This window comes from Chenopodium quinoa, unplaced genomic scaffold (genome assembly GCF_001683475.1).
Source record: "Chenopodium quinoa cultivar QQ74 unplaced genomic scaffold, ASM168347v1, whole genome shotgun sequence".
NCBI lineage: Eukaryota > Viridiplantae > Streptophyta > Magnoliopsida > Caryophyllales > Amaranthaceae > Chenopodium > Chenopodium quinoa.
In genome coordinates, this window is record NW_018744032.1 from 390,272 (window position 1) to 462,360 (window position 72,089).

The following is a 72,089-nucleotide window of genomic DNA, read 5'->3' on the forward strand; positions in this document are numbered from 1 at the left end:
ATGATTGGCCATTCACATGGAGTAATTAGTAAAACATGGTTACAAGGTATATTTAATCACATATAACCAACATTTGTCTAGCCTAATACATTCAAGATTCACCACATGCTATCACCAATCCCTTAGTAAAGGGAATTACTCACTAATCATGAACAACTAACACAAAACCCAACAAGAAGAACAAAGAGAAGCAATTAAACTAAACAACTACTCTAATCAAGCAAGAAATTAAGAAAGAACAATAAATGAGATAGAGTTTAGAATGCTCATTGAAGTATTGAAAAGGAATCCAAAACAATGTCACTTTGCATCTTCATCTTCTTGAATCCACCATTGAAGCTCTTCACTTTCTCTCTCTAAAATACCCTAAATTATTCTTAATCTACATTGCAAAGTATAAAAACAAAGATTAAAACTAAATCTAAGCCTAATTTATGTGAAGATTGATGGAGAGATGTTAGGGTTTAACCCCTCAAAGAGGAGAGAGAAAACCCCAAAGAAACCCACCACCAAAACTTATCAAAAAGAGGAGAGGAAGAAGCATTTAAAAGACCCGTAGCTGCTCGTGCGCGCCCGCGATATTTGCCTGCGCGCCCGCGCACTGGGATTGGCCTGACAGCGACATTCATTTTCAAACGGCCATAACTTCTGTTCTAGGAGTGTTCTATGGGCGTGCAACCTACCGTTGGAAAGCTCTTTAAGTCTAGTTTCCAATGCAACTTGAATCACCTCAATCCAATTTGTAGATAAAAGGTTATGGCTAAAAGAGTGAACAAAGGTTAGTTTCGGAGTTCAGGCCCTTGAGCGCCCGCGCCTATCTTAGGAGCGCCCGCGCCTATCTTAGGCGCGCCCGCGCCTAAGCCGCGCCCAAATCGCGCCTACATTCTGCCTCCTTCAATATTTTCAACCCCAATGTTAGGCACGCCCGCGCTTGGATTGGCGCGCCCGCGCCATTCTGAAAGCACGACCCGCGCTGTCCGTATGACCTTGCTTGCTTGCTCCTTAACTTCCTTTGTAGCTCTTCAAATGAACTCCAACCAAGCTCTTCATTCTCTCAAAATCAACTCCAAAAGCCTATAAAACACGAGGAAAAGCACAAAAACATAATAAAGAGAGAAACGGAGCAAAAGGGGTACAAACAAGGGACAAACGTAGAAAAATACCGCGATTAGAGGATCTAAATAGTGGCATAAATGCCACTTATCAAATTCCCCCACACTTGCCTCTTGCTTGTCCTCAAGCAAGAACAAAAGCAGAAACAAAAAGAAAGAAAAAGGATCTAATAACACTAAAAGGAGAGGGGTGAAAAAGAATATACACTAACTCACTTTCGTAGGAATCACGGTTGTTTTTAGCGTAAACAACAAGCCATTTAAACCTCAAAGTCGCCTTTGAGGACGAGTGTGCTCTCGTAAGGGTTTCCAAAGAGTTTAACCCATAACTCTACACATAAAGCAACACAAACAAGGCAATGCATAGACAAATAAAATAAACACAAAAACAAGACGTTCTTGGTGGGCTTTTTGGAACGAAACAAGCACCAATGAATGCACAACTTTCTAAACAAATAAGGGTATGCACGTTCCAAGATGTTTAGGGTTGAAAGAAACATAGACTAAGCTAAGCATAGAGAACTAAGAGTCGTACAATTCACCTTTCATCCCAAACTAGCTAGCCGCGTTCTCTCCACTAGCTTCAAGTCAACCATAAGGTGGGCTTCTCATGGTTCCTCGAAGGAACCGAAAAAAGATAGAGAAATGAAAACGATGAGAAGGTTATCCCGACGTCTTGGCTATGCACTCTCTCTCTATAAGCTTGACAACTATCTTCCTCCATCGATAAAGACTAAACTCTATAGGGTCTAAAGGTCTTTTATTGGTTGTAAGGGTATGCTTGGGGTGTAAGGTGGGAAAAATTTTAAAAAATTTAAAAAAAATGGTGGTATTCCCCCACACTTATTCAATAAACACACACTAACAAGACTAAGAAACAGGACTCCCCCACACTTGAACGGAGCATTGTCCTCAATGCTCAAACACGAGGGATATGAAGTTTTTTTTTTTTTTTTTTTTTTTTTTTTTTTTTTTTTTTTTTTTTTTTTGGTCCTTACCTTATTTGAGTAAGGACGACTTTTCATAAGCATTTTCTCTTATTTCACTGAATAGAAACACAGTTTACTCACTTGCTTGACCAAAGAACTACAACTTTCTCATTTGCGTTCAAAATCAACACAAAACAATTCTCAAACCAACATGCTTCACATAAACAAAAGGTTTAGGGGAACAAAAGGTCATTCGGTTTGTAATGTGGCTCAAAATCAAGAAAGGGAAATAGGCTCAAAGGGTTAGAAAGAGGGGCAAATTTAAAAGAAAACCAATTTTGTAACAAAACAAAAAGAAGGATAAGAAAATGAAAAATGCCTATTTCCTCCCTTAAAGGGTTCGGTCACGATCTCGGGTAGATAGAAGTCAAACTCTGGATTGAAAAATGCATAACCAAGGATCCAAATATGCCACTCAACAAAGTTGATGAAGGCTAGAACAAATAAACCTCACACGGGATTTGTATAGCAATTACCGACCTAAGGGTTCATATCCACCATGGAGAGCGACACCGTCTTACCACAACCATGGATTAAGGCTACAAGTATCCCAAAGTTCTTAAAACCGCTACCTTAGCATTAAAATATGTTTAACTCAACCCAAAACACTCTCAAACCGTGCATACCATTACCAATTAGGAAGGAAAACATTCAAGGACACAAGTTCAAAGTAGTAAGACCAAAACAAGAACGGATCAAAACACATATGCAAACTTGCCTTGTTTTCAAAGGAAAATACGCTATACAAACAAATATTCACAAAACGAGAACAACTTGAGAATGTATATACAAATTGCGCTAGAAGAGAGCATGATCAATGACAAAGCCATGCATACCAAAAGTCAAGTCAATAAGGCACTCATGGCCATCCAAATATAGAATAACCAAAGTCAAAAATAAACCTTGGTATGTATGGGGGGTAAATCAAGCAATCAAGAGACCAAGAAAGGGAAGAAGGAAACAACAAAACCACAAACATTTATCTTTCAAACCATATGAAAATAAAAGGGTAGAGCAACAAAAGAGAGGAGATGGAAAGAGTGAACCAAAATGTTAGGTGGGTGTAGAAACCCGCAAATTAAGTCATTTTCCTCATTTCCATTAAATTGCTCTTCTTTGATGCTTCAACTTCCATTTAAAAATATTCCTTGGTTTGCTACTTCTTATGGTTCTCGGTCCAAGGTCATGCGCAAAAGTATAGACATCAAGTACCTATATACAAAGATAAACAAGAGGAAAACAAAATTAAAAGATATAAAAGAAAAGTAAAAGCAATATAAACACGGGTTACTTCCCGAGAAAGTCTTGTTTAAGGTCCAAGATTGACCTTATTAGTAAATAACCGGACAAAGAACGCAAAAGCTTGTCATACGCATCGGAAAACATTTCAAGAAATAGAGCATATACGATGCTCATATGACAAGCAAGCACAAAGTTGAAAGAAACTCTATGCTTGAGGGGAGGGGGAAAAGAAAAATCAAAAGAATCAAAAGAAAAATTAAAATAAGAAAAAGAAAAAGAGGGAACAAACTCATTTAGTTGCATTTTGGAAGGTGAAATCTCATCATTGAAATCAAAAGTAAGGTCATGGTGGTATAGAGAGGCAAGGGGGTCCTCAATTGGTTTATTTTTAAGAAAATATGGTAGTGAGATGGGAAAAGAAGGAATATTGCTAAACTTCCTTGAAAAAGGGATGTAAGTTGAAGGGGTTTGAATTGGGATCGCACTCACCACCTCAATTACACCACCTAGCATTGAATCACAAGCTTTCTCTTCCAACTCATCTTCAATACCCTCAAAGATTTTCGATGTATTTTCAATCACCAATTGGGATATTTCACTCTCAACAAGAGCATGATCATCATTTTTAACATTCCCCAAGTCACCATGAATGAACATTGGTATCTCATCATCACCTAAACCAAACTTTTCTCTAAGCAACCTCAAATCAATGTTTAATTGCATCAATTTTGTATCGTCAATGGGTTGCGAAGAGTTTTGAGGCTCAAATTGGGTGGAGGGGTTGGTATTCACGAAGTCATGAAAAATCTCACCATCCATACTCCCTCCATCACTTTCAAAATCATCATCCTCAATCACATTCTCAAATTCCAAATGAGTTGTCTCACTCAAATGATTACCCTTAGGCTCACTCAAATGGGAGGAGGGAGAAGAAGGAAAGGCATCCTCTTGGGATGAGGCTAGTTGGGAAATTTTACTTTCCATCATTTTAATCCAAGCTTCCCTTTCATTCCTCTCTTCATCTTGTTTTCTCATAAACTCCTTAAGCATCTCCATACACTCTTCTTCCTTCGATCTCCCCACTGAATTACCCTCACAAAAAGGCTCATTAGACACATAGGGGAACTCATTAGGAATCGTGTATGAAAAAGGAAAGGAAGATGAAGAATTATGCATTTGAGAATTTTGGGTGTGTGAAGCATCATTGGAATTCATGCACATAATTGATGAACATTGAAAAATATCATGAACATTATCAACATTGGGATGCATCTCATTACAATTAGCATACAAAAGGGAAGGGTTGCCATCATGCATCAAGGGATCATCATGGGGAACATAAGAATCATCATTAGAGTTTATGCAAGAGTTAGAAAAATCACGACAATTATCATAATTATCTTGCTCATTGCTATCCCGAGCAAACCACAAATAGAAATCCCAAGCCTCATCCGAAGATGTGGCTCGAAATTCACCATTAAATTTGTTTTCAACCACCCCCCTAGTGTACTCATTCAAACCCCAATAAATTATCTCACAAGACTCCCTTAAAGTACAACCAAGGTAATTAGAGAAGTCTTCAAACCTATTAAAGTATACCCAAAAGGGCTCATATTCAAATTGAGGCAAAGAAGGACATGACATTTCATTTTGGACAAATTGATCCATGACTCAATGAGGCAAAACAAATAGCAACCAAATAAGAAAGCTCAAATATTTTTGGAATTTCCCCTTTTTTTCCTTTTTTTTTTTTAAACAAAAAAAATAAACAAAAAGAAAAGAAAATATTCGCAAAGACCTAGACTCAATAAGGTAATACAACAATAATGGAAGCCGTCCCCGGCAACGGCGCCATTTTGGTGAAGGATAATTAGGTCGTTGGACTAACTACCCTCAACCAAACAATATTTATAAACCTACACCTACACTAAACAAGTTTAGTGGTAAGTAGAGGGTCGAACCACGGAGACGACATAAACACTATCAACACCACCACCAATTAAGCTAGGTCAAAGAGATAGGATGGATAGAACAATAAACAAAAATGAGATTTATATTAAGTTAAACTAACACCAAGGGAGAGGGTCAAACATGACAATGATCTTCAATAAAGTTAGGCAATGGAAATGAGTTTACATGCAAACCAAATATCTCATATAAGGCAATACCAACAATACCATCTAACCACCTATCGGGGTCAAAGGCTTTCCCAACTTAACACATGCTCATACTATCGTCATAAGCTGTGAAAGTTAAGGTTTTTGCATAGAATCGATCACCTAATGGATATCCCTAAGTTACACTATCGTCATAACTTAGTTCAATCCACCCAATTACAACACATGATTGGCCATTCACATGGAGTAATTAGTAAAACATGGTTACAAGGTATATTTAATCACATATAACCAACATTTGTCTAGCCTAATACATTCAAGATTCACCACATGCTATCACCAATCCCTTAGTAAAGGGAATTACTCACTAATCATGAACAACTAACACAAAACCCAACAAGAAGAACAAAGAGAAGCAATTAAACTAAACAACTACTCTAATCAAGCAAGAAATTAAGAAAGAACAATAAATGAGATAGAGTTTAGAATGCTCATTGAAGTATTGAAAAGGAATCCAAAACAATGTCACTTTGCATCTTCATCTTCTTCAATCCACCATTGAAGATCTTCACTTTCTCTCTCTAAAATACCCTAAATTACTCTTAATCTACATTGCAAAGTATAAAAACAAAGATTAAAACTAAATCTAAGCCTAATTTATGTGAAGATTGATGGAGAGATGTTAGGGTTTGACCCCTCAAAGAGGAGAGAGAAAACCCCAAAGAAACCCACCACCAAAACTTATCAAAAAGAGGAGAGGAAGAAGCGTTTAAAAGACCCGTAGCTGCTCGTGCGCGCCCGCGATATTTGCCTGCGCGCCCGCGCACTGTGATTGGCCTGACAGCGACATTCATTTTCAAACGGCCATAACTTCTGTTCTAGGAGTGTTCTATGGGCGTGCAACCTACCGTTGGAAAGCTCTTTAAGTCTAGTTTCCAATGCAACTTGAATCACCTCAATCCAATTTGTAGATTAAAAGTTATGGCTAAAAGAGTGAACAAAGGTTAGTTTCGGAGTTCAGGCCCTTGAGCGCCCGCGCCTATCTTAGGAGCGCCCGCGCCTATCTTAGGCGCGCCCGCGCCTAAGCCGCGCCCAAATCGCGCCTACATTCTGCCTCCTTCAATATTTTCAACCCCAATGTTAGGCACGCCCGCGCTTGGTTTGGCGCGCCCGCGCCATTCTGAAAGCACGACCCGCGCTGTCCGTATGGCCTTGCTTGCTTGCTCCTTAACTTCCTTTGTAGCTCTTCAAATGAACTCCAACCAAGCTCTTCATTCTCTCAAAATCAACTCCAAAAGCCTATAAAACACGAGGAAAAGCACAAAAACATAATAAAGAGAGAAACGGAGCAAAAGGGGTACAAACAAGGGACAAACGTAGAAAAATACCGCGATTAGAGGATCTAAATAGTGGCATAAATGCCACTTATCAACAGGCGGACGGGTCAAAGAAAACATACTCAGACGCTCGGTTACTGCTAGAGCGGAAGAAGAATGACCGACTGTCAGAGTCGGCCTCCACTTCAGACTTCCAAGATAGTCTGCACAATACCTCTATGAGGTATACTCAGTCAAATCATGAGAGTCAGACAGGCGGTACCTCCTGTTGGTCTGGATTTCATAAAAACCAGGCGGTACCAAACTTACCATATGTACCGCAACAACAACAATATTTTTTGCAGCCACCTCTGTTTGGAGGACAGGCGGCAAAAAATGTCCAGCCTTTGGACTGGCAACTACGGTTGCTAAGACTTAGAGAACAGCTGTCTGCCTTCTCCAAGGAAATTATTGAGGCCGCTTAGCCGGCCAAAGTTAAAAATGTGCTACTAGGCGCCTATGACAGCACTACTAACCCTGAAGAACCATTTGATGGCGTTCACCAACCTAATGTTCCTCCAAGGGTTGGATGATCCCACTTAGTGCAAGTGTTTCCCAGCGACTCTCAAAGGAATCGCACAACAATGGTTCGGCAACCTGCCGAGTGGTTGTGTGAACAACTTCAGGACGCTTGCTTACTTATTCACCTCCAACTTTGCCATGAATATACCTGCAAAGAAGACGACCCTTGATTTAGGGACGATTCAGCAGGGTCAGAAGGAGGGGCTCCGTTCATACATCAAGCGGTTCTACCTGATGAGGGATACAGATTCAAGGACTGCCAGATGAGGTAGCCTACACTGACTTTTTCAGAGGTCTCAGGGATGGGTCGACTTTCAAGTTTGATCTAGTTCGAAAGAGGGTTGCGACTCTTCAAGAAGCTTTGATTGAAGCAGAAGCCTATATACAGGCGACAGATCTCTGTAGTACTAGAAAGCAGTCGGATGGACGGAGGTCCGATAAAAAAGAAGACCGACCAAAGTAGTCGGCCAATAAAGATGATAAAAAGAGAAAAGAGGTCTGGGCGACCGACTCCTCTAAACAGCCGGCCCAGAAAAAGAAAAAAGAATTCAAACCATACTCCCCGAAGTATGCATTCAACAAGGTTCAAGGGCCGGATCTCAATTGAGAAGCCGGCCCCCATGAAGGGTTTTGCGAGCAATCGGAACCAAAACAAATTTTGCCATTATCACAAAGACGTTGGTCATGAAACCAACGAATGCATCAGTCTCATGCGCTATCTGGACCGCCTGGCTGAACAAGGCGACCTTAACTCTTATGTTAAGAAGTCTAAGGGGAACACTTCCTCAAAGAACAAGCAGTCGGCCAAAAAGAACCAACAGGCCGATAGTTCTGATACAGATGATGCAGTCGTCTACACAATTGTAGGCGGCTTCTCAGGAGGCGGCCCCACTATCAGGGGCACTAAAGACAATATCAGGCGGCTAGATGTTAATTCCGTTCATCAAGAACGGTCCTCCAAAAGTTCATTCCCAGAGATTGTCATCACAGAAGAAGATCTGAGAGGGGTAAAAGGCCCGCATGATGACCCCATTGTTATTAAATGCAAAGTGGCCAACCAAAGAGTTGGCCGAATCCTCATAGATACCAGAAGTTCCTCTGATCTTATCAGCAGCAAGTGCCTGTCAAAACTCAAATACAAGACTGATTGCATACAACCGGTATCCCACCTTCTAGTAGGGTTTGGAGGAGGAGTCGTACACCCAGTAGGGCGAGTGGATTTACCCATCCGCCTAGGTGAAAAAGGGGAGGGTCGTCACATGGTGGTCCGGTTCTTAGTAGTTGAGGAACTCTCGACCTACAACATGATCCTGGGACGACCTACCCTAAACAATTCAAGAGTTGTCATTATCCCATCTCTTATGCTGCTCAAATTTGAGAAAGATGATGGGACAGTCGGCTCCCTAAGGTGAGATCAGTAGATGGCTCGGTAATGCTACTTCTCGGATATCAAACCCACTGTGGTAGCCTCTGGGCCAGGTGATGAAAAAGCGGATCTTGAAATTGTCAAGGAGGATGCGCCTGCCCAAAAAACAGGCGGCAAGAAAAGAAAGGCTGCCCAATTGGGGGCCGAAAGAAAAGAAAGAAGATAGCAATCACTGGCAGAGGAGCGGTCAGATGAATTCCGCCCTCAGCCGGCCAGTGAGCATACGGACCTTGTCCTGGATGATTTGCGTCTTGACCGAACAGTCATGGTTGGGACGACTGCTCTTAAAATTCTGGGTGAAGATTTTCACCAACATTTGAGGGAATTCAAAGACATCTTTGCATTCGAATTTCATGAAATGCCAGGCATCAGTCCTGACCTGGAGGTACATAAACTTGCCGTGGATCCGAAAAAGAAGTCGGTTAGGCAAAAGAAGCGGAATCATGGCGAAGAGAGGAGTCAGGCGGCAGCCGCCGAAGTTAAAAAGCTGCTTGACGCAGGGTTCATTCGGCAATGTTTCTTCCCAGATTGGGTTGCAAATGTTGTACTTGTTAAAAAGCCGAATGGTACCTGGCGAATGTGTGTGGACTACACTGACCTAAATAAGGCGTGCCCCAAGGACAGTTATCCTCTGCCCAAAATTGACAGCCTGGTTGACTCAACAGCCGGCCATTTTTTTATGAGCTTCATCGATGCCTACTCTGGCTTCCATCAGATTCCTTTGTGGAAGAAAGATCAGGAGAAGACGGCCTTCGTCACTGATCCAAGGGCTATATTGCTACACGGTCATGCCGTTTGGTTTGAAGAATGCCCCGACCACCTTCCAAAGAATGATAAATACGGTCTTCTTTGACCAAATTGGGAGGAACGTCGAGGCATACATCGATGATATGATTGTTAAGTCCAAGCTTCAGAGAGACCATCTGTCGGACCTCCGAGAAACATTCACCACACTCAGGCGGCACCATGTCATGCTCAATCCCAAGAAATGTGTTTTTGGGGTTGAGTCTGGAAAGTTTCTTGGATTCCTCATCAATTAAAGAGGAATAGAGGCGAATCCTGAGAAAGTGCAGGCGGTTATTGACATGCAGTCGCCTCGCACCGTCCGAGAGGTTCAAAAGTTAATAGGTTGTCTGACGGCTCTAAAAAGATTTCTCAGCCGGTCAGGCGATAAGTGCCTTTACTTTTTTCAGGCAATAAAAAAGAAGGCAAAATTTGAATGGGGGCTGGATGCTGAGGCGGCCTTCCAAAAATTGAAAGTTCACTTACATTCCTTGCCAAGGCTGGTCAGTCCTTTGCCCAAAGAAGTGCTTTACATGTATCTAGCAGTATCTAACCATGCTTTAAGTGTTGTCCTTCTTGCTGAAAGAGACGGCTGCCAGCTCCCGGTTTACTTTGTCAGCCACGTATTGAAAAATGCTGAGTTGAGGTATCCCTTAGTGGAAAAGTTCGGTCTTGCTCTCTTCATGACCGTTAAAAAAGTGAAGCCCTATCTCTTGGCACACGCAGTCGTGGTGTATACAGATCAACCGATCAAGCGGCCACTGACAACCATGGAGTCGGCAGGCCGGAAGATCAAATGGGCAATAGAAATTCAGAGCCTCGAAGTCACATTCGAGCCCAGGAAAGCAGTAAAGGGGCAAGCCTTTGCTGACTTTATTGTAGAAATGACTCGGCCCTCCGATTCTCAAGTTCCAGACCAAGTCTGGAAGGTATACGTGGACGGGAGCTCCACCTCAAATGGTTGCGGAGCAATTGTCATATGTCAGTCGCCAGAGGGCGACAGGTATGAGTATGCTCTACGTTTCAACTTTCTGGCCTCAAACAACGAGGCAGAATATGAAGCTTTACTAGCCGGAATTTGCATGTGCAAGGCGGCTGGGGCAAGAAAAATAGACGCATGTTCTGATTCACAATTGATAGTGAGTCAGTACAATGGTGAATACGAAGCGACCCATCCGACAATGATAAAGTATTTACAGGCGGTACAACAAACGGTCGGATCCCTTGAAGACTTTCATCTGACTCAAGTACCAAGATCTGAAAACAACCAGGCGGATGCTCTTTCAAAGTTAGCATCATCGGCCTCCAGTGATACTCCAAGAATCGTTTTCTGGGAGGTTATGGAGAAAAGGAGAATTGAGGAAGATCCTATTGGAATTTTAGATAGAAGTTCAACCTGGATGGATCCAATCAGGGCATACTTAACAGACGGCACCTTGCCGGATGATTATTACCAGCGGCTTTACTGAACGAGCGTCCAGTTTTGAAATGATAAAGGGAGAACTTCACAAGAGAGGGTACCTCCAACCCTTCTTGAAATGTGTTACTCCAGAAAAAGGACAAGAGATTCTAGAAGATCTTCACTCTGGTTACTGCGCTTCCCACGTAGGCAGCAGGTCGCTTGCCCAACAGGCAAGGCGGCATGGTTACTTTTGGCCTACTTTAGAAGCAGATGCAACGGAGATGGTGAGAAAATGTGATAAATGTCAAAGGTTTGGAAAGTTAATTCACCGTCCGGTTACTGATCTCACTACTATCCATAGCCCACTACCGTTTGCTAAGTGGGGCATGGATATTTTGGGTCCCTATATGCCTGCTACAGGCGGCAGGAAGTACATACTTGTTGCAGTCGACTACTTTACTAAATGGGTAGAGGTAGAGGCTGTCAAGGGAATCAAAACAAAAGATGTGATTTCATTCATCTGGAAAAATATCATCACTCGGTTTGGGGTGCCCATGTCCATGGTTTTTGACAATGGTCCCCAATTTGAGACGCCTGTTCTCAAAAACTGGTTGGGAGACCAAGGTATCTCACATTACATTGCATCAGTCGGCTGTCCACAAGAAAACGGCCAAGTAGAAGCTTTTAATAAGATCATCTCAGACGGTCTCAAGAAGAAGATTGAACGAGCGGGCGGCCTATGGGCAGATGAACTACCACATGTTCTCTGGGCCATTAGGACGATTGAAAAAGGGTCGACTGGAGAGACTCCATTCCTCCTAACCTATGGTGCAGAAGGTGTTCTTCCAATTGAACACTATGAGCCGACTCTTTGTGTAATGTTATACGACGAAGAAGCGAACTGCGAGTCCATGCGTCTGGCTTTAGACTCACTCCCAGAAAGAAGGGGCAGTGCAGGCTTGCGCCATGAAATTTACCGCCTGAGAATGACCAGATCATATAACAAAAGAGTACATAGGCGTCCACTCAAAGAAGGTGACTTTGTGCTAAGAAAAATGGAAGATGTCGGTAGGGCTAATGAGTCAGGGACACTAACTCCCAACTGGGAAGGTCCTTACCGAATTTATGAAGAGGTTCGAGACGGTACTTACCGCCTGGAAACACCAGACGGCTAACCCTTGCCTCGAACGTGGAATGTAGATAATCTCAAAAAGTATTATTTTTGAATGATGTAAATAGCCGAGAGCTACTAATAAAAGTTTGCTATTTCACTTTATTTATTTTGTACTAAGAGGGGCATGCCTACTGGAAAAACAGTCGGCTACTCTCCATGCTTTTTATATACACGTTCAATTAAGAGGGGCATGCCGCCTGTTCTATACAACCGGCTACTCTCCCATACATAGTTCACCAAGAACTATCTAAGGCCTATGGCCGAATTGATCAGACCAGGTGCTAAGCCAACTGATCCAACCTTTAAAAACTAATCCGACTTGTCCCAAAATCATAGCAGGCGTCCGGCAGCATCCATTCGGATGAAATTCAACGCAGAGAGCAGCTCCCTTTTGGGTGGAACATTGTTCTATAAATTAATTACACGACACCTATACGACTGTCTACTAAGACAATCACGTAGCCGTTTCTGAGACAAGGATAACTCTCACTGGTCCAACGAGTGTTAGCAGTTAACATCCGCTTCGGATAACCGACTGTACTACTCGGGATAAGTACAGCCGGTACCTTTTGAGTTAATAGCCAATAAACATTGGCGAATAAAGGGGTTCAGCCGGCCTCCGCCGCCTGGTACCTCTACTACTCAAACAACAGTGACGGAGACTAGGTACCGTCCATATTTACTTATAGTCACTCCTTAAAACTTGGTTTGAAATTTAAAAAGGTTTTCATAAACCGCTTATTCTTACTGAGTTATCACACCTTGAGTAAATAGCCAACAAAAATTGACAAATCAAGGGAGCCAGTCGGCCTTCGCCGCCTGGTGACCCTACTACTCAAGCTCAAAAAGGTATGGCGAGTTCGCCTATCCATAGGCAACCAAACGCTCTCGTACCATGATCCCTGCTAAGATGTATTTCTTACAAACCAAACGAGTTTCCTAAAATGCATTGGGATCCGACTAAGTAAATGGCTGACTAATTTCCTAACCTGGAACCAAGACAACCAGTCGTCCAGGGGCATAGGCAGTCGACACTTAATACTTGCTCAATTTTTGAGCAATAAGTTTTAACTTTTTTAGCCGAAACAGTCGGTATGTAGTGCAGGCGGACAAAAAGACCCTCTACACTTGGCAAAATAAGTATGAAACAAAATTCAATTAGCAAAAAACAGTGATCACGACGACCGAAAAATGGTCGCCAAATTCATATTAACAGCCGGCCATCAAGACCGGCACAAATGTTCATAAACCCCGTCCATAAAGACCGGCAAAATATTCAAAGACCCCGACCCCTTGGCCGGGTAAAAGGGATACAGAAACAGACGGCACGCAGGCCGAAGAAAAGAAAAAAGAAGACATAAGCTTTAAGATGGGGGCAGATCTTCCACAACAACAGCCGCCTGATCAGCACGAGACGCCTGCTTCTGAGAAGCATCCTTCTTGCTTGTCTCGGCACCCTTTTTAGGCGCACCTGCCCCAATCGGCACCAAGGCCACTATTGGCTCCTCCTCCTCCTCTAGCGCATCATCCTCGGCAGCCGCTAGCAGGACTTCTTGGTTATACGTTTCAGAGCATTGGCGTAACTGTTTTTCCCAAGAAGTGTAGTCGGCGTTTGGAAAGAGGCGAGTCCAGGTCATGCACTGGATTTGGGCCGAGTCCTCCATCATGTCTCGAACCAAATCCTTCTTCTCTTGCTCGGCCTTGGCCGAGAGCTCTTCAGTAAGGCTCTTCTCCTACTTTGCTAGGCGATCCTTGACGCGCTCTAAAGATTTCTCTAAGTCGTCGTACTGGATCAACTTCAGCTTAAGAGGCTTCAGCTCGTCTTTAAGGTTCTGGATGGTCGCCTCCAGCTGATCGTTTTTCTTCTTGGCCGCCTCCAACTCAGTCCTAATAGTGGAAGTAGCCTGCCCCTGATAATAAAGAATATCAGTTGTCAAAATTTCATTTTGGGCAATTTGAAACATTGTCTTGTCACAGTCAGAGGTGGACATGGCTTTAGCAGCCTTTACCTCTTTGTTCTTCGCATTAATTGGCCTGCGAAGACCGTGTACTCGCAGCAAGGACTATAAGAGGAAGCAAGCGTCAGGCTCCAAAATTATGTACAACATGAACAAATAAACAGCAAAAATACGCTAAGTATATCTCAGCAAGGAGCCTTGCAATACCATCTAGGTCAAGGGTGCCGACACCCCGGACCGCGTCTCTCTCTGCTGGAGGGACGGCTCTAATCATGGACTTGGCCACTTCGACCAGGTCCGGTTCTTGAGGGTCGGCTGCATCAAAAGGAAATAGAAACATTAGGCATGAAGGTGAAAGAAAAATGAGTCAAAGTCTAGAAGAGTAGTTTCATACTTCTAGGCGGCCGACTGGGATTTTGAGACGGGGTAGCTGGCTGTTTTTCAGCCGGCTGTTTCCTGGCAGAACCAGGTAAACTCCCCACTGTCGTTTTTCGGGCTTTGGAGTCCGGCTGTTGGGAGGAGGAAGCTCTTGGTGTGCCCGTCTACAAAAAGACAAATGGTTAATATTTGTATAAACCCAACCATTTTTTTTAAAAAAAAAAAAAAAAAGGTTTTGGTGGGAACTCACTAAGGGCGTCTCTTTGGTGGGAGAATCAGCTGATGAGTGTTGTTGCATGACGGATGCTCGCAGCAGAGCAGCCGCTGTTTTGGAGGCGGTTATTTTGCTCATGGCTTCAGCTGCATAAAGAAACGCGAAAGTTAGAAAAAATCAAAAATACTTTAAAAAGAGTACGTATTCAACAGGTCGGCTACCTCTAGAGCACCGACTGCTAAGGCCACAAGCGGCCAAGAACTACTCATCATAGAGCCATTTGTAACTTGGGACACGGTTCAGGGGTACTTGCTCTCGTACCCCTGTAGTAGAGTTGGCCCCTAGTCTCTACTTTAAAGAGTCCTCGGTCCAGGATCTCTTTTTTAGCTTTGTGAGGGACAGGCGGCACGCTGCGACCGCCTGCTAGAAGAGGCGGGTCCCTGTTCCACCTATTAAAGTGTTCGTTCAGCACTTTGTCTGGACTTTCAATGATAAGGAAGGTGCTTCTCCAATCCTTCCATTTGTTCTCTTTACCTCTTGTCATGAGGAAGCCTCTATGGCTCGTCAATTGGAACCAGCCGGTACCGCCTACCTTAGGGGTCCGGCTGAGATAGTTCATATGGGCGAATGCCTCGAAATTCGGCTCCGCCCCATACATTTCACATCCGGCTACATAGCCGAGGATAATGAACCAGGAATTTGGGGCTAACTTCCATAACCCCAACTCATATCCGTCAAGGATTTGTTAAACAGCCGGATGTAAGGGGAAACGCAGACCAGCCTTAATGGTAGCCTCATAGCAGCCAAAGCAGGCGCTATCATAACTAGTCCTAGCCGGCCAGACGATTGTGTCTTCCGAATCTGGCGCAAAAACTAAAAAGCCAGGACCCATTACATGGTCCGCTATGAAGCTGCCTGTTTTTTCTGACATGGCCTTGATTCGGCCTTTCGGAACGGTGCAGTAGTAAGGGGTGTTCTGCTCTCTTTGAGTGGCGGATGGCTCCGCCAAATTGTCCCCCTTCTCGACTGTATGGGAGAGTCTCACCTCATGTAGGCGGCTGTGCCTGTCCTCAGAGTCAGGAGAAAGGCGACCCGAAGAGTTGGAATCGGACTCGCTCTCGGAAGAGTCCGACTCCTCCCCTCTCCCGGAGGGGCCCGCCTCCTCTCCTTCAGAAGGGGTGAGAGAAGGAGTAGACATGTCTACGGTAAAATGGGAAGGGACCACCTTGATCCCTTCCTTAGAGCTATCGGCAGCCGAGCCGCCTTGGTTCATTTCAACATCTGGCGTCTGGTCAGATGTTTCACTAATCGGCACCTGGAAGGAGGAGTCGTCCGAATTGGTGATCCTAGCTGTTCTTTTTGTTCTGGCCATTATGTTCTGCATAGACATAGAGACAGTCGGACTTTGTATAAAGGGAAAAGATTGGTTCGAAAAGGGGCAGGCGGCACTCCTAGTCCTAGACTCAGCCGTCCCCGGTGACCAGCTGATCACTAACCTAGGTCGTGTCGTGTGCTTCCGAGATACCATTTCAAAGAGAAAAATAAAGAAATGTAAAAGAATAAGAGAACAGACGGTTACCTGAACGATTAAGAAGTTGACGAAGATCTGGGAAAGTAATCCAAATATCAGCCGGCTTGTCAAAGCAGGCGGTAGGAAACAAAGTCAAAGTTTGTCAGAGCAGGTTCAGGGGTCCAAGTGTTCTCTTATAAAAATTGCACAAGTGTGAAAATAACTTGAAGCCTCCAGCCCTTATATAGGGGAAAGAGGAAGTTGAAAGGACTCTCCAAATTCAAAAATGAGCGAGAAAAACTCTCGGCCTCTCACCAAGCGACACTTGTAGCATACCGTCGCCTGTTACAGGCCGACACCTGTCATAGGTGACATGTGACCAGTCACGTGCCACCTGTGAGGGGCAAATGATTAAGGGATTTTTCTCCCACCAATCAGAATGTGCCACGTGGGCCAATCTGGTCCTGCCAAGTGTCCTTTAATTGGACTTGTCAGGGCCTGCCACGTGGCACGCACCTATTTGTCCACCATGGACCTATTATGTCACGATACGTGGCATCCTCCATGCCAAATAGGAAAAACCGGTGGTGAAGGATAATTAGGTCGTTGGACTAACTACCCTCAACCAAACAATATTTATAAACCTACACCTACACTAAACAAGTTTAGTGGTAAGTAGAGGGTCGAACCACGGAGACGACATAAACACTATCAACACCACCACCAATTAAGCTAGGTCAAAGAGATAGGATGGATAGAACAATAAACAAAATGAGATTAATATTAAGTTAAACTAACACCAAGGGAGAGGGTCAAACATGACAATGATCTTCAATAAAGTTAGGCAATGGAAATGAGTTTACATGCAAACCAAATATCTCATATAAGGCAATACCAACAATACCATCTAACCACCTATTGGGGTCAAAGGCTTTCCCAACTTAACACATGCTCATACTATCGTCATAAGCTGTGAAAGTTAAGGTTTTTGCATAGAATCGATCACCTAATGGATATCCCTAAGTTACACTATCGTCATAACTTAGTTCAATCCACCTAATTACAACACATGATTGGCCATTCACATGGAGTATTTAGTAAAACATGGTTACAAGGTATATTTAATCACATATAACCAACATTTGTCTAGCCTAATACATTCAAGATTCACCACATGCTATCACCAATCCCTTAGTAAAGGTAATTACTCACTAATCATGAACAACTAACACAAAAACCCAGCAAGAAGAACAAAGAGAAGCAATTAAACTAAACAATTACTCTAATCAAGCAAGAAATTAAGAAAGAACAAGAAATGAGATAGAGTTTAGAATGCTCATTGAAGTATTGAAAAGGAATCCAAAACAATGTCACTTTGCATCTTCATCTTCTTCAATCCACCATTGAAGCTCTTCACTTTCTCTCTCTAAAATACCCTAAATTACTCTTAATCTACATTACAAAGTATAAAAACAAAGATTAAAAATAAATCTAAGCCTAATTTATGTGAAATTTGATGGAGAGATGTTAGGGTTTAACCCCTCAAAGAGGAGAGAGAAAACCCCAAAGAAACCCACCATCAAAACTTCGCGAAAAAGAGGAGAGGAAGAAGCATTTAAAATACCCGTAGATGCTCGTGCGCGCCCGCGATAGAGGCCTGCGCGCCCACGCACTGGGATTGGCCTGGCAGCGACATTCATTTTCAAACGGCCATAAATGAAAGTCAAATGCATTCAACAAAAGCTATTTGAATCAAATGAAAGTCAAATTCATTGAAACAAAGCTACTTGAATCAAATGAAAGTGAAATGTATTCTACAAAGCTAATTGAATCAAATGAAAGTCACACAAATTCAACCAAAGCTATTTGAATCAAATAAAATTCAATGCATTCTACAAAGCTAATTAAATCAAATGAAAGTCAAACACATTCAAACAAAGCTTTTTAAATCAAATGAAAGTGGAACACATTCGAACAAAGCTATTTGATTCATATGAAAGTGAAACGCATTCCACAAAACTTTTTGAATCATATGAAAGTCAAACACAATCAAACAAAGCTATTCAAATCAAATTAAAGTGAAATGCATTCAACAAAACTAATTTAATTAAATGAAAGCCAAACACTTTCAAACAAATCTTTTTTAATCAAATCAAAGTCAAATGAAATGAAAGTGAAATGCATTCGACAAAGCTTTTTGAATAAAATGAAAGTCAAGCACATTCAAACAAAGCTATTTGATTTAAACGAAAGTAAAATGCATTCTAAAAAGATAATGGAATCAAATGAAAGTCAAACACATTCGAACAAAGCTATTTGAATCAAATGAAAGTCAAATTCATTCAAACAAAGCTATTTGAATCAAATGAAAGTGAAATGTATTCTACAAAGCTAATTAAATCAAATGAAAGTAAAACACATTAAAACAAAGCTTTTTAAATCAAATGAAAGTGAAATGCATTCTACAAAGCTAATTAAATCAAATGAAAGTCAAACACATTCAAACAAAGCTTTTTGAATCAACTGAATTCAAATGCATTCAGACAATGCTATTTGAATCAAATGAAAGTGAAATGTATTTTACAAAGCATATTTAATCAAGTGAAAGTCAAACACTTTCAAACAAAGAGTTTTGCATCAAATAAAAGTCAAATGCATTCAAACAAAGCTATTTGAATCATATGAAAGTGAAATGCATTCGACAAATCTTTTTGAATCAAATGAAAGGTAAGCACATTCAAACAAAGATATTTGAATCAAATGAAAGTGAAATGCATTCTAAAAAGATAATTGAATCAAATGAAAATCAAACACATTAAAACAAAACTTTTTTAATCAAATGAAAAACAAACACATTCAAACAAAGCTATTTGAATTCAATGAAAGTGAAATGTATTCTACAAAGCTAATTGCATCAAATGAAAGTTAAACACATTCAAACAAAGCTATTTGAATCAAATGAAAGTGAAATGCATTATACAAAGATAATTGAATCAAATCAAAGTCAAACACATTCAAACAAAGCTTTCTAAATCAAATGAAAGTCAAATTCGTTAAAACAAAGCTATTTGAATCAAATGAAAGTGAAATGTATTCTACAAAGCTAATTGAATCAAATGAAAGTCAAATGCATTCAACCAAAGCTATTTGAATCAAATGAAAGTCAAATTCATTGAAACAAAGCTATTTGAATCAAATGAAAGTGAAATGTATTCTACAAAGTTAATTTATTCAAATGAAAGTCAAACAAATTCAACCTAAGCTATTTGAAACAAATAAAATTCAAATGTATTCTACAAAGCTAATCAAATCAAATGAAAGTCAAACACATTTAAACAAAGCTTTTTAAATCAAATGAAAGTGGAACACATTCGAACAAAGCTATTTGAGTCATATGAAAGTGAAACGCATTCCAAAAACCTTTTTGAATTATATGAAAGTCAAACACAATCAAACAAAGCTATTTAAATCAAATGAAACTGAAATGCATTCAACAAAACTAATTTAATCAAATGAAAGCCAAACGCATTCAAACGAATCTTTTTTAATCAAATGAAAGTCAAATTCGTTAAAACAATGCTATTTGAATCAAATGAAAGTGAAATGTATTCTACAAAGCTAATTGAATCAAATGAAATTCAAATGCATTCAACCAAAGCTATTTGAATCAAATGAAAGTCAAATTCATAAAAACAAAGCTATTTGAATCAAATGAAAGTGAAATGTATTCTACAAAGTTAATTTATTTAAATGAAAGTCAAACAAATTCAACCTAAGCTATTTGAATCAAATAAAATTCAAATGTATTCTACAAAGCTAATTAAATCAAATGAAAGTCAAACACATTCAAACAAAGCTTTTTAAATCAAATGATAGTGGAACACATTCGAACAAATCTATTTGAGTCATATGAAAGTGAAACGCATTCCAAAAACCTTTTTGAATTATATGAAAGTCAAACACAATCAAACAAAGCTATTTAAATCAAATGAAACTGAAATGCATTCAACAAAACTAATTTGATCAAATGAAAGCCAAACGCATTCAAACGAATCTTTTTGAATCAAATCAGAGTCAAATGCATTTAAACAAAGCTATTTGAATCAAATGAAAGTGAAATGCATTCGACAAAGCTTTTTGAATAAAATGAAAGTCAAGCACATTCAAACAAAGCTATTTGAATTAAACGAAAGTGAAATGATAATTGAATCAAATGAAAGTCAAACACATTCGAACAAAGCTATTTGAATCAAATGAAAGTCAAATTCATTCAAACAAAGTTATTTGAATGAAATGAAAGTGAAATGTATTCTACAAAGCTAATTGAATCAAATGAAAATCAAACAAATTCAACCAAAGCTATTTGAATCAAATAAAGGTCAAATGCATTCTACAAAGCTAATTAAGTCAAATGAAAGTCAAATACATTCAAACAAAGCTTTTTAAAACAAATGAAGTCAAACACATTCAAACAAAGTTATTTAAATCAAATGAAAGTGAAATGCATTCTACAAAGCTAATTGAATCAAATGAAACCCAAACACATTCAAACAAAGCTTTTTGAATCAGATGAAAGTCAAACACATTTAAACAAAACTATTTGAATCAAATGAAAGTGAAATGCATTCTACAAAGCTAATTGAATCAAATGTGATACGAGGACGAACTTGGAAGATTTGATAAATCAACATGAAGAAACATTATCCCTCAATTTGGACTCAAATCACGCAATTCATGGTCACTTCATGGGTCATCAAAGTAAGGCTACGGTTTTCCTTGTAGCCTTCCTTGGTTTAGTTTGATGTTGGAGTCTTCTTTACTTAGTTATTTTTAGAGTTTTCTTACAAGTTTTTACCTTTCACTTGAAAGGGTTTTTCTTATTTTAAGCACTTAGGATTTCTAATTCAATTAGGAATTGTTTTAGCTTAATAAGTTCCTAAATTGATTAGGATTTGTTTTTAGCCTAGTGAGTTCCTAAGTTAATTAGGACTTGTTTTAGTCTAGTAGGCGTCAATAATAGCTTGGAGTACAAGCTTGAGTTAGGATGGAATTATCAAATAAAGATTTGTAATCTTCGAATTGGAGATATATACATGTTTAATCATACATTCATAATAATATTTTCTTATTACTTTTGTTTAAGTTGGATTACTTAAATTTTTTATTGGTGGATTCTAATTTGATGTTTTGTTTATTTTAGTTAAAACAATCATCTAGGTTGATTATTGAGGTGGATTCTTGATTAATTAATCTAAGTTTCTTGCTTAATTCTTGTTGTATTTTCTGTATAGAATTAGGTTAGATTCATATCTTTGTGAGGCTTAGTTTTCGGACTAAAAATCACATCATATTGGTATCAGAGCCAGGTTTCGGTAGAATTTAAACTGGTAACGTTTGGCTTGGAATTTTTGAGTGATTCATTTTGCATTAGACTCAAAAAACGTCTAGCTATCGTCACCTATAATTTCGTAGCATTTAGTTGAGAAAAGAACTCTGTATAGCCTTAAAATTTGGTGTTGTTTCACTGGAATACAGGTTGGGAGTCCGGTTGGTGTTTGCTTCAAGATTCCTTCAAGATTTGATCTTTTAATCAAGATTTTCTCATAGACTAACTTGGTTTGTGTAAGAATAATGAGTGACAAAGAGGTTCCACAGGTTCCAAGGGGTTTAACGTTAGAACAAGTGCAAAATCTTAGAAGAGATAGGCAAATCACCAAATTGGCAGCAAGGTTGGAAGAGGTATTGAAGAGACTTGATACTCGTGATGGATCTTCTTCAAAGAGGGGTGATTCTAACCCTAATTCTAGTTAAAGTGAGGAAGAACAACCAAGGAGAAACCCTAGGAGGTCACAAAAGAATTATTCATCAAGTGATGATTCACCTAGACCTAGGAGAAGGGATAGACCTAAAGATGATGATAGAAACCTTAGGTTAGACCTTTTCGAATTCAATGGGAGTATGAATGAACCAGAGAAATATTTGAATGGATTAGAAGGGCCGAAACACTCTTTGATTATAAAGAGTATGATGAAAGAAAGAAGTGTAAACTTGCAGAGTTGAAGCTCACTGGTTATGCTAGTCTTTGGTATGATAATTTGAAAAAGAAGAGGCATAAAGAAGGGCGTAACAAAATCACAACTTGGGAGCAACTCAAGAAGCACATGAAAAAGAGGTTTGTTCCTAGTGATTATATTCAAGATATCTATCTTAAGATGCAAACTTTTAAACAAAATTCTATGAATGTTGAGAATTATATTGTTGAATTTGAGAAGTTATGCATGCTATGTGGTTTAGAAGAGATTTTTGAACATAAGATTGCTAGATTTATTTCGGGATTGAATGATAATATTGCTGAAAAAGTTAAATTACAACAATATTGGTCTTTTGAGGATGTGTGTAAAGTGGCTATCAAAGTTGAAAAACAATTAAAAGGGAAGAAAGGCTCATTCTCTAAACCGTTTATAAAAGGATTCTCAAAAACTTTTGAGAAAGCTAATGTGGAAAAGGGTAGTTCAAGTTCGAATTACAAAGATTCTAAACCTAAATTTGAAATTAACAAGAAGTTTGTGGAAGCTAGAAAGTGTTTCAAGTGTAATAGTGTTGGTCACATTGCAAGTGATTGTCTTTCTAAAAGGGTCATGACTGCACAAGAATGGGAATAAGAGCAGGCTATGTGTGAGCAAGGTAGTGACGATGAAAATGATGAAGAAAACTTTGAAGAAGGGGAGGAAAACATGGAAGAAATTGATCCCGAGACTCAAGGTCAAAGTTTGGTCCTAAGAAGAACGCTACACTCGAAACCAACACCTATGGAGGGCGATCAAAGAGAAAAGATTTTTCATACAAGGTGCAAAGTGAAAGATAGGTTGTGTGATATGATCATAGACACGGGAAGTTGCACCAATGTAGTGTCTACTACTTTGGTAGATAAATTAGAGTGGCCAATTACCGAGCATCCAAACCCTTACAAGCTTCATTGGCTTAATAATTCAAGTGATGTCAAGGTGAATAAACAAGCTTTAATATCCTTTTCAATTGGTAAATTTCATGACAAAGTTTTGTGTGATGTTTGTCCTATGAATGCATGTCATATATTATTAGGCCGTCCTTGGCAATATGATAGATTTGTGAAATTTGATGGAAGGACTAATGTGTATGTTGTGAGGAAAGGAGAAAACGAGAAGCCAGTTGCATTGAAACCTTTGATAAACATTAAACCTTCTATTACTACCTCTAATTCGAAGAGTTCCTATTTGATCAGCGAGAGGGAAGTGGAGAAAGAAATTGGTAATAATAACATGGTGTACCTACTTGTTTTTAATGAGGTCCGAATTGACAAAGAAGAAAAAGGAAAGAGGCCAATTGAATTAGAAGTAGTCTTGGAAGAGCTTCAAGATGTATTTCCCAAGGAGTTACCTCCGGGACTACCTCCTATTCGTGGGATAGAGCATCAAATTGACTTAATTCCGGGTGCACCATTGCCTAAGAAAGCAGCTTATAGGAGTAATAAAGAAGAAACCAAAGAAATGCAAAGGCAAATTGAGGTACTTATGACAAGAGGTTATGTTAGAGAGAGCATGAGTCCTTGTGTCGTGCCTACACTACTTGTTCCAAAGAAGGATGGAAGTTGGCGAATGCGCATTGATAGTAGAAGTGTGAATAACATCACAATCAAGTATCGATTTCCTATTCCAAGATTGGATGACTTACTTGATGAATTACATGGTTCAAAATTGTACTCAAAAATTGATCTTATGAGTGGATATCATCAAATTCGAATGAGAGAAGGAGAAGAGTGGAAAACGGCCTTCTAGACAAAAGTTGGGTTGTATGAATGGTTGGTGATTCCGTTTGGTCTTACCAATGCTCCAAGCACTTTCATGAGATTGATGAACGAGGTACTCAAACCTTTCCTTGGTAAATTTGTGGTTGTTTACTTAGATGATATTTTAATTTACTCTAAAAATTTGAATGATCATCTAAACCATCTTAGAAGTGTGTTTGAAGTATTAAGGGAAAAGAAACTCTATGCTAAGCTTGAAAAATGCTATTTCTTAGTGCCTAGTGTTACTTTTCTTGGTTATGTCGTGTCTAAAGATATAGTTTAAGTGGATAAGTCGAAGGTGGAGGCTATTAGAACTTGGCCTATCCAAACTAATGTTAGTGAAGTAAGATCTTTTCATGGTTTAGCTTCATTTTATAGACGATTTGTTAAGAATTTCTCTAGTGTTGTGACACCTATGACCGAGTGTTTGAAGAAAGAAAAGGGGAAATTCGAGTGGACTAAAGAAGCTCAAAGTGAATTTGAGTTGATTAAAAAGAAGCTATGTGAAGCACCTATACTTACTGTACCAGATTTTACATTACCTTTTGAAGTTGAAACCGATGCAAGTGGATTTGGGATTGGAGCGGTTTTGTTACAGAAGAAGTGTCCTATAGCTTACTTTAGTGAGAAATTAAATGGAGCTCGTTTGAATTATTCTACTTATGATAAAGAATTCTATGCTATTGTGAGAGCTTTGGATCATTGGAGTCCTTACTCAAGACCTAACCACTTTGTGTTGCATTCCGATCATGAAGCATTGAAGTACATACATGGGCAACAAAAGCTTAATCCTAGACATGCTAAGTGGGTTGAATTCTTCCAATCATTTAATTTTTCTTCTAAGTACAAAGAAGGGAAAGCTAATGTAGTGGCGGATGCACTTTCAAGAAGGTATTCTTTGCTAGGTATTCTTGATAGCAAATTGCTTGGTTTTGAATTGATTAAAGAGTACTATAAAGGAGATGATGACTTTGCTACAATAGTTGATGATTGTTCAAAGGGGGCCGTAGGTTCCTACTTGTTGCAAGATGGTTTTCTTTTCAAAGGAAATCAACTTTGTCTTCCTAAGTGTTCAATCCGAGAGCTAGTTGTTAGAGAGGCTCATGGAGGAAGAATTGCTGGTCACTTTTGTTTCGGGTGTTTTTGGTCCCTCGGGAGAGTTACAATACGGAGTATGCGCGCCTGACTTCTGTACCTGCAAAACCACGAAACTCCGGTTGGGTGGAGTTCCGCCTCCGACGATCAAGTTAGTATGATTTACGGATGGGTAATAGTGCGGAAGGTAAATAGGTTTTGATGCCACGTGGCAGCATCCGTTTGGATCTCATTAGGCCTTTGGTGGGCTACCACGTGTCATGATTCCACTAGGCCACGTGGCATAGGGTATTTTGACCCTAAACATTTTCCCCTCACACGTGTGACGTGGCGTAGCCACCTGTCACCTGTGACAAGTGTCAAGCAAAGAGGAGGCGACGATTGAGTTGCTTCCCGCCTCTCTCTCCTGGATTCGAAATTCAAAAGGTTAAGGCAGAAGGTGGCGATTCGCCTTCTGGCCATTGCTTATAAATTAAGGGGCACGCCCTTTCTCTTCTTCACTTTACAAATTTCTTCAAAATTTTCTTTAGAGCTCTGACACCGGCTGCTAGCTTGTGCAACCATTTGCTTCATTCAAACGCATACGGATACCGGTTGGAGACTTCACTTTATTTACCCAGGCACCGTCTGACTTGATTTTCTTTCTTGAGTAGAACCATAGACGGGCATACACCGTCTGGGACTCCATAGGCCCTTTTCATGCTTTGCATTTGGTAGACCCACAGACGGTGTGGACCGTCTGGGGAATCTTCAAACCATGATCCTCAAAAACAGACCCTCGGACGGTAGTAGACCGTCTGGGGAATCCTTAAACAATGGACTACTCTGAATGCATACCATAGACCCACAGACGGTGGGATACCGCCTGTGCACCTTGATACTAGTTTTCATGTAGTTGCACTTAAAAGACCTACAAACGGTTACATGTCGTCTGGGGTATCTTTAGACCTTGCTTTTCAAATGGTAGACCCGCAGACGGTTTGGACCGTCTGAGGTACCTTCAAACCTTGGCCTTTAATAATGCATTCCATAGGACCACAGGCAGTGATATACCGCCTGTGATATCTGTAATCAATGGTCTTCAAGGACTTGCATTCAAAAGTCCCACAGACGGGTACATGTCGTCTAGGGTATCTTCAGACAATAGCATTTTACATCCAGTAGACCCTCAACCGGAAAGATTCCGTCTGGACCACCTTCAAACAACTGCCTATCAAATAACTCATTTCATAGACCCTCAGACGGCATGGAGCCGCCTGGGGTATCTTCAAACAAGATTCTTCAAAATTAGACCCACAGACGGTTCTGAGCCGCCTGGGGCGTTTTCGAATAATTGCTCCAAAAATGGACCCACAGACGGTCATGGGGTATATGCAAGCTATACTTCACGACTTAGATACTTCGCACCCTTAGCCGGGCTTATACCGCCTGGGGTGTGCTTGAACAATGATCTTCATAGCTTGCTCTCATGCCGTCTGGGGGGTCTTTAAGCAACCTTCAACAATGAATACTTAGGCAACCTTGGTTTCTGATAACCATTCAATAGAGCCTCAGACGGAGATGTCCCGTCTGGGGCATTTCTGAGTGAGCTTCACTAATCCTGCATGAGGTGTATTTGAATAAAACTTTGTGATACGTTTGTGGTATCTTTGAGCAAGCTTCCTTGATACCGCTTGGGATATCTTGGAGCAAGCTATTATGATACCGCCTGGGGTATCTTTAAGCAAATATACTTGATACCGCCTGGGGTATCTTTGGGTGAATTTCTTCCAAAATGTCTGACTGTTTGTATTTGTGCTTCAGGTTTACAACACAAACGGACTTCTCCACCTGTGGCATCTTCAAGCCACATCTTGGAATTTCAGCACTAGTCCTCTTCAGCCGTCTTCATAAATTCAAGGTATCATCCCTGCCCTTTTTGTAACCTCTTGAGTTTACCGACTGTATAGGTTAGAGAACAATGGACTCTCCCAATACACACACGGCACGGCCTAGGGAGGTTGTCAACCGTTCACCGGATACGGCTGAATCTAGGACTAGGGATGCTGTCTGGGGGTGCATGGAACACCCTTACATTTCTGCGAATCCGACCGTCTCTGTTCATGTGCAGGACAGAATGGCTCGGACTAGGAAAACGGCTGTAGTCCCCGAATACAAATCATATGATTCAGCCGGTACGCCGGTTGAAGATATTCCTTTTGATCAACCAGGCGTTCCAAGTACGCCTGGTGACGAGATTTTAGAAGAGTCTAGGAGCTCAAGCGGTGAAGAAACCGATCAGGAAACCGGATCTTCAGAGTCTACAATGACGCCGGATGCCCCACAGCATGTGTGAACCCTGCTTGCCCCTGGATGGTTGTTTGCTTATAGTTACCAACTCTAAGCAGGCAGCCGTCCATAAACATCCGGACAAGCGATTAGGCGGTCCTTGACCGTTGCGCAACAGGGTTGGCTAGTTGAATTTGCCGGCTGCGCTGGCTAGATTCAACGTGTATGGTGGCATGCACGTGGAACTATACCGGACGTACGCTCTTTGAATGGTATCCGGATATATACGAATAAGTGGATTACTGTTTGTATTGCTTTTGAGCAATAACCAAGCACAAGCGTAGTTGACATTTTTGTCATAGCCGGCTGTATTACCTAGGGGCATTAGCCGGTTGTAATATGAGACAAAGTATATCGGCTGTATGGCCTTAGGGCTATAGCCAATTTCAATTTTGAGATGATTTAGTGAAAATCGGGATTGAAGCGGGGTCCGGCTGTAGTTCTTTTGGGCAAAGCCGGCTGCTTAGCAAGATTTTAGTTACCGTCTGTATTGCATTGGGGCAATAGCCGGGTTTATCTTGTTTGCGATAGGTCATTCAAACGTATAGGGGTTATCTTCAACCTAGGCGGTTGAAGCCGTTTGAGAATATGACGCATAGAACAATGTACCACCCGGAAGGGAGATGTTCTCTTCAACGAATTCACCCGGATGGGCGTCGCTGGATGCCTGTTTTGTATTTAAAGTAGACGGTTTAAGGTATTTTGGCTTTGTGCCTTTAAACGGCCAAGTATAGGTACTTAGCGTGTCTGGTTGTGCATTGCACTGGGTACTTAAGAGGTGCCCGGTTGTGCATTGCACATGGGACTTTGAATGGTGCCTGGTTGTGCATTGCACATGGAACTTTGAATGGTGCTCAGTTGTGCATTGCACACGGGACTTTAAAAGGTGTCCGGTTGTGCATTGCACACGGGACTTTAAAAGGTGCCCGGTAGTGCATTGCACACGGGACTTTAAAAGGTGCCCGGTTGTGCATTGCACACGGGACTTAATACAAAAAATTAAAAATAAAGTATCTTTTTGTTCATTTACTACATTTACAAAAAATAATTACAAATTCCCCTAGAAGTAGTACTTTTTCAAGTTGTCTACATTCCAGGTTGTGGCTAATTTCCTTCCATCTGGTGTTTTCAGGCGATAGGTGCCGTCTCTAATTTCTTCAAAAATCCGGTAGGGGCCTTCCCAGTTTGGGGTTAGCTTTCCTTGTTCATTTGCCCTACCGGTTGACTCCATTTTTTGTAGCACAAAGTCCCCCACTTTAAGGGGCCGCTTGTGCACTCTTCTGTTATAAGCGCTCGTCATTCTCAAACGGTATATCTCATGACGCAAGGCTGCATTGCCCCTGCGTTCCGGGAGAGAATCCAATGCAAGACGCATGGCCTCCAAATTAGCCTCTTCGTCATAGAGCATGACTCAGAGTTTTGGCTCATAAAGCTCAATTAGCAAGACGGCTTCAGTGCCGTATTTCATGAGAAACGGGTTTCACTGGTTGCCCCCTTCTCAGTTGTTCTGATGGCCCAAAGGACGTGAGGTAACTCATCCGCCTAAATCCACCGGCTCTTTCATTCTTCTTTTTTATGTCGTCTGAGATGAGCTTGTTGAAGGCTTTAACTTGACCGTGAAAGGAATGGTGTCCTTCAAACAAGTGTATTATTCCGATAGAGGGTTCTGAATTATTACAGAGCTAATTCTTCAGTAAGGTCAAGTGATCGGAATGCCTAGGTGGAGGCCGCTTCCGATCAGTAATATCAAGGTACAATTGATATTACAGCTTAATCTTAACTGAACCCTTCGGGTCGAACCCAATCGAATCTCCGATCCGAGACGACGAATTAATCCGAAAGGATTCAATGAGTCGACAGAGTTTTACGAATACAAACGTAGGAAATCGAGCTTAGGGCGTCGAGACCGAGTGTCACATTATCACAATCAACAAGTATGAGCGTAGTCGTAGCTAGGCTAAGCTAGCTCATCATAGGCGCGCCATAGCAGCCCTAGCATCATGCCTAGGCGATGTCGCAGCCCTAGCGTGATGGCTAGGCACCATGGCTGGCTATCGCTAGCACCAGGCGCGCCCACACAGCCCTAGCATCATGCCTAGGCGCTATTGCAGCCCTAACATGATGCTGGGCGCCATCGCAAGCCAGCAGCCCATCGCAGGCCTATGCGCATCACTAGGCGCACCATGCGTGGCCTAGGATGGCTGGGCACCATCGCAGCCCAGGCAGCATCACTAGGCACACCATGCGTGCCCTAGGATGGCCTTGTGCCATAGAAGCCCTAGCATAGTGCTGGGCGCATGGCAGGACCACACGCACCAAGCACAGCTAGTGCTAGGCACTAGCGCATGTGTGGTGCGTGGTGCCTGGGCGAGGCATGGGCGTGCATGGTGCAAAATGCCGGGGCTGATGCGAGTGGCTGTGCGAGAGTGTGTGCGAGGGGCTGGCAGGCTAGCAAGCAACGTCAAGCTAAGCATGTGTGGCTTGCTAGCAGCACGCATGCTGGGCATTATGTGCGAGAGATATGCGTGGTGCGCATGGTGTGGGAGTGCGGTGCGTGGCGAGAGGCCAGCATGCGTGGCTCGCTAGCAGCACGCATGCTGGGCCAGGCAAGCAGCGACGATGCGTGGGATGCTGGCACCAGCGCCAGCACGCCCCAGCCAGCACCAGCGCCAGCACGCACCAGCCAGCACCAGCGCCAGCACGCACTAGCAAGCATCAGCGATGCTGCTGGGCTTGTGCTAGGATGCTGGGCTAGCTGGCACAGCCAGCTGGCACGCTAGTTGGCAGCTGGGCAGCAGCCAAGGGTGAGACGGTTTATGAGGGAAGTTGGGACCAAGGCTTTGGGAAAGCCTTGGGGAGCAAGGTATTGGTCCCCCCACCTCTCCATGATCCTCACCTAACACTCTCTCTCCTTTTGACACTTGTCGAATTGTGATTGCATTTGTTTATTGATTTATTTTAGAAATAAATTAATTTTCAAATAAAACATTCTCCCACATTGGTTGGGGAATGAGAATCAAGGGATCATTTCCCTATAAATACCAAGCTTGGTATTGGGATTTGATACAACCTTGAGTGGAAAAAAAAGGCAACTCTAGAAAAGACTTAGGACGCTCGGGTCGGGTCGAGGGTACGATCCGTCGGAGATCTCGTCTTTTCGGGATTTTGAAGTAAGAGCTCCGTGGGAGCGAAGCACCCGTCAAAGGTATAATTCTTGTTCTTAATCTTGTTTGATTAAGTTTATTATGCTTGTTTAATTTCTTTAATTAAGGGGCGGGTCTTGGTGGGTTTCCTTCCGCGTAGTGTCGGGTCACTACGAAACCCTACAGACCGTTTGCTTGCGGCCGGCCAACGGATGCAAAACAATGTGAGATCACCTTATCTCTCAACCAATCTTTGAGGGTAGGCGTTTCAAATTGAGGACCGTTATCAAACACCATGGACATAGGAACCCCAAACCGGGTGATGATGTTCCTCCAAATGAAGGAGATGACATCCTTTGTCTTGATGCCTTTGACCGCCTCTGCCTCAACCCATTTGGTGAAGTAGTCTACAGCCACCAGAATGTATCTTCGGCCGCCTATGGCAGGCGTATAGGGACCTATAATGTCCATAGCCCATTTTGCAAATGGAACCGGGCTATAGATTGCTGTAAGATCTGTTGCCAGACGGTGTATGAGCCGACCAAATCTCTGGCACTTGTCACATTTCTTCACCAATTCCATGGCGTCTGCCTCAAGGTTGGGCCAAAAGTAACCTTGCCGCCTGGCCCTCCTTGCTAGAGACCTGCCGCCTATATGTGAAGCACAAAAGCCCGCATGCAGATCCTCTAGCACTTCTTTTCCCCTTTCTGGGGTAACACACTTCAGTAACGGCTGGAGGTAACCCTTTCTGAAGAATTCTCCCTTGTACATTTCAAAGCTCAAAGCCCGCTTTTTAAGTGTTGCCGCTTCTGAAGAGGCATCCGGCAAGGTGCCGTGTACCAAATAATCCTGGATGGAGTCCATCTAGGTAGAGCTTCGGTCGAGAATTCCAATGGGGTCATGCTCAATACTTCTTTTTTCCATAACCTCCCAGAAGACTGACCTAGGCACATCACAAGTTGCGGATGAGGCCAATTTGGATAGAGCATTCGCCTGATTATTTTCTGACCGGGGCACCTGACTCGGATGGAATTCGTCAAGGGTCCCCACCTCATCTTTGACCGCCTGAAGGTATTTAATCATTGCCGGATGGGTGGCTTCATAGTCACCATTGAATTGGCTAACAATCAATTGGGAATCAGAACAAGCATCAATTTTCCTTGCCCCTGCCGCCTTACACATGTGTATTCCGGCTAGTAGGGCTTCATACTCAGCTTCATTGTATGAAGCTTGAAACTTGAACCGTAGTGCATATTCATAAGTATCTCCTTCCGGAGATTTGCAAGTTACGCCTGCACCACAGCCGTTCAATGTAGAGCGTCCGTCTACGAATAACTTCCAAACCAGGTCAGAATTTTCCAGCTGTGCCGGCCTAATCATTTCAACAATGAAGTCAGCAAATGCCTGACCTTTCACTGCCCGTCTGGGTTCAAAAGTTATTTCCAAGCTTTGCATTTCAACAGCCCATTTGATCATTCTGCCGGATGACTCTATGGCAGTCATTGGGCGCTTGAGCGGCTGATCAGTATAGACAGTCACCGGGTGAGCCAAGAAGTAGGGCTTCAACCACTTGACTGCTTTGTAAAGAGCAAGCCCAAATTTTTTGATCATTGGGTATCAGAGCTCAACATTTCTGAGTATATGGCTGATGCAATACACCGGGAGCTGCTTGTCGTCTCTCTCGACAAGAAGGACGGCACTAAGGGAGTGATCTGAGACAGCTAGGTACATGTAGAGAACCTCCTTAGGCAGGGGGCTGACTAGCCTTGGCAAAGAATGCAAGTGTTGCTTTAACCTCTAAAATGCCGCCTCAGCTTCTTTCCCCCATTCAAATCTAGACCTCTTCCTGATTGCTTGGAAGAAGTAAAGGCACTGGTCACCTGACCGGCTGAGGAATCTTCTTAGGGCCGCCAGGCAACCGGTTAGCTTCTGGGCCTCCTTGACAGTGCGAGGTGACTGCATGTCAATCACCGCCTGTACCTTATCCGAATTGGCCTCTATGCCTCTTTGATCAATCAGAAATCCGAGAAACTTCCCAGACTCAACACCAAAGACACACTTCTTGGGATTAAGCATAACCTTATGCCGCCTGAGGGTGGTGAAGGTTTCTCAGAGGTCGGCTATGTGACCTGCCTGTTGCTTTGATTTGACTATCATGTCATCAATGTACGCCTCTACATTCCTTCCGATTTGATTGATGAAAACCGTGTTTATCATTCGTTGGAAGGTAGCAGGTGCATTTTTCAAGCCAAACGGCATTACCGTGTAACAGTACAACCCCTGATCAGTGACGAAGGTCGTCTTTTCCTGATCCTTCTTCCATAGGGGAATCTGGTGGAAGCCTGAGTAGGAATCCATAAAACTCATCAAGGCATGGCCGGCTGTAGAGTTAACCAGGTTGTCGATCTTTGGAAGGGGATAACTATCCTTCGGACATGCCTTGTTCAGATATGTGTAATCTACACACATCCGCCAGGTACCATTCGGCTTCTTGACAAGGACAACATTCGCTACCCAATCCGAGTAGTAGCATTGCCGAATGAAACCGACATCCAGAAGCTTTTTGACCTCGGCGGCTGCCGCCTGAGATCTTTCCTCTCCATGATCCATCTTCTTTTGCCTAACCGGCTTTATTTTGGGATCAACAGCTAATTTGTGGACAACTAGATCCGGGCTGACGCTTGGCATCTCTTCCACTTCAAAGGAAAAGATGTCTTTGAATTCTCTCAGAAGTTGGAGCAAGTCTGCCCCCAACATTTCATGAGCAACCGTCCCTACCTTGACTGTTCTGTTAGGGCGGCTGTCGTCTAGGACGACATCAACGCTCTCACCAGCCGGCTGGGGCCGGGACTCATCCGGCCTTTCCCCGGCAAGTGATTGCTATTTTTCTTTTATGAAGGGGGCCAACTGTTCCGCCTTTCGCTTTGTGCCGGCTGCCTTGGGGGCAGGCACTTCTTCGAGGTCAGAAGGTTCCTCGCTATGACCGGCTGCGGTAACAATCGGCCTGACGTTTGAGAGGTAACATTCCCTAGCCGTCTTCTGATCCCCGCTTAGGGCACCAACGGATCCATCATCCCTCTGAAACTTGATCATCATAAGAGATGGGATGATGAAAGCCTTAAACTCTTTGAGGGTGGGGCGGCCCAGAATAAGGTTGTAGGCGGTCAATTCCTCGACCACCAAAAACTTGACGACCATGTGTCGCCCTACCCCTTTGCCTCCTAGCCGGATGGGTAGGTCAATCATTCCCACCGGGTGCACTACCCCTCCCCAAAGCCAACTAGGGGGTGGGGAGCCTTGTGCATGTTGCTAGGCTTGTACTTGAGTTTTGTCAAGCACTGGTTACTGATCAGGTCAGACGAGCTCCCGGTATCGATTAAGATCCGGCCAACTCGTTGATTGGCAACTTTGCATTCGATGACCAGGGGGTCATCGTGAGGCCGCCTGACCATGCCCATATCCTTCTCAGAGATGAAGACCTCAGGGAAGGTGTCTTTCGACGCCTGGCCCTCATCTTCTAGGTTGGATAGTTTCCGGATGTTATCCTTGTCCCCCGGATAGTGGGACCTCCGCTTGCAAAGCCGCCTACAATGGTGAAGATATGCTCTTCATCCGTTTCAGAGCTAGCAGCAGGATTCTTGGATGGTTGTCCCCCACTTGATTTCGGGTTGCCCTTGGTCTTCACCAGATATGACTCCAGGACCCCTTTATCAGCCAGACGGTCCAATAGCCGCCTGAGGCTATAGCAACCATTGGTGTCATGGCCGACGTCCTCATGAAACTGACAATACTTGCTTTTGTCTCTGTTCTTGACGGAGCTTTTCATCGCAGCCGGTTTTTCGATTGTCACCCGGTCCTTTATCTCCATGAGGATAGAGGAGCAATCTTTTTTGAACTCGTACTTGGGGACGTACGGTTCCAACTTCCTTTGCTTTTTCTGGGACGGCTGACCTGGGCGGTCAGCTGCCCAGACTTCTTTTCTTTTATTCTCTTCTTTTTTGGCCGGCTGGTTAGGCCGGCTGTCCCTTCTAATAGAGCAGAGCTCAGTTGCCAGTATATAGGCCTCCGCCTCCATCAGCGCCTCTTGGAGGATGGCTACCCTCCTACGGACTAGGTCAAATTTAAAAACTGACCCATCCTTCAGATCCTTGAAGAAGTCTGTATATACCACTTCGTCAGACAGCCCTTGAATCAGAATTATCATCAGATTGAACCGCCTGACATAGGACCGAAGTGAAAGGAATGGTGTCCTTCCAACAAGTGTATTCTTCCGATAAAGGGTTCAGAATTATTACAGAGCTAATTCTTCAATAAGTTCAAGTGATTGGAATGCCTAGGTGGAGGCCGCTTCCGATCAATAATATCGGGGTACAATTGATATTACAGCTTGATCTTAACAAAACCCTTCGGGTCGAACCCAGTCGAATCACTGATCCGAGATGAGGATTTAATCCAAAAGGATTTAATGAGTCGACAGAGTTTTACGAATACAAACATCGGAAATCGAGCCTAGGGCGTCGAGACCGAGCGTCGCAAAATCACAAGCAACAAGTATGAGCGTAGCCGTAGCTAGGCTAGGCTAGCTCGTCGCAAGCCTAGGTGCACCATGTGTGTGCTAGGCGCACCATGGTGTGCTAGGCACTATCGCAGCCTAGGCGCGACCTGGCAGCCTATCGCAAGCAATAGGTGCACCAGGCACACCTAGCAAGCCATCGCAGGCACCAGGCGCACCAGGGGCACCTAGCAACCCATCGCAGGCACCAGGCGCACCATCGCAGGCACTGGGTGCTGCATGCGTGGGTGCCTGGCATGGCAACACCATCGTTGGCACCATGTGCTAGCATGGGTGCCTGCCTCGCATTGGCGCACCATGTGTGTGCTGGCTTGTGTGCTAGCCTTCGCATGGAAGCACCAAGCATCACACTATATGCGAGGGCCTGGGCGCCAGCATAGTGCTAGGCCACGCACAGCAGCCCAGCATCACCACGCACCAAGACTGTTGTGTGATGCGTGGCCGTGCGTGTGGTGCGAGGCCAATGCACGCTGCGCATCATGCGTGGCTAGTGCGAGAGGTGCTGCGAAGGTGTGTGCGTGGTGTGCGAAGCTAGAGGGGCCAGCATGCGTGGCTCGCTAGCAGCACGCATGCTGGAAGTGCGAGGCATGTGCATGCGTTGGGGAGTGCTAGGCAGCCAGCAGCGCGCAGCAGCTAGCACTGGCCAGCACCAGCGCCTAGCACAGCCTAGCACCAAGCATGCGAGGCTGCTGGGCAGGCACATGCTAGCTGGCTGGGCTGGCTGGCAGATGCTAGCTGGCAGCAGCCCAGCACCCCTTGTGAGTGGCGGTTTAAGGAGAGGTGGGGACCAAAGCCACCAAGCTTCCCTTGGGGAGCAAGGCAATGGTCCCCCCCATGGGATATGGTCCTCACCTAACCCATTCTCTCCTTTTGCCACTTGTTGGCTTGTGATTGCTTTTACATAATTATTTATTTTGGAATTAAATAAATTATTGCAATTGCACATGATCCCACATTGATCATGAAAAGGGGTTTCAAGTCCCTATTCTCTATAAATACCCACTTGGTTGGGATTTTGAGAATACAACCTTGAGTGGAATTAAAAAGGCAACTCTAAGAAAGAGTAAACCTTTGATTCGTAAAACTCATAGTTATTTTGTCCGGGTCTTGACTAACCTTCAAGACTTAGGACGCTCGGGTCGGGTCGAGGGTACGATCCGTCGGAGATCTCGTCTTTTCGGGATTTTGAAGTAAGAGCTCTTTGGGAGCGAAGCACGCGTCAAAGGTATAATTCTTGTTCTTAATCTTGTTTGATTAAGTTTATTGTGCTTGTTAATTACTTTATTTAAGGGGCGGGTCTTGGTGGGTTTCCTTCCGCATAGTGTCAGGTCACTACGAAGGTGGCTACCCTCTTACGGACTAGGTCAAATTTAAAAGCTAACCCATCCTTCAGATCCTTGAAGAAGTCTGTATATGCCACTTCGTCAGACAGCCCTTGAATCTGAATTCTCATCAGATTGAACCGCCTGACATAGGACCGAAGTCCCTCCTTGTCACCCTGTTGGATATCCCCTAGGTCGAGACTTGTCTTTTTAGCAGGGATATTCATGGAAAAATTGGACGCAAATAGATATGCAAGCGTCTTAAAATTATTGATGCACCCAACCGGCAAGTTGCCGAACCATCGTTGGGCAATGCCCTTCAATGTAGCCGGGAAGCATCTACACCAGGCGGCGTCATCCAACCCTTATAGGTACATGAGGTTGGTGTATGTCATTAGGTGGTCTTCCGGGTTGGTGGTACCGTCGTAGGCACCAACCAACACATTATTAACCTTGGTCGGTTGTACCGCCTCGGTTATCTCCCGGGAGAAAGCCGAAGGCTGTTCCCCAAGATTTTTCAATCGGAGCTGCCAGTCCATGGGCTGGACCTGGTAGGCCGCCTGAACCCCAAAGGGTGCTGACTGCATGAATGGAGATCCATACTGGGCGTATGGTTGTTGGGGCACATACGGGACCTGCTGCTGGACCACCTGAGGGTCAGTACGTGCAGATACACTGCGTGACTGACTCCCCTGTTGCGTCTCCGAATGCTTCATTGAAGTATTTCGGAAACTGTCTGAGTAGGTCGACGTTGAGGCCGACTGGGACATGCTCTAACTTCTTTTCTCCCGGATGAATAACCGGGCGTTAGAGAACGTCTTCTTTGACCCATCCGGCTGTGTATGTCGGATGGCCTTCCGTTGCCCCGTTTCGGGGAAACGAAGTTTCGAAAGGTCGATCAGGGGCCCATCCGTCCCCTTGGGTTTGGGATGCAGAGTAGGCACCCGGTCTTTGATTTTTTTCTTCCCGGAGGGAGAAGGCTTCTTTGCCGACTGACCCTTGCTAAAGCCAGCTGACTTCTTGATTATATCCTTGATTTCCCCTTTGAAACTAGACATGAGGTTCATGAGCTCGTCTCTGGTGACGGGGGCAGCCCCCTCCGCCGCCTGGGGTTGTCTCATAGGCATGCCGCCTGGGTTAGCTTTGTCTTGGCCCCGTTCCCTTGTTTCCTTGGAACGGGTGCGCCTAGAACATAATGACCCGTCTGGGGCCATGTAGGTTTCAACGTCGTAGTCGTCCCCACTGCCACTATCATGGTCCGTATGGACCTCAGGGTCAGCCGGAGGCCGGCTGCCCTCTGCATTCGGTACAGGTTCGGATGACATCTCAGTAGTACTCTCCCCACAGACGGTGCCAAATGTTTCGGGTGTTTTTGGTCCCTCGGGAGAGTTACAATACGGAGTATGCGCGCCTGACTTCTGTACCTGCAAAACCACAAAACTCCGGTTGGGTGGAGTTCCGCCTCCGACGATCAAGTTAGTATGATATACGGATGGGTAATAGTGCGGAAGGTAAATAGGTTTTTCTCCCTGATTCAGAGAGATTCTGCAATTAATATTGCTCGGGTTTTGTGTATGAACTTTTTGATTTTTTTTTAATGCCCAATAAATGAGGAGGATTCCTCTATTTATAGTGGGGGAGACATGTTCCTTGATTAGGGTTTTGATGCCACGTGGCAGCATCCGATTGGATCTCATTGGGCCTTTGGTGGGCTGCCACGTGTCATGATTCTAGTGGGCCACGTGGCATAGGGTATTTTTACCCTAAACAACTTTAGCATTACAAAGACCTTGAATATGTTACAAGAGCAATTCTATTGGCCTAAGATGCTTGCGGACATACAACTAGTTATTGCTAGATGCGTGACTTGTCAAAAGGCGAAGGCTACTTTTCATCAAGGCTTGTATACACCCTTGCCTATTCCTAATGCACCATAGGAAGACGTTTCTATGGATTTTATTGTAGGGTTGCCGAGAACACAAAGAGGGAAAGATTCAATCATGGTGGTGGTGGATCGTTTTTCTAAGATGGCACACTTTATTCCTTGCCACAAGGTGGATGATGCTATGAAAGTTGCAGAACTTTACTTCAAGGAGATTGTTAGATTGCATGGAGTTCCGAAAACCATTGTGAGTGATCGTGATACAAAGTTCATGAGTTTCTTTTGGAAATCTTTATGGAAGCTCGTAGGTACTAAGCTACTCTTTAGTACATCTTATCACCCACAAACGGATGGACAAACCGAGGTAACTAATAGAACTCTTGGTGTACTTTTGCATGGATTAGTAAGCAAGACACAAAAGGATTGGCATATGAAGTTAGCTCATGCGGAGTTTGCTTATAATAGGTCACCTACATATGCTACTAATCATAGTCCTTTTGAGGTTGTTTATGGGGTAAATCCAAAACTTCCCATTGATTTTGTTCCATTACCAAAAGGCGAGCTAGTACACAAGGATGCCGAATCTAAGCTTAAATCAATGCTCAAGTTACATGCTCAAATTCGTGCAAGAATAGAGAAGGTTAATGACATTTACAAAGCAAAGATTAATAAGCTCAGGAAGCAGCAAGTCTTCAAGGTAGGCGACTTGGTTTGGTTGCATCTACGAAAAGAAAGATTTCCGAGTAAATGCAAGAACAAGTTGATGCCTAGAAGTGAAGGACCTTTCAAGATTGTTGAGAAGATCAATGATAATGCATACAAGCTTGAACTTCCGGGAGAATATGGTGTAAGCGCCACTTTCAATGTTGGAGATTTGGCTAAGTACATTCCAGATGAAGAACTTGAAGATTTGAGGACAAATTCTTTCGAAGAAGAGGAGGATGATACGAGGACGAACTTGGAAGATTTGATAAATCAACATGAGGAAACATTAGCCCTCAAATTGGACTCAAATCACGCAATTCATGGTCACTTCATGGGTCATCAAAGTAAGGCTACGGTTTGCCTTGTAGCCTTCCTTGGTTTAGCTTGATGTTGGAGTCTTCTTTACTTAGTTATTTTAGAGTTTGCTTACAAGTTTTTACCTTTCACTTGAAAGGGTTTTTCTTGTTTTAACCACTAAGCATTTCTAATTCAATTAGGAATTGTTTAAGCTTAATAAGTTCCTAAATTGATTAGGACTAGTTTTTAGCCTAGTGAGTTCCTAAGTTAATTAGGACTTGTTTTAGTCTAGTAGGCGTCAATAATAGCTTGGAGTGCAAGCTTAAGTTAGGATGGAATTAGTCCAAAAACTAAGCCTCACAAAGATATGAATCTAACCTAATTCTATACAGAAAATTCACCAAGAATTAAGCAAGAAACTTAGATTAATTAATCAAGAATCCACCTAAATAATCAACCTAGATGATTTTTTTAACTAAAACAAACAAAACAGCAAATCTTTTTAAATCAAATGAAACTCAAACACATTCAAACAAAGCTATTTGAATCAAATGAAAGTGAAATGTATTCTACAAAGCTAATTGAATCAAGTGAAAGTCAAACACATTCAAAGAAAGCTTTTTAAATCAAATGAAACTGGAACACATTCGAACAAAGCTATTTGAATCAAATGAAAGTGAAATGTATTCTACAAAGCTAATTGAATCAAATGAAAGTTAAACACATTCAAACAAAGCTATTTAAAAATCTAATGAAAGTTAAATGCATTCTACAAAGCTAATTGAATCAAATGAAAGTCAAACACATTCAAAGAGAGCATTTTAAATCAAATGAAACTGGAACACATTCGAACAAAGCTATTTAAATCAAATGAAAGTAAAATGCATTCTACAAACCTAATTGAATCAAATGAAAGTCAAACACATTCAAACAAAGCATTTTGAATCAAATGAAAGTCAAATGCATTCAACCAAAGCTATTTAAATCAAATGAAAGTTAAATGCATTCGACAAAGCTTTTTGAATCAAATGAAAGTCAAACACATTCAAACAAAGCTATTTGAATCAAATGAAAGTGAAATGCATTCTACAAAGCTAATTGAACAAAATGTAAGTCAAAAACATTTAAACAAAGCATTTTGAATCAAATGAAAGTCAAATGCATTCAAACAAAGCTATTTGAATCAAATGAAAGTGAAATGTATTCTACAAAGCTAATTGAATCAAATGAAAGTCAAACATATTCAAAGAAAGCTTTTTAAATCAAATGAAACTAGAACACATTCGAACAAAGGTATTTAAATCAAATGAAAGTGAAATGTATTCTACAAAACTAATTGAATCAAATGAAAGTTAAACACATTCAAACAAAGCTATATAAATCTAATGAAAGTTAAATGCATTCAACAAAGCTAATTGAATCAAATGAAAATCAAACACATTCAAAGAAAGCATTTTAAATCAAATCAAACTAGAACACATTAGAACAAAGCTATTTGAATCAAATGCAAGTGAAATGTATTCTACAAAACTAATTGAATCATAAGAAAGTTAATCACATTGAAACAAAGCTATTTAAATCTAATGAAAGTTAATTGCATTCTACAAAGCTAGTTGAATCAAATGAAAGTCAAACACATTCAAAGAAAGCATTTTAAATCAATTGAAACAGGAACACATTCGAACAAAGCTATTTGAATCAAATGAAAGTGAAATGCATTCTACAAACCTAATTGAATCAAATGCATGTCAAACACATTCAAACTAAGCTTTTTGAATCAAATGAAATTCAAATGCATTAAAACAAAGCTATTTGAATCAAATGAAAGTGAAATGCATTCGACAAAGCTTTTTGAATCAAATGAAAGTCAAACACATTCAAACAAAGCTATTTGAATCAAATAAAAGTGAAATACATTCTACAAAGCTAATTCAACAAAATGTAAGTAAAAAACATTCAAACAAAGCATTTTGAATCAAATGAAAGTCAAATTCATTCAAACAAAGCTATTTGAATCAAATAAAAGTGAAATGTATTCAACAAAGCTAATTGAATTGAAATGAAAGTCAAATAAATTCAGCCAAAGCTATTTGAATCTAATGAAAGTCAAATGCATTTTACAAAGCTAATTAAATCAAATGAAAATAAAACACATTCAAACAAAGCGTTTTGAATCAAATGAAAGTCAAATGCATTCAAACAAAGCTATTTGAATCAAATGAAAGTGAAATGCGAAACAAAGCTAATTGAACAAATGAAAGGCAAACACATTCAAACAAAGCTTTTTAAATCAAATGAATTCAAATGCATTCAAAAAAAGTGATTTAAATTAAATGAAAGTTAAATGTATTTTACAAAGCTAATTGAATCAAATGAAAGTCAAACACATTCAAACAAAGCTTTTGTTAATCAAATGAAACTCAAACACATTCAAACAAAGCTATTCGAATTCAATGAAAGTAAAATGTATTCTACAAAACTAATTGAATCAAAGGAAAGTCAAACACATTCAAACAAAGCTATTTGAATTAAATGAAAGTGAAATGTATTCTATAAAGTTAATTGAATGAAATGAAAGTCAAACGCATTCAAACAAAGCTATTGTAATCAAATGAAAGTGAAATGTTCTCTACAAAGCTAATTGAATCGAATGAAAAGCAAACACATTCAAACAAAGCTTTTAGAATCAAATGAATTGAAATGCATTCAAACAAAGCTATTTGAATTAAATGAAATTAAAATGTATTCTACAAAGCTAATTGAATCAAATAAAAGTCAAATACATTCAAACAAAGCTTTTTTAATCAAATGAAACCCAAACACATTCAAACAAAGCTATTTGAATTCAATGAAAGTGAAATGTATTTTTCAAAGCTAATTGAATCAAAGGAAAGTCAAACACATTCAAACAAAGCTATTTGAATCAAATGAAAGTGAAATGTATTCTATAAAGTTAATTGAATCAAATGAAAGTTAAACACATTCAAACAAAGCTATTTGAATCAAATGAAAGTGAAATGCATTCTACAAACCTAATTGAATCAAATGCATGTCAAACACATTCAAACAAAGCTTTTTGAATCAAATGAAATTCAAATGCATTAAAACAAAGCTATTTGAATCAAATGAAAGTGAAATGCATTCGACAAAGCTTTTTGAATCAAATGAAAGTCAAACACATTCAAAGAAAGCATTTTAAATCAATTGAAACAGGAACACATTCGAACAAAGCTATTTGAATCAAATGAAAGTGAAATGCATTCTACAAACCTAATTGAATCAAATGCATGTCAAACACATTCAAACAAAGCTTTTTGAATCAAATGAAATTCAAATGCATTAAAACAAAGCTATTTGAATCAAATGAAAGTGAAATGCATTCGACAAAGCTTTTTGAATCAAATGAAAGTCAAACACATTCAAACAAAGCTATTTGAATCAAATGAAAGTGAAATACATTCTACAAAGCTAATTCAACAAAATGTAAGTAAAAAAATTCAAACAAAGCATTTTGAATCAAATGAAAGTCAAATTCATTCAAACAAAGCTATTTGAATCAAATAAAAGTGAAATGTATTCAACAAAGCTAATTGAATTAAAATGAAAGTCAAATAAATTCAGCCAAAGCTATTTGAATCTAATGAAAGTCAAATGCATTTTACAAAGCTAATTAAATCAAATGAAAGTAAAACACATTCAAACAAAGCGTTTTGAATCAAATGAAAGTCAAATGCATTCAAACAAAGCTATTTGAATCAAATGAAAGTGAAATGCGTTTTACAAAGCTAATTGAACAAATGAAAGGCAAACACATTCAAACAAAGCTTTTTAAATCAAATGAATTCAAATGCATTCAAAAAAAGTGATTTAAATTAAATGAAAGTTAAATGTATTTTACAAAGCTAATTGAATCAAATGAAAGTCAAACACATTCAAACAAAGCTTTTTTAATCAAATGAAACTCAAACACATTCAAACAAAGCTATTCGAATTCAATGAAAGTAAAATGTATTCTACAAAACTAATTGAATCAAAGGAAAGTCAAACACATTCAAACAAAGCTATTTGAATTAAATTAAAGTGAAATGTATTCTATAAAGTTAATTGAATCAAATGAAAGTCAAACGCATTCAAACAAAGCTATTTTAATCAAATGAAAGTGAAATGCTCTCTACAAAGCTAATTGAATCAAATGAAAAGCAAACACATTCAAACAAAGCTTTTAGAATCAAATGACTTGAAATGCATTCAAACAAAGCTATTTGAATTAAATGAAATTAAAATGTATTCTACAAAGCTTATTGAATCAAATAAAAGTCAAATACATTCAAACAAAGCTTTTTTAATAAAATGAAACTCAAACACATTCAAACAAAGCTATTTGAATTCAATGAAAGTGAAATGTATTTTACAAAGCTAATTGAATCAAAGGAAAGTCAAACACATTCAAACAAAGCTATTTGAATCAAATGAAAGTGAAATGTATTCTATAAAGTTAATTGAATCAAATGAAAGTTAAACACATTCAAACAAAGCTATTTGAATCAAATGAAAGTGAAATGCATTCTACAAAGCTAATTGATATCAAATGAAAGTTAAACACATTCAAACAAAGCTTTTTTAATCAAATGAAACTCAAACAAATTCAAACAAAGCTATTTGAATTCAATGAAAGAGAAATGTATTCTACAAAGCTAATTGAATCAAAGGAAAGTCAAACACATACAAACAAAGCTATTTGAATCAAATGAAAGTCAAATGCATTCTACAAAGCTAATTGAATCAAATCAAAGTCAAACACATTCAAACAAAGCTTTTCAAATCAAATGAAAGACAAACACATTCAAACAAAACTATTTGAATCAAATGCACGTGAAATGAATTCTACAAAGCTAGTTGAATCAAATGAAAGTCAAATACATTCAAACAAAGCTTTTTGAATCAAATGAAATTCAAATTCATTCAAACAAAGCTATTTGAATCAAATGAAAGTGAAATGTGTTCTACAAATCTAATTGAATCAAATGAAAGTAAAACAAATTCAACCATAGCTATTTGAATCAAATGAAAGTCAAATGCATTCTACAAAGCTAATTAAATCAAATGAAAGTCAAACACATTCAAACAAAGCTTTTTAAATCAATTTAAAGTGGATCACATTGGAACAAAGCTATTTAAATAAAATGAAAGTGAAATGCATTCTACAAAGCTAATTGAATGAAATGAAAGACAAACACATTCAAACAAAGCTTTTTGAATCAAATGAAAGTGAAATGCATTCTTCAAAGCTAATTGAATCAAATGAAAGTCAAACACATTCAAAAAAAGCTATTGAAATCAAATGAAAGTGTAATGCATTCTACAAAGCTAATTGAATCAAATGAAAGTCAAACACATTCAAACAAAGCTTTTTGAATCAAATAAAGTCAAACACATTCAAACTAAGCTATTTAAATCAAATGAAAGTGAAATGCCTTCGACAATGCTTTTTGAATGAAATGGAAGTCAAACACATTTAAAAAAAGTTATTGAAATCATGAAATGCATTCTACAAAGCTAATTGAATCAAATGAAAGCCAAACACATTCAAACAAAGCTTTTTAAATGAAATGTAACTCAAACACATTCAAACAAAGCTATTTGAATCAAATGAAAGTCAAATGAATTCTATAAAGTTAATTGAATTAAATGAAAGTCAAACACATTCAAACAAAGCTATTTGAATCAAATGAAAGTGAAATGCATTCTACAAAGCTAATTCAACAAAATGTAAGTAAAAAACATTCAAACAAAGCATTTTGAATCAAATGAAAGTCAAATTCATTCAAACAAAGCTATTTGAATCAAATAAAAGTGAAATGTATTCAACAAAGCTAATTGAATTGAAATGAAAGTCAAATATATTCAGCCAAAGCTATTTGAATCTAATGAAAGTCAAATGCATTTTACAAAGCTAATTAAATCAAATGAAAGTAAAACACATTCAAACAAAGCGTTTTGAATCAAATGAAAGTCAAATGCATTCAAACAAAGCTATTTGAATCAAATGAAAGTGAAATGCGTTTTACAAAGCTAATTGAGCAAATGAAAGGCAAACACATTCAAACAAAGCTTTTTAAATCAAATGAATTCAAATGCATTCAAAAAAAGTGATTTAAATTAAATGAAAGTTAAATGTATTTTACAAAGCTAATTGAATCAAATGAAAGTCAAACACATTCAAACAAAGCTTTTTTAATCAAATAAAACTCAAACACATTCAAACAAAGCTATTCGAATTCAATGAAAGTAAAATGTATTCTACAAAACTAATTGAATCAAAGGAAAGTCAAACACATTCAAACAAAGCTATTTGAATTAAATGAAAGTGAAATGTATTCTATAAAGTTAATTGAATCAAATGAAAGTCAAACGCATTCAAACAAAGCTATTTTAATCAAATGAAAGTGAAATGCTCTCTACAAAGCTAATTGAATCAAATGAAAAGCAAACACATTCAAACAAAGCTTTTAGAATCAAATGACTTGAAATGCATTCAAACAAAGCTATTTGAATTAAATGAAATTAAAATGTATTCTACAAAGCTTATTGAATCAAATAAAAGTCAAATACATTCAAACAAAGCTTTCTTAATCAAATGAAACCCAAACACATTCAAACAAAGCTATTTGAATTCAATGAAAGTGAAATGTATTTTACAAAGCTAATTGAATCAAAGGAAAGTTAAACACATTCAAACAAAGCTATTTGAATCAAATGAAAGTGAAATGTATTCTATAAAGTTAATTGAATCAAATGAAAGTTAAACACATTCAAACAAAGCTATTTGAATCAAATGAAAGTGAAATGCATTCTACAAAGCTAATTGATATCAAATGAAAGTTAAACACATTCAAACAAAGCTTTTTTAATCAAATGAAACTCAAACAAATTCAAACAAAGCTATTTGAATTCAATGAAAGAGAAATGTATTCTACAAAGCTAATTGAATCAAAGGAAAGTCAAACACATACAAACAAAGCTATTTGAATCAAATGAAAGTCAAATGCATTCTACAAAGCTAATTGAATCAAATCAAAGTCAAACACATTCAAACAAAGCTATTTGAATCAAATGAAAGTGAAATACATTCAACAAAGCTAATTCAACAAAATGTAAGTAAAAAACATTCAAACAAAGCATTTTGAATCAAATGAAAGTCAAATTCATTCAAACAAAGCTATTTGAATCAAATAAAAGTGAAATGTATTCAACAAAGCTAATTGAATTGAAATGAAAGTCAAATAAATTCAGCCAAAGCTATTTGAATCTAATGAAAGTCAAATGCATTTTACAAAGCTAATTAAATCAAATGAAAGTAAAACACATTCAAACAAAGCGTTTTGAATCAAATGAAAGTCAAATGCATTCAAACAAAGCTATTTGAATCAAATGAAAGTGAAATGCGAAACAAAGCTAATTGAACAAATGAAAGGCAAACACATTCAAACAAAGCTTTTTAAATCAAATGAATTCAAATGCATTCAAAAAAAGTGATTTAAATTAAATGAAAGTTAAATGTATTTTACAAAGCTAATTGAATCAAATGAAAGTCAAACACATTCAAACAAAGCTTTTTTAATCAAATGAAACTCAAACACATTCAAACAAAGCTATTCGAATTCAATGAAAGTAAAATGTATTCTACAAAACTAATTGAATCAAAGGAAAGTCAAACACATTCAAACAAAGCTATTTGAATTAAATGAAAGTGAAATGTATTCTATAAAGTTAATTGAATCAAATGAAAGTCAAACGCATTCAAACAAAGCTATTTTAATCAAATGAAAGTGAAATGCTCTCTACAAAGCTAATTGAATCAAATGAAAAGCAAACACATTCAAACAAAGCTTTTAGAATCAAATGACTTGAAATGCATTCAAACAAAGCTATTTGAATTAAATGAAATTAAAATGTATTCTACAAAGCTTATTGAATCAAATAAAAGTCAAATACATTCAAACAAAGCTTTTTTAATAAAATGAAACTCAAAAACATTCAAACAAAGCTATTTGAATTCAATGAAAGTGAAATGTATTTTACAAAGCTAATTGAATCAAAGGAAAGTCAAACACATTCAAACAAAGCTATTTGAATCAAATGAAAGTGAAATGTATTCTATAAAGTTAATTGAATCAAATGAAAGTTAAACACATTCAAACAAAGCTATTTGAATCAAATGAAAGTGAAATGCATTCTACAAAGCTAATTGATATCAAATGAAAGTTAAACACATTCAAACAAAGCTTTTTTAATCAAATGAAACTCAAACAAATTCAAACAAAGCTATTTGAATTCAATGAAAGAGAAATGTATTCTACAAAGCTAATTGAATCAAAGGAAAGTCAAACACATACAAACAAAGCTATTTGAATCAAATGAAAGTCAAATGCATTCTACAAAGCTAATTGAATCAAATCAAAGTTAAACACATTCAAACAAAGCTTTTCAAATCAAATGAAAAACAAACACATTCAAACAAAACTATTTGAATCAAATGCACGTGAAATGAATTCTACAAAGCTAGTTGAATCAAATGAAAGTTAAATACATTCAAACAAAGCTTTTTGAATCAAATGAAATTCAAATTCATTCAAACAAAGCTATTTGAATCAAATGAAAGTGAAATGTGTTCTACAAATCTAATTGAATCAAATGAAAGTAAAACAAATTCAACCATAGCTATTTGAATCAAATGAAAGTCAAATGCATTCTACAAAGCTAATTAAATCAAATGAAAGTCAAACACATTCAAACAAAGCTTTTCAAATCAATTTAAAGTGGAACACATTGGAACAAAGCTATTTAAAAAAAATGAAAGTGAAATGTATTCTACAAAGCTAATTGAATGAAATGAAAGACAAACACATTCAAACAAAGCTTTTTGAATCAAATGAAAGTGAAATGCATTCTTCAAAGCTAATTGAATCAAATGAAAGTCAAACACATTCAAAAAAAGCTATTGAAATCAAATGAAAGTGCAATGCATTCTACAAAGCTAATTGAATCAAATGAAAGTCAAACACATTCAAACAAAGCTTTTTGAATCAAATAAAGTCAAACACATTCAAACTAAGCTATTTAAATCAAATGAAAGTGAAATGCCTTCGACAATGCTTTTTGAATGAAATGAAAGTCAAACACATTTAAAAAAAAGTTATTGAAATCATGAAATGCATTCTACAAAGCTAATTGAATCAAATGAAAGCCAAACACATTCAAACAAAGCTTTTTAAAAGAAATGAAACTCAAACACATTCAAACAAAGCTATTTGAATCAAATGAAAGTGAAATGAATTCTATAAAGTTAATTGAATCAAATGAAAGTCAAACACATTCAAACAAAGCTATTTGAATCAAATGAATGTGAAATGCATTCTACAAAGCTAATTGAATCAAATGAAAGGCAAACACATTTAAACAAAGCTTTTTGAATCAAATGAATTCAAATGCATTAAAACAATGCTATTTGAATCAAATGAAAGTGAAATGTATTTTACAAACCTAATTGAATCAAGTGAAAGTCAAACACATTCAAACAAAGATTTTTGAATCAAATGAAAGTCGAATGCATTCAAGCAAAGCTATTTAAATCAAACTAAAGCGAAATGCATTCGATAAATCTTTTTGAATCAAATGAAAGGTAAGCACATTCAAAAAAAGCTATTTGAATCAAATGAAAGTGAAATGCATTATGATCAACTCAATCAAAGAACTAGGTTTTCATTTTTCAATAAATGTATTTTTTTTTAATAAAAAGAAACCTTATAAAAATGGGTTGGCGATCGGGTTTGACGAGCAAACTTACGAGCTAAACATGTTTGGGTTAAATCGAGTATCGGATCAAAAAGATTTGTTCAAAACCCATAAAAAATGTGTCGGGTTGGGTTAGTCGGGTCAAAATTTAACAAGTGTACCAACACCACTGGTTCTTTAACGTCTCTAACAATCAGATCTGCAACAAAACAAAACCTTCTACGCATCTTCTTTGCAAAAAGGAAATTATAAACAATCATTTAACTTGCCGGCGCCTGGAAACCGATGAGCTCTCCAAGAGTCCTAGGTTTTGCCTTTGATGGGGTTTGGTTGAAGAGGCAGAGGGAGGAAGAGGTTTCGAAACTAATTAACCCCTACATACAAGAACTTGAATCTATTTAACCGAAACTGTTAAGTAAAGTTAATTTGGTTTTTTAATTAAACTAAGGACATTACAAATCAATATGTTGTTTTATGGCAAGCTTAGAAACATAGTTACGTTAAGATGTAAGCATTTTAATTGGGTATATCCGATGAAGCCGACTGGGAAGAGAAAGGGTAGAGATATAATGGCCATAATGTCAACATAATAAGGCAGACAATCTTAGCAGGAGTAACTAAAAGAAATACAAAAACTAGATGTCTGAAAGTTAAACTACAATAGTTGAGAGCACAACGCTATTCATAATGATTGTCGAACAATGACACGACAATTTGATATTACAACAGATGTGCCTACAACCAAAAAAAGGGGGTAAAAACCTCTACAAAACCTAGCCATCCCGCAAGCTGCTCTTCTTCAGGTCCTCATTTTCCTTTGTCAAATGATCAACTTTTGTCTGAAGAATGTTAATCATGGTCCTGGCGCTCATCACTTCAATCTTTAGAGACTCTTTCTCTATTGATGTCCGATAAATTTCATTGCGCAGCTCTTCGAATAGTTTCAAATAGCTTGGAGGGACATTAATGTCAATGACATTGGCCGGAGGAGGAGAGGGCCGCTCTTTTGGCTCCATAGACTCCAGCAATGGGAAATCTAAAAGCCCAGACGAGAAATTTGTGGTCCCAGTAGATGAAGAACAGGGACCCTGTGTTATTGTGGTTGAGATCTCTGAAGCGTTAGAATGACAGGTGTCAGGTTCACTACGCCTTAAACGTTTATTAGGCCCAAGAGACAATGGTTCAGGATCAACTGTACAAGGTACTGGGCCTTCTTCTGCCCTTTCCACTTTGCAAAGAGGCGGAATCTCTTGAACCTCAGTTGAAAGCCCACAGCTGGTTACTGGGGCAGATTCAGAATTGTTGATGGATGGGATGGAATCCTGGAACAAGTGAAGAGCACAATTAAAAAAACACACTTTATGCACCATCTTCCCCACAAACCCACTACGCCCATCCTTTAGTTATAAGATTTGACTTAAGAAAAGTAAGGAATTCAGAATTTTAGACATCAGGAATATTAATAAAATACTTCGTATTATACTTCATAAAGAAATATTCGCTAATGGATCTCTTTGCAAACTAATCTCAACGTTCTTTTGCATTAAGTACAGGGAGAATATAAGACAGTTTCACATCACTTGCTTGAGTTGCATGTACTGAATTTCCTCTTATACTTCAGCGCAAACAAACAAAGAAACCATCAACTTTGAGATCACCAACAAAATATCACCAAATTGGAGATCATCAGCCAGATGCTGAAGATACAAGGGGAGATTGCCAGCATCAGAAATATCAAAACACAATGCAAGTCTGAAACTGTGCGATAATTGTCTAAAGGAAAAAATAGGCATGTAAAAGATCACAAAATAGCTGTTCTTTCCCCTCTTTCACCCCCTTCAATGGTTATATATGTATTAACAAACAAGAAAGTTTGGAGAGCATCCTCCTCTTTGAAGACAAAATGTACCTCAGCAAAAAGCAGCAACTGATGCAACTTAAAGGCACTCAGGTATAATATTTGGCTTACAGATGCAATAAAGAAAGAAATGGTGCGAAAGCTAGTTTAGGAAATATGATCTTGAAGCAAATTAATGCTAGGAGAAAGGAAATATGATTATATGATTATTTTAGAAAAAGATATAGGGGAATTAGCAGAGTTAATGTCATTTTCTGGCACCGAAACACTTGGGGCACATTAGATGTCTACATTAAACATATCGGCGTACTTCGCATAATACACATCACCTAAACAGAGGCACCACTACCTGTGGCCCTCTGTAACTTTCTTTTTTCTCTTTTTGGGTGGCAGTGTTGAATGATAATGATATTTATCATGTTAATGCAATCTTTGAGGGGTGGTGCCCAAGATCCTGGGTTAAAACCAAGGATGAATATTATATCCTTGCATTTCAAGAGTATGAGTTTCTGAACCCCAGGAATGATACAAAATATTTTTACATTTCACAAATATGAAATTATAAATTATAGCTCCCAATTCATGACTAATATACAAAAGGAAAAAATACACTTTAATAATCCCAATTATGGGCTATTTACTTCTAAAAATCCCAATTAAGGTTAATCATCTAATAATCCCAATTATGTCAATTTGCCTCCAATAGTCCCAGATGACCGATAACCTAATACGCAGGTTAAATTATTAATAATTTTTAATTACATGTGTTGCATTTCTATTGGTCTAGGGGAAAAAAAAAAAGAAAACCCCTTTTTCCAGCCACCCTCCTCTCCGGAAACCACCACATTCCGGCCCCCCTTCCCGTTCCCTTCCTCGACTTTGGTTCTCTCCCTTCTTCTTCCGCCGATTCCGGCCCCATTCCCTTCCTCCGCTCTTGAATCCGGACCCATCCATTCCCTTACCCCCGATTCAGCTGATATTTTTTTTTTCTCTCTCTTACTGGCGGCTGGGAAGGGATTTCGGATGGGGGAAAGGCTTTTGCAAGGGCAAGGAGTGGGAGGGGGGGTGGTTTCTCAAGGGGGAGGTGGGAGGGTGGTGGTTTCGTGAAGGGTAGGGGATGGGTTAAAGGCATTTTTGGGGGTGGGGGAAGGGAAGGGGCAATTTCGGGGGTAGGGCAGGGGAAGGGGGTTGTTTTCATTAGGGTGGTATGAAAGGGAGTTTTTCCGGTGAGGTAACGGCGGATTCCGGTTGGGCTAGGAGGAGGGAGTCTAGTAGGGAGGAGAGGGTTTTTTTTTTTTTAATTTTTTTTTTTTTATTGTTTTTAAACCACTCACGTGATGCCACGTGTGAAAGTAACTTTTTATACCAGGTTGATGACCGGTTGGGACTACTTGTGGCAAACTGATCCCATAGTTGGGATTATTAGATAATAAACCTTTGTTGAGATTATTAGAAGTAAATCGCCTATAATTGAGATTATTAAAGTGTATTTTTCCTATATGAAAAGAGTTTAAGTTATTCCCTATATTATTGATATTATAGATATTCACAAACACCATGATTTAAAGGGTACTGGCAAGCAAAAACACCCTATCCAATCACCTCTTCCAACAAAGAACCATCCTCAAACAAAAAAAAAATGGAAAAGTTCAAGAAAATTGAATACGCATTCTGAATTGCTAGATTCACATAAAATCTATCAGACATCTAAACACATAGCTCATTGCATGCACAATTCAACAATTTATAAATGTTTGTTTTTCTTTTTTTTTTCCTTTTCTATTACAACCTTTCAAGATATGGGTCAACCTCATGTTTGTGACAGATCTTTTTTACAATTGGAAAGATATAACAAATACCACAAAAGCATGGACAAAGAATTACTCATTCTATCAATATTCATATTGTAGTTTTAGGCACATATCTGACAGAAATAAAATACATAAAGTAGTTAAAAATAACAAGTAACAATCAATATCAAGTTTGAAATACATTTGCTAGTCACCTCTTACAACCAGATCACTGTAAAATAATTTCTAGCTATTTGTAGCCTTGTAGATACTTGGTGATATGAAATTTACATAATACAAGTGACTCTAATGCTCTAACTTCCTTTTGTTTAAGACCATTACAGCCATTTAAATTCTATGCCCACCAACCAAACATGGTATATTTTCAACAATCTAATTTACTTTCTTCTTGACGGAACAAATTGTGTTCGCCAAATGAAAAGAATGAAAGGTAGGATGTGGAAGTTGATTAATGGTCAAAGTAAATCAGTGGCAATTATTTGACAAAAACCACCAGATATATGCTAAGAGTAACATTCCTCAGAGAAAACAACAGTTCTCCTTGACGCAAGAAAAATTAACGAATACAAAGGCCATCAACCCACTGCTATAGCTGAAGATACGCAACTAAATCACAGTACAGGAAGTTAAAAAGATCAAGTAACAATCAATATCAACTCCAAATCCTTTGACCCACTCTTTTTCAGTCACAGACGTTGAGTCGTTGACGAATTTGCGGATGGGATATTCATCAATTAGTCACAAATTCTGTGCCCAAAAAAGAAGACATACCCTCTGTTTTTCCAACTCAGTGGGATCCTCACATCAAGGAGCCCATGTGATGAGGAGAGAGATTTAAAAAGAACAAAAAATAAAAGAAAAGTGGGGCCCAGTGTTGAGGAGAGTGAAACAGAGCAGACTAATTCAAATAAGTACTAGAGAACATGCTAACATTAGTACAGAACCTACCAAAGGAAATCTTAGAGCTTGCGGCAGACTGGCATTAGACTAATGTTGGGATTTCCTATAGGTACTAAATAACATGCTAACATTAGTAAGAGCATCATTCATCACATACTACTCTCAAAATGTTAACAAGGAAAACAAATAGGCCTCAGATCAGCCAAATACTCAATACCCAACTAAGCATGCCCAAAAAAGCGACTGAAATGTGAAACGTACAACACCCAGCTCATCATCACATTGCTCAGCCAAGTATTATAAAAGAGCCAATTATGAATAAACATGATAATATCTACTACCTATTAACCAATAAAAACAAACCATGAAGAATCCAACTAAAGTTCAACTCACCTCCACACGTGCATCATCGTTACCGGCTGCTTCATCATCACCCTCCTCTCCTGGGACAACGGTAGATTCATCTTTCTCCCACTCCTCCTCTACAAAGGGTCCATACTGCTCACCAGGCTTAAATCCTGGACCACTTTTCTTCAATATTTTGCATAGCAAATATGAATCCTATGCATCCAAAATGAACTAGTTAATATAGTATATGACAGGTTAGAAAGTACTAATTTTACCACATGTTTAATATGTCAATAAAATGGACACACAAAAATGCTAAAAATGCCAATTGACAATCATGATATTCCAAAACAAGGATAAAAAAATTCTGCAATGAAGTTATTTGAAGTCATATACGAAGTAATAAATATAGAAAATCCATAACATAACTTTAATTTCAAAAAGAAAATCAATTAATACATTGAAGAAACAAAATATTTCCTCATTGATCCCATTAGGATAAGGCTAAGTTTTGTCCAACCCAGTCATGCAAGAGGCTTAAATTACTACCCCCGTTTTGAATTATTTGCAATGATTAGACATTTTCTACTCACACTTTATGTCAAATCGTTGCAAATCATTTGAAATGGAGGTAGTAATAAGGCTGTTCTGGAAATTGTAATGGCTTGAATTGATCTAATAAGAACTAAATTTCTAAAGTGTACTACGGGGTATATAACTTCACTATAGATTCAATAAGAGAAAAGGTTGCTAATTGTGCACGATAAGGAGCTGGTGCAAAAACGAGAACTGAAAGATATATGACAGTATAATTTGACAATGAACTTAATCTTTAATTTAAACACACACACACATACACAAACTCCACTGGTACCAGGTGACATATAATAATCCAGTTGCAAAGCATAATTTGCAATTAATGCTAATTTGAAGGAACAAAATAGAAAAACGTTTCCTGAACTAACTAGTCACTTTATGCAAGAAAAATAAAACCTTACAAAGAAAAAAAAAACAAAGGAGAAAAAACAAAAGAAAAAAATAAAACCTGGGATCAGTTAGGCACATCCCTAACCCTTTCAAAACAAACAATACTCTTTTTACACAAAAAGGGTACAAGGACAGCAAAATCATCCTTTGAACCCTGGCATCAGAACCCTCTGAAGTGACGAAATATATTACTACTAATTAAGATACACAACTCAAAATCACAATTTCAAGAAGTCCGACACCATATGACATTTCCAAGAAACTGGTACCAACACCTCAGTATTGAATCTGGAATGGGAAACGGGGCATTCTGCAATATTGTAATCTGAAAATAACAAAAAATGTGGAAATGAAAAAAACAAAGTTATTGCTGTGACTCCTATATCATAAATTTGTCCGAAGAGTCAACTTAACTCAATTTCCACCAACCGTTCAACCACTGGAAAGAAAAGCAGGTACGTATGTAAGAAGAAGACACTAGTCCTAGATACATCACAAATTTTTGTCATATTCCAAGCAAATTCTCTTCAAGAAAATTCTTTTGAAATCTACAAGCTAAACAAACTTAGGCTTAAAAATAAAAAGTGTTAAAGTTGGTTGCCTAGCAAAGATCGTAGCAACATATACCAAATTTTGTAGGTTTACAATCTAAGTGATCTTTGTTTCTCTTACTAGTGAGCAGTTCTTGCCGTGGAAGCTTTCTAATCAGTTTAAAACCATTTTTAGGACACACAATAACAATATAATAATAATAATAATGATAATAATAATAATGATAATAACCAAGCATGGCTTTGAAACGATAAAACTGCCACACAAAAAACAAAAAGCCTATATATCCATGAAGCCTTTTGGACATTCCACATTTGATAGGATCTCAAAAGGCATGCTACTCTTTTAACAAACCTGCCAGGGAATGAATAACATCCTTGGTAGAAGAATCTACATAGATCACGTGACACTCACATTACACAGTATCAGTTTTGAAATTGCAACTAGCCTTATACTTCCTTAGTTCACATTTACTTGCAAAATGGAGTGGATACACGATATTTTAGGAGAGAAGAGAGATAGAGGAAGATAAAAAGAATGACCCATGTGAAGAGGAGAGAGAGATAGCATAATTGGCCAAATAAAGTTAGGTTGCAATTAATTTGCAAAAGGAACACGTTGAGATTAAAAAAAAAAAAAGGAGGAAGCTATGTCGCCCAAAGATTTGGGTGCCGTGTCCAACACGGTGTCGGATCCTCCGACACTCTAGATTTTATAAAATTTCATACAAGGCCACTAAATGATTGGTTGTTGTGTGGTATCGAAGTATTGGAGGATCCAACATGTGACACTCAACATTCAGCAGGGTGTCAAGGTAATATAAGGGGAAATATATAAAATAGGAAAGCTACAACGCCTGTTCATGAACTTTGGAAGACTGACATATGTATTGCAAAACAGCGCCATCACAGTATGGGTCCCACCAATGGTGGAGTCTAAAAGAGGTTGTAAATGATGTGCCCCTACCATATCATTTGACACTAGTAGACATTCCTTTTACGAAACACAAGAGAAATAAAATGAAAGAAAAGAAGAGAACATCCAAACAGTAGTTCTTGGCAGATCTTACCATTACTATACCACTTTTAGCAAGCTCTTCATCCGTTAATCTGTACTCATGCATAACCCAATTCGTACGCTTCCCACAGGGCGCCCGTCCACTGTAAAAGACAAGAGTCTTCTTCATACCAACTGTGCGAAAGTTGTGTACAATAGGGCGATCATTACCTGTGGCTTTCCAATACCCTTTGCCTGTCGCTCGATTCACTCTAGAACCATTCACATACTTTCTATCTTGTACACCAAAAAAGTACCATTCATTGTCTCTGCTCTTCAGCTTTGACAAAGCTGTAATTCACAATACAAAGTAAACAAAACCAAATTAGACCAAATTAAAACCAAATTGTACCTTTAAAAGCATACAACGAAAATTTGGTATGCCCTGAACACAACTTCCGGGCAACTAAATCTTCTAATAAGTGTAGGAAGCATTCAACAGGAAATCAATTCATTTTTTTTAACTGGTTGATTATCAAATCTCAAAATACTTAGGGAAAATCCAATTCATTAAACAATTTGAAAAAAAAAAAAAAAACAAAAAATCCAACTTCAATTTCAATATCCCAAACTTTTACACAGTAATTGACATCGACAATAGTTGACCAATTCATAATTTAGCATTAAATCACAACTTGTACATTATAAATCAACAAAAAAAAAAAAAAAAAAAAAAAAAACTTACACCATAACCAATTCAATTCAAACAATTAAAAAATAACAATCCAAAAATTCACTTTATTCTAATTTTTACCAATTCAAATTGACAACTACAAAAACACAATTGCATGTCAAAATTCCGTCGAATTATTTCAAATGGCAAATACCCTCAACCCCATACTTATTCATCATCAATAATCAACCTCAAAAAAAAAAAAAAGTCTAGAATTGAACCTGGTAGGTCCCACGGTTCAGACTTATAGATATCGGTCTCAGAAATAGCGTCAAAGCGAATGGGTTTGCCACAAATTTTGCGTTTAAGATAGTAGCTAACAAGCTCTTGGTCAGTAGGATGGAATCTGAAGCCAGGAGCAAGCGATGTAGCCGTTGCGGGGGTTGGCGATGGAGGAGGGAGAAGCATCCTCGGCGGAGACTGCGGCGGCAACGGCGGCGGTGGGGGCGGCGGAGGCTCGGTTCCCATGGAAGAGGGTGTGGTATCAAAGAGAGAAAGGAGCAGAACTTTGGCAGATTGTTCAAGAATTTTGAGAGAAAAAGAGGAGATTTTACAAGAATGGTAAGAGAAGGAATTGAAGAAGAGAGAAGGAAGAAGAATGAGATGAAGGTGAAGGTGGGGTGGAGAGGAAGAAAGAGAGTGGGTGGGATTGAGTAAGGGTCAAGAAAAGGCGAGAGAGGCGTGCCATTGAAGTTAAAGCGGCTTCTGCTGTTGTTATTGTTGTTGTTGCTGCTGCGTTACCTTACCTTACCCCCCTATTCGTGTTTTGCCGCTACTGCATTCTTCATCATTATCATAGATACTCAAACAAGAAAGATTGGATTATTGTATTTTGCCATTTGCTTTATCGTCTTATATTTTATTTATATTGTCATTTAAATTTTGAGTCGGCGCTTGAAAGGTAAAAAAAAAAATATAATAAAAAAAAAAACCCTTACAAACCCTATCTTTAAAAGATCAAAGGTTTAATGGTAATCTAAATAATGTATACTTATTTTTGTAACTTTTCAATTGATGAATGATTCGGCTGAATCAACCTTATTATGTATATTGTCAATAAAAGAAACTATCGCGAGTAACAAACACTTTATTATCTGCGATTGTAGAAGTTGTTTCGGGGTTTTCTGATGTCCTGCGGGAGAGTTACAATTCCGAGACTGGAACCGGACGCCTATACCTGCAAAACAAACGGATGCTCCGGATGATTGGAGACCCGCCTCCGACGGTCAAGTTAGTACTTGATTGAGTAATTAATGCGGAAATTAAAGTGATTGGGTCTCTCTAGGTGAGAGTGTTTAATGTGTGTAATCTCCCTTAATGAGGATTAAGGGAGGTATTTATAACCTTGGGAAACGTGCTAATCCTAGGTTTAGGTTAACCTAGGGCTGATTGGGCTTCCCTCGGAAGTTGGGCCTGGGTGGCCGGTTTCTCCATTAGGCATGGAGTATGCCACGTGTCATGACATAATAGGTCCAAGGTGGACGAATAAGCGTGTGCCACGTGGCAAGCCCTGACAGTTCCAACTGGGGAACACTTGGCAGGACCTGATTGGCCCACGTGGCGCATTCCGATTGGTGGGAGCAAAATCCCCTAATCATTTGCCCCTCACAGGTGGCACGTGACTGGTCACGTGTTACCTGTGACAGGTGTCGCCCTGTAACAGGCGACGGCCTGCTACAGGTGTCACTCGGCGAAAGGCCGAGAGATTCTCCCGCCAAAATTTTGAATTCTGGAGGTGACCCTTCGCCTTCTCACTTCGCCTATATAACGGAGTGTTGACTTCGGTCATTTTCACACTTGAGAACTTTGTGAGAGAACATTCGGACCCCTGAACTTGCTCTGACATTTTGGACCCTTTCTGCCTACCGCCTGCTCTGACAAGCCAACTGCAAAGGATTTTCAGAACTCCATCAACGTCACTCGTTCAGGTAACCGTCGGTTCTCTTACTCTTAATTTTCTCTTTATTTTATTCTTTTTGAAATGGCACCACGGAAGCACACGACACGACCTAGGTTAGTGATCAGCCGGTCACCGGGGACGGCTGAATCTAGGACTAGGAGTGCCGCCTGCCCTTTTCCGGACACATCTTTGCCCTTTATACAAAGTCCGACTGTCTCTGTGTCTATGCAGAACATGATGGCCAGAACAAAAAGAACTGCTAGGATTTCGAACTCAGACGGCTCCTCCCACAGGGTGCCGATTAGTGAAACATCTAACCAGGCGCCAGATGTGGAAGTGAACCAAAGCGGCTTGAAAGCCGGCAGTTCTGAGGGAGGAGTCAAAGTGACCCCTTCCAATTTTACAGTTGACAAGTCTACATTCTCTCCTGCTCCTTTTAAAGGAGAGGAGGCGGGCCCCTCTGGGAGAGGGGAGGAGTCGTCCTCTTCGGACTCGTCAGAGGACAAATCCGAATCTAGCTCTTTGGTCATGCTTCTCTGGACACAGAAGAGAAAAACAGTCGCCTACAAGAGGCGAGGCTTTCTCACGCAGTTGAGAAGGGGGACAATTGGGCGGAGCCATCCGCCTCTTACCGAGAGCAAAATACCCCCTACTACTGCACTGTCCCACGGGGCCGGATAACGGCCATGCAAGAGAAAGTGGGGAGCTTTATTGCGAACCACACAATGGGCCCCAGCTTTTTAGTGTTCGTGCCGGATCCAGAAGACACAGTCGTCTGGCCGGCTGGTACTAGTTATGATGGCGCCTGCTTTGGCTGCTACGAGGCGACCATCAAGGCTGGGCTGCGCTTCCCACTACATCCGGCTGTTCAACGGATCTTGGATGGGTATGAGTTGGGGTTATGGCAGTTAGCCCCGAACTCCTGGGTCAACGTACTCGGCTATGTGGCTGGGTGCGAACTGCACGGGGTGGAGCCAAACTTCGAGGCTTTCGCCCACATGAACTACCTCAGCCGGACCCCTAAGGCAGGCGGTACCGGCTGGTATCAATTGACGAGCCACAGGGGCTACCTCATGACAAGAGGTAAAGCAAACAAATGGAAGGACTGGCGAAGCACCTTCCTTATCATTGAGAGTTCAGACACAGAGCTGAACAAACGCTTCAACAGGTGGAACAGGAATCCGCCCCTTCTTGCAGGCGGCCGCAGCATGCCGCCTGTTCCCCCCAAGGCTAAGAAAGAGATCCTAGATAAAGGACTCTTCAAAGTAGAGTCGAGGGTGAACTCTACTTCAGGGGTACGAGAGCAAGTACCCCTACACTGCGTCCCGAGCTTCAAATGGCTCTACGACGAGTACTTTTTGGCCGCCTGTGGCCTCAGCAGTCGGTGCTCAAGAGGTAGCCGGCCTGTCGAATACTCTGTTTTTTCATGCGTCACTGTTATGACTTTTATTTAACTTTGCTATTTGTTTCTGCAGCGGACGCCATGAGCAAAATTACCGCCTCCAAGATTGCGGCGGCCATGTTGCGGGCCTCTATCATGCAACAGTCCTCAACCGACTCCCCCAACAAGGGGGCGCCCTTGGTGAGCTTCGAACCTTTCACTCTCTTTTTGGAGTTGGGTTTATGCATATATTGACCGAGTGTTGTTTTGTTTTTGTTTGTTGTTGTTTTTTTTTTTTTTTAGACGGGCGCTCCAAGAGCTTCTTCTTCCCAACAGCCGGACTCTAAGGCCCGGAGGACGACTGTGGCGAGCTCTCCTGGTTCTGCCAGGAAACATGCGGCGGCTGAGAAACAGCCGGCCACTCCTTCTAAAACTCCAATTGGACCGCCTAGAAGTATGAAGCTGTCTTTGTGAATTTAGACTTGTTCCTTTCTTTACTAGGTCTAACTCGTTTGTATATGGTTGATGCAGCCGGCCCTCATGAGCCTGACTTGGTCGAGGTGGCCAAGTCTATGATCAAGGTCGTTCCTCCAGCTGAAAGGGAGGCGGTCAAGGGTGTCGGCACCCTTGACCTAGACGGGATTGCAGGGGTCCTTGCTGAGGTATACTTAGCATATTTTTGGTTATTTGAATTCTAGGACGCCTGTTTTTTGTTTGGAAATTGACGCCTGTTCCCTTTTTACTTAGGCCCTGCTCCGAGTGAACGGCCTCCGCATGCCGCTTGACAGGAAGAACAAAGAGGTAAAGGCTGCAAAAGCTATGGCCGCCTCTGACTGTGATAAGGCAATGTTTCAAATTGCCCAAAATGAAGTTCTGACAATTGACATTCTTTATTATCAGGCGCAGGCTACTTCTGCCATCTAGGCTCAGTTAGAGGCGGCCCAGAAGAAAAATAGCGAGCTGGAGGCGACCATCAACAATCTCAAGGCCGAGTTGAGACCTCTTCGCCAAAAAATGTCCTCATACGACACCTTGGAGAAATCCTTGGCGCACGTAAAGGAACGCCTGGTGACCCAGGAGAAGAGTCTTACTCAGGAGCTCTCGGAAAAGGCCGAGCAAGAAAAGAAAGAGCTGGTCCGGGAGATGATGGAAGACTTTGCTCAAATCCAGCGCATGACCTAGGGCCGCCTCTTCCCCAATGCCGACTATTCCTCCTGGGAAAAAACGTACCGCCAGTGTTCTGATAGATATAATCAAGAGATCCTGGCGGCTGCTGAGGACGAGGCGTTGGAGGAGGAGGAGCCGGTAGTGGCGCTTGTGCCGCATGGGGGTAATGCATCGAAGAAGGATGCAGCTGAAGCCGAGTCCAGCAAATAGAGTGTTGACCAGGCGGCAGCTGCTAATATTGAAGACCTGCCCCCTTCTTAAGCTTTATGTCTTCTTTTCACGGCCTGCGTGCCGTTTGTTTATATTTACCCGGCCAGGGGGCCGGGTATCTGAATATTTGGCCGGTCTTAAATGACCGGCTTCTTTTTATGCCAAAATATTTCATTTTTGTTTTGCTTCGAATTTGTTTAAGTATCGAATATTCTGATATCCAATTGTACACTATACCGACTGTTTTGCATGGCCGATAGTTGCGGACAGGTACGAGATAGTTAGTCACACCACCTATGCCCCTGGACGACTGGTTGTCTGTTTCCAGGCTAAGCGATCAGTCGGCCATTTTAAAGAATGGATTTCCTTCAACCAAGTAGGAAGGTGGTTTCCTACCTGCCTTATTTGTTTCTTTGTTTTTTAAGCTAGAGACTCTAGTCGGTCTAGGCCGACTGTTCCCCGCCACCTTTAATCTAGTGTGAACATGCGATGTATGAACACCTTATTAGCTTCATACTAAATTTTTTTTTAAGGAGTGACTAAGTTAACATAATTGTTACCTAGTCGCCAAGTGAATGAGTAGTAGAGGAATCAAGCGGTGGGTACCGGTTGTTCCCCTTTATTCGCTAATAATTGTTGGCTATTAACTCATAAGATACCAACTGTTCTTATCCCAAGTAGTTCAGTCGGTTGGTTGACACGGATGGTTACTGCGAACACTTGTTTGACCTGATTAGTCAGTTAAGAGGTATCCTTGTCCGGGAAACAGCTACGTGGTTGTCTTGTTTAGACAGTCGTATAGGTGTCGTGTAATGATTTTATAGAACAATGTTCCACCCAAAAGGGAGCTGCTCTCTGCGACGAATTTCATCCGGATGGATGCCGTCGGACGCCTGCTATAACGTTGGGACAGGTCGAATTGAATTTTTATATTTTGATCAGTTGGCTTGGCACCTGGTCTGGTCATTTTAGCTATGAGCCTTTGATAGTTCTTGGTGAACTGTATTATGGGAGTGTAGCCGGTTGTGTGAAACAAGCGGCGTTCCCCTCTTAAGTAAAAATTAAACATGGAGAGTAGCCGACTGTTTGTCAGTAGGCATGTCTCTCTTAGGTAAAAATGAAAATTAAACATGGAGAGTAGCCGACTGTTTGTCAGTAGGCATGCTTCTCTTAGTACAGAATTGAATGAAACATCAAACTTTTATTAAGTAGCCCTCGACTATTTACATCATTCAAAAGAAATATTTCTTAAGATTATCTACATTCCAGGTTCGAGGCAACGGTTGGTCGTCTGGTGTTTCCAGACGGTAGGTACCGTCCCTGACCTCTTCATAGATTCGGTAGGGTCCCTCCTAGTTGGGAGTTAGTTTGCCAGACTCATTAGCCCTACCAACTGCTTCCATTTTTCTAAGTACAAATTCCCCCACTTTGAGTGGACGCCTGTGTACTTTTTTGTTGTATGATCTAGTCATTCTCAGGCGGTAAATTTCATGGCGCAAGACAACATTGCCCCTCCTTTCTGGGAGTGAGTCTAATGCCAGGCGCATGGCTTCCCAGTTTGCCTCTTCGTCATATAGCATTACTCGAAGAGTCGGCTCGTAGTGTTCTATTGGAAGAACAGCTTCCGCACCATAAGTTAGGAGGAATGGAGTTTCTCCAGTCGCCCCTTTTTCAGTCGTCCTAACGGCCCAGAGGACATTTGGCAATTCATCCGCCCATAGGCCGCCTGCTCGTTCAATATTTTTCTTGAGACCGTATGAGATGATTTTATTAAAAGCTTTTACCTGGCCGTTTGCTTGTGGACGGCCGACTGATGCAAAGTGGTGTGCAATTCCTTGGTCACCCAACCAGCTTTTGAGAACAGGCGTCTCAAATTGGGGACCATTATCAAAGACCATAGACATGGGAACCCCGAACCGAGTGATGACATTTTTCCAGATGAATGAGATTACATCCTTTGTCTTGATTCCCTTTACAGCCTCCGCCTCCACCCATTTAGTGAAGTAGTCGACTGCAACAAGTATGTACCTCCTTCCGCCTGTAGCAGGCGTATAGGGACCCAGAATATCCATGCCCCACTTAGCAAATGGTAGGGGGCTATGAATGGTAGTGAGGTCAGTAGCCGGACGGTGAATTAGTTTGCCAAACCTTTGGCACTTGTCACATTTTTTCACCATCTCCATTGCATCTGCTTCTAAAGTAGGCCAGAAGTAGCCCTGTCATCTTATCCTTTGAGCAAGTGACCTACCGCCTATATGGGAAGCGCAGTAACCAGAGTGAAGATCGTCTAGTATCTCTGGTCCCTATTCTGGAGTAACACACTTTAAGTAGGGTTGAAGGTACCCTCTTTTGTGAAGTTCTCCCTTTATCATTTCAAAACTGGCTGCCCGTTTTTTCAGCGCTGCCGCCTGGTGATGATCATCCGGCAGGGTATCTCGATGCTTTTCTTCTCCATTACTTCCCAAAAAACAGTTCGAGGAGTATCACAAGAGGCGGACGATGCTAATTTTGAAAGTGCATCCGCCTGGTTGTTTTCTGATCTCGGCACTTGAGTCAGATGGAAATCTTCAAGGGAACCGACTGCCTCTCGTACCGCCTGTAAATACTTGATCATGGCCGGATGGGTTGCTTCGTATTCGCCATTATACTGACTCACTATCAATTGTGAATCGGAAAAAGCGTTTATCTTTCGTGCCCCTGCCGCCTTGCACATGCGGATTCCGGCTAGTAAAGCTTCATAATCTGCCTCATTGTTTGAGGCCTGAAAACTGAAGCGTAGAGCATATTTGTACCTGTCGTCTTCTGGCGACTGACATATGACGCCTGCTCCACAACCATTTGAAGTAGAGCTTACATCCACATATACCTTCCAGACTTGGTCTGGATCTCTAGAATTAGGGGGACGAGTCATCTCAACAATAAAGTCAGCAAAGGCTTGCCCCTTTACTGCTTTTCTAGGCTCGAAAGTAACTTCGAGGCTCTGTATTTCTATGGCCCATTTGATCATCCGACCTGACGACTCAATGGTGGTCAGTGGCCGCTTGATAGGTTGATCTGTATACACGACGACTGCATGTGCCAAAAAGTAGGGCTTCAATTTTTTAACAGCCATGAAGAGTGCAAGACCAAATTTCTCCACTAAGGGATACCTCATTTCGGCATTTTTCAATACATGACTGACAAAGTAGACCGGGAGCTGACAGCCGTCTCTTTCAGCAAGAAGAACAGCGCTTAACGCATGATCAGAGACGGCCAGGTACATGTAGAGTACTTCTTTGGGCAAAGGGCTGACCAGCCTTGGCAAGGAATGCAAGTGATCTTTTCAATTTCTGGAAGGCCGCCTCAGCATCCGGCCCCCATTCAAACCTTGCCTTCTTCTTAATGGCCTGGAAGAAGTATAAGCATTTGTCGCCTGATCGGCTTAGAAATCTTCCCAAGGCCGCCAGACAACCTGTTAACTCCTTAACCTCTCGGACGGTACGAGGCGACTGCATGTCGATGACTGCCTGTACCTTCTCAGGGTTTGCCTCTATTCCTCTCTGATTGATAAGAAATCCGAGAAATTTCCCAGACTCAACTCCAAATACACATTTCTTGGGATTGAGCATGACATGGTGCCGCCTGAGTGTGGCGAAAGTTTCTCGGAGGTCCGAAAAGATGATCTATCTGAAGCTTAGATTTGACAATCATATCATGAATGTATGCCTCGACATTTCTCCCAATCTGATCAAAGAACACATTGTTTTATCATTCGCTGGAAGGTGGCCGGGGCATTCTTAAGACCGAACGGCATGACAGTGTAATAGTATAACCCTTCATCAGTGACAAAGGCCGTCTTTTCCTAAATCTTTCTTCCATAAAGGAATTTGATGGAAACCAGAGTAGGCGTCCATAAAGCTCATCAAAGCATGGCCGGCTGTTGAGTCGACCAGGTTATCAATTTTAGGCAGAGGGTAACTGTCTTTGGGGCACGCCTTGTTTAAGTCTGTGTAGTCTACACACATTCGCCAGGTGCCATTCGGCTTTTTAACAAGCACCACATTTGCAACCCAGTCTGGGAAGTAACATTGCCGAATGAACCCTGCATCAAGTAGTTTTTTGACTTCGGCGGCTGCCGCCTGACTTCTTTCTTCGCCATGGTTCCGTTTTTTCTGCCTTACCGGTTTCTTTTTCGGATCGACATCCAATTTATGCACCGCCAGGTCAGGACTAATTCCTGGCATTTCGTGGACTTCAAATGCAATGATGTCCTTGTATTCTTTCAATAGTTTGTGCAAATCGTCACCCAGGACTCTCAGAGCAGTCGTCCCAACTTTGACTGTTCGGTATGGACGTGAGTCGTCCAAGATCAGGTCCGTATGCTCACCAGCCGGATGAGGGCGGAATTCGTCCGACCGCTCCTCTGCCAATGATTGCTATTTTCTGTCTTTTCTTGCGGCCCCCGTCTGGGCTGCCTTTCTTTTCTTGTCGCCTGCTTCTTAAACAGGCGCACTCTCCTTGACATTGTCAAGGTCTGCTTTTTCCACCACTTGACCCAGCGGTCATAACAGTGGGCTTGATATCCGAGAGATAGCACTCTCGGGCCATCCTCTGATCTCCCCTTAGGGACCCGACTGTTCCATTATCCCTCTCAAAACTTGAGCAACATAAGAGATGGGATTATAACAGCTTTGGAATTATTCAGGGTTGGTCGTCCCAGAATCATGTTGTAGGCCGAGAGTTCCTCTACTACCAGGAACCGGACTACCATGTGTCGTCCTTCCCCTTTTTCACCGAGGCGGATGGGTAAATCCACTCGTCCCACTGGGTGGACGACTCCTCCTCCAAACCCTACTAAAGGGTGGGAAAGCCGGATGTATGCAATCAGTCTGATATTTTTAATTTTGACAGACATTTGCTACTGATAAGATCTGAGGAGCTTTCCAGTATCTATAAGGATTCGGCCAACTCTCTGGTTGGCCACTTTACAGTCAATAACGATAGGGTCGTCATGCAGCCCCCTTACCCCTCCTAGATCTTCTTCAGTGATGACAATCTCAGGAAATGAATATTTGGAGGGCCATTCTTGGTGAACGGAATTTACATCTAGCCGCCTGATATTGTCTTTGTTGCCCCTAATAGTGGGACCACCTCCTGCGAAGCCACCTGCAATGGTGTAGACGACTGCATCATCCGTATCAGAGCTGTCGGCCTGTTGACTCTTTTTGGCCTATTGCTTTTTCGAGGAAGTGTTCCCCGTGGATTTCTTGACATAAGAGTCAAGATCGCCTTTGCTCAGCCAGGCGGTCCAGATACCGCATGAGACTGATGCATTCGTTGGTGGTGATGACCAACATCTTCATGATAATCACAAAATTTTCCTTGGTTCCGTTGCTTGCAGAACCCTTCATGGGGACCGGCTTCTCAATTGAGATCCGTCCCTTGATTTCCTTCAGGATAGCTTGGCTATCCTTGTTAAACGCATACTTTGGGGAGTATGGTTTGAATTCTTTTTTCTTCTTCTGGGCCGGCTATTTAGAGGAAATCAGCCGCCCAGACCTCTTTTCTTTTTTTCTCATCTTTGTTTTGAAAAACTGTTTCTGTCGCCCTTCTTTTTTGTCGAACCGTTTCCCGTCCGACTGTTTTGTACTACAAAGATCAGTCGCCTGTATATAGGCTTCCGCTTCAATCAAGGCCTCTTGAAGAGTCGCCACCCTCTTCCGGACCAAATCAAATTTGAATGTCGATCCGTCTTTGAGGCCTCTGAAAAAGTAAGTATAGGCTACCTCATCCGGTAACCCTTGAATCTGTATTCTCATCAGGTTAAACCGCCTGATGTAAGAACGAAGCCCTCCTTCTCGCCCTGCTGAATCGTTCCTAAATCAAGGGTCGTCTTCTTCGCAGGTATGTTCATGGAAAAAGTAGAGGTGAATAAGTAAGCAAGCGTCCTGAAGTTATTCACACAACCAGTCGGCAGGTTTGTCGAACCATTGTTGTGCGATTCCTTTGAGAGTCGCTGGGAAACACTTGCACCAAGTGGGATCATCAAACCCTTGAAGGTACATCAGGTTGGTGAATTCCATCAAATGGTCTTCTGGGTTAGTAGTGCCGTCATAGGCGCCTACTAATACATTTTTCACTTTGGCCGGCTGAGCGGCTTCAGCAATTTCCTTGGAGAAGGCCGACGGCTGTTCCCCAAGTCTAAGCAAACCGTAGCTACCAGTCCATAGGTTGGACATTCTTTGCTGCATGCCCACCAAACAGAGGTGGCTGCCAAAAAATATTGTTGTTGCGGTACAAAGGGTAAGTTTGGGTACCGCCTGGTCACTATGAAAGCCGGACTGACGAGAAGGTACCGCCTGACTGACTCTCATGATGCGACTGAGTATGCCTCATCGAGGTTTTGCGCAGACTGTCTTGGAAGTTGGAAGTAGAGGCCGACTCTGACAATCGGTCATTCTTCTTCTGTTTCTAGCAATAGCCGAGCATCTGTGTATGTTTTCTTCGACCCGTCCTCCTGAATATGACGAACAGGTTTTCTCTTCCTGGAGTAGGAAAACGGTATTTTGTGAAATCAAGGGCAGGCGGCTCCCACTTCCTAGAGTTAGGATGAGGGGTCTCCTCTCGCCCTTGAACTGGCTTTCTCTTCCCTAAAGTGGAAGGTTTCTTAGCCGACTGCTCCTTGGCCAGAGCAGGCTTCTTGTTGAGAAACTCTTGAATCTCTCCCTTGAAGCCCTCATGAAGGTCATGAGTTCGTTCCTTGTAATGGGAGCAGACCCATCAGCCGGTTGCTGCTGAACAGGCGGTGCGCCGGCTGGATCACTGAGTCCAGTTTGAAGATGTTCCCGTTCCCTCCTTTCAGTATGACGGGTGCGTCGGGCCCTTAGGGTCCCGTCTGAAGCTGTGTGAGCTTTCAACTTCAAATTCCTCCTCAAGTATCATGGTCCGACTGAACTTGAGGGTCGTCCAGGGGACGCCTCTCTTCAGGAGTCGGTACAGACGTAGATGCCATCTCAGAAGTACTCTCCCCACAGACGGCGCCAAGATGTTTCGAGGTTTTCTTGATGTCCTGCGGGAGAGTTACAATTCCGAGACTTGGAACCGGAACCGCCTGTACCTGCAAAACAAACGGATGCTCCGGATGATTGGAGCAGCCTCCGACGGTCAAGTTAGTACTTGATTAAGGAGTAATTAATGAGGAAATTAAAGTGATTGGGTCTCTCTAGGTGAGAGTGTTAATGTGTGTAATCTCCCTTGATGAGGAATTAAGGGAGGTATTTATAACCTTGGGAAACGTGTTAATCCTAGGTTTAGGTTAACCTAGGGCTGATTGGGCTTCCCTCGGAAGTTGGGCCTGGGTTGGCCGGTTTCTCCATTAGGCATGGAGTATGCCACGTGTCATGACATAATAGGTCCAAGGTGGACGAATAAGCGTGTGCCACGTGGCAAGCCCTGACAGTTCCAACTGGGGAACACTTGGCAGGACCTGATTGGCCCACGTGCGCATTTCGATTGGTGGGAGCAAAATCCCTAATCAGAAGTAATACCCTTTTATTTCCTTGCGATAACCCACGAAAAAACATTTGTCTGATTTAGGATCTAGTTTATCGCCTTGTAAACGTTTTACATAGGCTTTACATCCCCAAATCTTGAGAAAAGACAACTTTGGAACTTTTCTAGTCCATAACTCATATGGCGTCCTTTCAACTGCTTTAGACGGACTTCTGTTTAGTATGTTCTCAAGATGTCTCTAATACATATCCCCAGAACGATATGTGCAGATTAGTAAAGCTCATCATGGATCAAAACCATGTCAAGCAAAGTTCGATTCCTCCTTTCTGACACAACATTTAATTGTGGTGTTACTGGAGGAGTTAATTGTGAAAGTATTCCACAATCCCTCAGATGATCATCCAAGTCTTAAGTTAAATATTCACCACCACGATCAGATCGTAGTGCTTTAATTGTCTTCCTAAGCTGATTTTGTACTTCATTCTGGAATTCCTTGAACTTTTCAAAAGGATTCCGACTTGTGCTTCATTAAGTAGATATAGTCATACCTACTTAAATCATCAGTAAAGATAATGAAGTAGTTAAATTCACCTCTAGCTTTTGAACTCATTGGTCCACACACATCCGTATGTATGAGTCCTAAAAGGTCACTAGCTCTTTCACTCTTTCCTGTAAAAGGTGACTTGGTCATCTTACCTAACAAGCATGACTCACAATTCTTAAATGATTCATAATCAAATGAGGATAAGAGTCCATCCTTTTGTAATTTCTGGATGCGCGATTGGTTTATGTTACCTAACCTACAATGCCATAAGTAGGTTTGGTTTGATTCATCTGCTTTACGCTTTTTATGATCTATGTTGTAAACATGAGTTGTATAGTCTAAAATATACAAACCATTAATCAATTTTTCATTAGCACATAACATATTATCTTTAAAAATAAAACAACTTTTGTCTCTTATTTCAAAAGAAAAACCATCAGTATCTAACACTTAAACTGAAATAATATTTTTGGTAATTGTAGGGACATAATAACAGTTATTAAGTGCCAAAATAAGACCATATGGGAGCTTCAAATGATAGCTTCCAATAGCAAGTGCAGCAACTTTTGCTCCATTTCCTACTCGAAGCGTTATCTCCCCTTTAGCTAACTTCCTACTCCCTAAGGCTTGCATGTTATTAACAATGTGGAGCACCACAACCGGTATCGAATACCTAAGTGGAAGGAGTAAGATTGATTTCTACAACAAAAATATACTAGGTAACTTCTTACCTTCTGTTTTCAACGGCATGTTTGTGAGGACATTCTGGTAAGTGGTAAGACCACCTACTGCAATAGAAACACTGGCTTTCCTTCTTTCTTCAAGTAACTCGCTCTGTATGGTTGATCAATAAATCGACAAGCGTGACTGTAGAGCCTTCATCATCATGAATAAGCTTGACGAGATCAAAACCAGCATGGAGTGAAAACAGAATTGTGTCGTTGAGCAGACACATCATCAAATGGTCTCCCTAAGATATCCATCCAACTGAGTAACTCAATTAGTTCCTTGACATGGGTCTTAATTGATTGACCAAGTAGAAGTTTCTTGGCCATTATCCTGCCGTGAATGTTGTAAGTCTGAAACCTTACACTGTCAATCCAGAAGTACTATATCTTGGGAATCGAATCAACGATTTCCTTGACATTCTTATCAATGATGCTTCCACTTTCTAATGCCCCTATGCCCCCTTTGTATGCAGCATGTAGGCATTCTTGCAGTAAGGTTGGCTCATAATCCTTAAATCTTCTATCCCAACAAGTTGGAATATAGGCTAACATGAGATTCTTGACTTTCTCTGTATTTGAAACATCTTTCGCATGCCTTTCAGGAGTGAAAGCCACTGTAAATCTGCTTTCAATGGGAATATATAGGCAAGCTTCGAGCCCATGGCTCTTTAGAACACTTCTTAGCTCCCTTTCCCAATCCCTGAAGTTTTTGAGATTTAGCCTTGCTTTCAATTTGGTTGGCAAGGTAGTGTTGTCATTAAAGGTATTCATCTACAAACAAAAACGAGGCAAAGTTCAATAATTATGTTTATTAAATTTTAAAGCACCATAAGCGAATTAAATAGGTTACTTTAAAAACACTTTATTCAATATTAAATGATCCCAATTTGAATTAAGTGATTCCAAGACCCTTTATTTGTGCAATAATTTTCCCGGCTTTGGCCCTACCATCAACTATTACATTTTCAAGGTGAGTAAACTCTTTACTGATTACAACTCTTGTAACTCTTGGTTGAATAATTAACCATCTCATGTTTAATTATTACCCTTTGCTTCAAGGTTCTAAACTCTTTAGGTAACCTTATTGAGCACAGCCAATTAAAATTGTAAAACTTGATTTACCCTAAGTTACCTAAGATATAAAAATGACACCCACCTTTGGCATGACCTAACATTAATTATCAAAGAGTTGTTCGATTTTTAATTGGAAAAGCAATCTCAATATTACCGGCACCTAGATTTATTATATTGTGATTAATTTAGTGAACTCTAGCGCATCATCAACAACATACATAAAACCTAGCATGCATAATCT

General features: G+C 40.5%; 1 protein-coding gene across 1 annotated transcript; it reads right to left on the reverse strand.

Moving 5' to 3' along the window:
- Positions 1-49,712: 49,712 nt before the first annotated feature.
- On the reverse strand, positions 49,713-58,194 carry LOC110690364 (NAC domain-containing protein 2-like). Its single transcript, XM_021867186.1, has 4 exons — positions 57,575-58,194; positions 56,694-56,971; positions 54,131-54,298; positions 49,713-50,490 (listed from the first exon to the last, which is right to left on the reverse strand). The coding sequence occupies exons 1-4, from the start codon at positions 57,819-57,821 to the stop codon at positions 49,942-49,944; spliced, it is 1,242 nt and encodes a 413-aa protein (XP_021722878.1). The 5' UTR covers positions 57,822-58,194; the 3' UTR covers positions 49,713-49,941.
- Between the last annotated feature and the right edge of the window lie 13,895 nt (positions 58,195-72,089).

Coding starts and splice junctions, on each gene's coding strand:
- LOC110690364 (XM_021867186.1), bottom strand. CDS start 57,821: ATGGGAACCGAGCCTCCGCCGCCCCCACCGCCGCCGTTGCCGCCGCAG. Junction 54,299..56,693: donor CTAAAAGTGGTATAGTAATG/GTAAGATCTGCC, acceptor TTGGATGCATAG/GATTCATATTTGCTATGCAA. Junction 50,491..54,130: donor ACGATGATGCACGTGTGGAG/GTGAGTTGAACT, acceptor CACTTGTTCCAG/GATTCCATCCCATCCATCAA.